The 72,089-nt window shown below is 46.2% G+C and overlaps 1 protein-coding gene across 2 annotated transcripts; it reads right to left on the reverse strand.

The window, feature by feature from the left end:
* Window positions 1-6,636: 6,636 nt before the first annotated feature.
* On the reverse strand, window positions 6,637-39,081 carry LOC144150226 (uncharacterized). Of its 2 annotated transcripts, none has more exons than XM_077682080.1 (6): window positions 38,933-39,081; window positions 38,388-38,502; window positions 18,810-18,961; window positions 16,197-16,264; window positions 12,915-13,001; window positions 6,637-6,977 (listed from the first exon to the last, which is right to left on the reverse strand). In XM_077682080.1, exons 2-6 carry the CDS (start codon window positions 38,493-38,495, stop codon window positions 6,850-6,852), a joined length of 543 nt encoding a protein of 180 aa, XP_077538206.1. In that variant the 5' UTR covers window positions 38,496-38,502; window positions 38,933-39,081; the 3' UTR covers window positions 6,637-6,849. The 2 variants fall into 2 exon arrangements, with proteins under 2 accessions (XP_077538206.1, XP_077538205.1); XM_077682079.1 differs by having other exon boundaries at window positions 38,388-38,536; window positions 38,933-39,079.
* Window positions 39,082-72,089: the final 33,008 nt, after the last annotated feature.

The following is a 72,089-nucleotide window of genomic DNA, read 5'->3' on the forward strand; positions in this document are numbered from 1 at the left end:
TCACGCACAGTGTGCCGGCCTAGCAGGAAGCCATTATGGTTATGATAGCGCAGACACAAACAAGGACTAGGAAGAAAACACAAAGGTGCGAGCGCAAGTCCTTCTGTCATCATGAAACCACGAGCGCCACCATGGACGCGAAATCGCCTATGCTCGCGCAGGCCTATGCTGGATTCTGCGCGCTTACCTATATAAACAATGGGTCATCCGGTTTCATATTAAAAGTGCTATTGCTACAAGTACCCGTACGGTGGAGGCAAACCATTTGATGACGAAGCAAGCCGTGTCACGCTGGAACGGTGCGAAGCACCTCGAGTACGCAGGGCGAAAGCGGAGCGAGGTGTTCGATTCGGCATTAGCATTAGATCTGCAGTAGCATCCAAAACAGCCGTTTTATGTATGCATTTTGTCTACCAGATAACAAAGCGGTTCTTATTCGTATATTAATTCTACCTCCCTCAATCATTATTTGGAAGACACCGCAGGGGTGAAACGAGCGACAGGTTTTATGAGATTCCCCGTGGCTTCGGAACAAATGCCCCACCGCGGCTAAAGTGTGAACGAAACGGCCCTTGACACTCTACAGGAGAGGTGACAGGCATGCACCGTAGAATTGAGCGCAGCATTTGCCACTCGCCAGCAAAGACGTAAGGCGGGATGTCTGCCGGCACGCGCCACATAACGGATGAGCGGCTCAAATAGGCGTACCTGCCGTTGCACTGGAAAGCGGGCGACGCTTTAAGGAATGTTAATGCAGTCGACGTTCACTTAGAAAAGCGGCACTTTTAAATTTGACGTTCTAGTTTATGGCTATAGGTCAATGGCGAGGTGGTGGCAGGACTTCAAGACCTTGTTGGCTCACCATTTTGAAGGGCGCATCTGGCTGTCTCAACTAATCGAGCATGATCCTCCAAGAATTCGCCTTTGCAATCAACCCCAAATCCAGCACCAAACATTCGGACACCGACAGCCACCGCGCGAAGCCGAAGACCTATCACCACAGGACTGTGCCGAAGACGGCATGTTTTCCGGAGTCGTGATGGAAAGTGTCCCAGCCGCCGAGCGAGAAGCAAGCCCGTTGCGAGTTATGCGTCGTGATCTACAACTTCGAAGAACGCAATATGGCTGTGTGGACCGGGTCATAGCGAACATTGGGTTCAGTCAGCTTCAGAAACCTCGCTATAGTAAAGAAAAAACATATCCCCATAATTGTAACCAATTTTCTTTATCTTTCGACCAAGCCTACGTGGCGAAATTTTCGAAGCATGCCACAATGACCCGCCTTGCGGACACCTGGGCTCTGCACCGACAATACAAAAAAAGGGGGCAGGCTTAGTAATAATATAGCTAGTTATCACAAGCGAACTGCATTTCTCGGCTCAAAGTGTTCCCTGAAAGTTTTTTTTTTGATAAAGAGTTTCGATCCACCTGCTTTGGAGCTTCTAGCGTCTAGGTTCATTCCTTCGCTTGCACTGAAACCCACGCACAGACATCCCAGCCGGCGTGGCATCTATAGTGAGACTGCCGAAATGATCTTGGTGAAGTTTCGGGAAAGTGGCGCTTTCTTTTGAATGGATCGTGCTTCTGTAGTCTTTGTTTCGTAACTTCATTTGAGACGATTGTGCAACGGGCGATTGGCTATCCTCAACGTAGGGAGGATATTTCCGCAGCAATCCCTCGGACAATCAAAGGCGAGAAATTGCTGTTTCCTGATTGACCTGCAAAGAGTGTTCTGTGTTATGCAGGGCTATGAAATCTTGTGTAGCAAGTTTTAAATAGGACGGCAGGAGACGCAATAAACTTTGTCTAATTGCAGATATCACAACTATTGTTTTTCAATCGGCCAGCAGATGAAGGAGTTCTTCTTAGGAGAGCATGTTCGCAGCAGCCAACTAGCAAGGCGAACGATAAAAGTAAATGGGGGAACTACAAGAAAAGAGTTCCTCACGAGAAAGGTTTGCGTTCAGCCATCGACGTCTTTAGGCGTAGCGGTGCATAACTTTTAGTTGATTTCCTAGCCAGCCTATAAAACTGGCATTCCACTATGCATAGGAATCTCCCAGTGGCTACTTTCATTTCGTTTGATTGTGTGTTCAGGGCTCTTCATTTGCGCCGTATGACACAGATAGTCGCCGAAATAGGTTTAAGATTATTACAAAAATATATCAATGACGTGGTCATTTGGCTCGAAAAACTTGTAGTTCAAGATGTACTGTTTTTACAGGTGACTTTGATACTTGTCGATATATTTACCGACGTGCAGGGGAATTCAAATAAAAAATATGAACGAACATCTTCCCATACATCCGGAGTGGTTTGTAAATACCGCGTACGGGGGTTTTGCGGGATGTTTTGGAATAGAGTGTACTGCAAAATCCCATGCCTGCTAAACTTAGTAACGCAGTATATATAGTTGTGTGTTTTAAAACACTGGCTCGCAGCAAAGTAAAATTTAATACTCGCATAAAAACAGTGGTTCTTATACTCGCTAGTGTGTGAGGTAATTGAAATAAAAAGAAAAATAAAGCAATAAAAGTATTCCGCTTTACTTGATATTCCGGGTTTGCATAAAAGTGCATCTGTATAGCAGCACGCATTCGCGGCTGTAATCGATAACGATTAGCCAGTACTGTCTCGCGCGACAAGCAAGAGGGACCTCGTCATGGGCTAATCGTGGCTGCAAATTCCTTGTACTTCAGCTGGGCAGGGGTGGACGGAGCTTGCCTTCACCGAGCCGGAATCCGCTAGAAAGGCGGGCCGTAGCCTGAAATATGGAGAGTAGCAGATCTTGCGCTGGTTTTTAGAACCTGGCAGCCGGTTGAGGGGGCTTGCATCGTAGGCGGGGGGCTCTCTTATTCGCATGTTTTGTTATTGGTGTTACATATTCCTAAACATAGAAACAATTATAGTGGGCCCACTATTTAAAGGTGCCTTGAGTATATTTTTTCTCGGGCATTCGTCGCTTAAGCACATACATTCATCATTTCCTACCCCAAGCATGTTTTTACTGAAACTCCGCGTTGTGTGCTCATTCACTCTCAAAAAGGGGTGCTGGCTGGCTTGTGGCTCCTTATCTCCGCAGTCAACAAGACGCTTCATAGGGTTTTCGTACCCACAGTGCTTGAGCTAATTAGGTCCAGACGTATTTTCGCTTTATTTTCCTTTTCATTATCATCCCTGTTGTTAAATGGTAATCAATAAACATTTAGAGTTGGGAAAAAAAGTAATGGAATGGGGGCGTGATCAGCCTCCAATGTTTAGGATAGTGCGAGGTGACGCCGACGTCAAATTGAGGTCGACAAGGTCGATTGAGGTCGATTGAGGTCTACAAGCATAGCATAAACTTCGCGGTCGGAACTCTTCAGCAGCTTCTCCCATTGCTCACGGGAACGGATGCTCTTAGTTGGGGAGGTAGAGAGAGAGCGCGGGTATTCAATGACGAGGGGGAGACTAGAGTGGTAGTAGGTACATGGCTGACAGGAGGGAGGCGGAGTGTAGGTGCAATGGGGTGATGTTGTCTACCGTTGAATGAGGTTTCTGTTTGTAGGCGTAGCCGAATTTATTCTAGTGCATGAGTTTTGGAGGGGAGTAGTGGATGATATTCATTGCTGAGATGCTTGTTGTATGTGGGAACGGCTTCAGTTGCGGTCGATGGGTTGGTTGGATGTCTTCTTTTGTTGAGAGTTAAAATCCTGAGGATACCCGGTTGCGCAGTAGGCGGGCTGCTGGTGATTCTTTATTATTTCGTAGCTCATATTCTGTGGCTCCTTTTGCCAAACACCTTGCGCCCACCAGCAGGGCCGCACTTGGCGGGTCATTATTTATCGCTTACAAAAACACCCCACCAGTCTAGAACGTCACTGTTTGCAGCTATATTTTGAGCCATGCGAGCATGAAGATGAAAAGTAATTTTTACACTTCTTGTTACAAATTTCAATACACTAACTATAATAGTGTTTGTCTTGGGCGTTAAAGGATCTCTCGACAAATTAACATTAGTAGCTTTCCAATTTAAGGCCATCAATGTGCGAATATCGACTACATGATCTCTGTCATCGGAGCGTAGAATAGGAAACTAAAAAATGGACTTTCATGACGTTCTGGATGAGGTCGGTTCGTCTAACGGAACAAAAGTGCTGCCGTAGTTTATAGAGAGTGTCTTATTATGTACAGACTTTTGCAATTGTGTCATGAAAATAATTGAAAATCTATTGGGGATCTCTGAAGGGAAACAAACCAATCTTTATAAAGTATATGCTATCTTCCCCAAAAGAAAGGGCAACCCTAAAAATACCTTGAACTATATCAGTTCTTGTGATAGGGCAATAGGACGATTTAAAATTAATTTTTACATCAAATGTACCTAAAAAGGGTGCAAAACGCGAAACACAATCTGATAGTGGTTTCCGATGCAATATACCCTTAGGTGTGCGCCAGATGAAAACACGTATTTAAAAATTCGTCTCCAGCTAAAACTCTAATAGTGATCCCTCCTCCATATTTCTTTAGGCAGTTTTAAAATCGTGAATTCATACAGAAGAAACGTGTTATATACAAAAGACACTGTCACGTTTATACACTCTAGTGGCCATCTTTCAAATTTCAAGGGGTTCAATGCCGAAATGAAATGATTTCCTCCAATTTACTAGGGCTTATTTCAAACGAGCTAAATGTCGTGCATGGGCCACTAAACCATTAGGTGCCCCTTAACAGATTGCGTGAGCACACTTCCATTTACGGTACGTTTGAGGGCGGCACAATTAGCACGCTTTCCTTAGGCTTCAAACCTGCGCGGCGTGGTGTTTCTTGCACGTACATTCTACACCGCGAAAACCATGCGCAGTGCTGTAACATTATGACACCGGACGTTTTGTCGGTTTTGCTGCAGAATTGGCTGCTGATCGCTGTCGTGTGTTCTCCACCAGAAGCGGCATTTCGTAACCGTCAGTCTCATTTCTTTGCCCTGCGTTGCCCCGCATTCCGCTGCACACTTCCTCTTACAATGCTTGCCAGCTGGGACAGGAGTCACGGAACCCGTCGAGACGGTATGACGCGGCACCTGGGCAGAGGTAGATCTGAAGCCGCTTTTCGATTCGATATCGCATCAACACCGTGAGAAACTGAACTCTCTTTCTCTTTGTTTTCTGTGGACGCTCTGTTCACGAACCGAGGCTAAAGTTCTCCGGTAAGAAACATCCATTTCTGACTGAATAAAAACCAAAGGGTTTTTTTCAACCATTCCAAACATGAAAACGCATTTTTGTCGTTGGAATGTTCATAGAAAAGCCGCCGCAGTCGTCACAAGATGCTGCCTCAAGCGTTTAGTAGACAACAGGGACAGTCAAAGCGACTAACGGAATGGTTCTTAATCACAGAAAAAAAAGCTTGTGTGGGTAGAAATGGAAGATTTTAGGAATAGAAAAACTTCTTTTGAGCGAGGTATTTCTGGGAACCACAGTGCAAAAAGTAACTGATTACACGCTCCTTGCGTCGTCGTGTTTTGCGTTGTAGTACTTAATTTAAGGGATTCTTCTCTTCTGTGTAAGGCGAGAAAACAACAGGACGTTGCCAATGCCTCTGACTTCTTTCACATCGCTTTCACGTGAACGTGAACGTAAGGTGGAGAGTACGAAGGTTGTAGAGTACAGAAGGGTTCACTATTGGGAACAAACAGTCAATAAATTATTCTGTATACCGCCAAAAGCGGCCAGATAGTATTCATTATAAAGCATATGGTGAAGTTGGCGTTTATGAGATTAATAATGTTTGTGATATTGTCACTAATCAACCTCATCTTCATAATGGACGCAAAAAGACATTTCCAGGGTCACGATAGCACCTAGTTTAACCAATAGGCTTCATCTTGCACGTTCCCTACGAGGCGCTCTTTTCGAATGTAGAGCACGATTTTCCAACATCCCAATTCTCATACGAACTGTCAACGACGACTGAATGTAGGAGCTTTTTATTAGGGCCCATTTTCTAGGTATATATGGAGGTAAGTACGCGTTACTCTAACCATTGCATTGAAAGGCAATCCCGACAGGTACGGGCAGGCGCAACTTGCGCTATACACGTGGTCTGATCTGGCGATGGCTCAATAAATGGCCGATAGAGAAACAGACAATTGAACATCAAAAATTGCGCTAATTAACGTCAAATTATAAAGCAACTTCATCTAAACAAAGCAAATTAACCAGCTTGCACAGGTGATCTGGAACATTAGGTGCGGATGGGAATCGAACCTTGACTTCGGGCGTGCAAAAATAGGAGTCTACCCGTTCGTCCCATCCGCTACTCTTTCAATCTAACTAAAAAGTGTCTACTGCCATCTTCATTGGTCAAAGGACGGCCTAGTCAAAAGGAAGAGTTCGCGTGTATCAGCACGCGTAGACAACCGGGGCAACCCAGCCACGGAGAACGTTGCTGTAGGGATAGTTATGTGTCGCCAGTCTAGCTGTTGAAGTATGTCTTGTGTTTTGTTCATTGTAAATATTCCAACGTCGGTTGTATCACCAGTTTCTGTGACACTTGTACGCGGAAAACCTCTAAAATGCCCAAAAGCCCAAACAGAGCAGGCATCTAACAAGAGAGGAGAGCCAAAACAAGAGGAAATGAGACACAAGAGGCACAAAATTATGTAGCAGTTGTATATTTTATTTAGACTATCACTAGGGCAAGTCAAAATAATTTTACATGCAACGCAATGTAATTTAAGGCATATTCAGAACTTTGATGCATAATTGTATTGTTTAATTCTATTGTTTAATTGCGGGTACTTTGGTAAAGCATGGTAAATAAACACCGATTTATAGCAGTTAGATTTGGAAGCAATTTCCCAAGAAGTGTTCAGTCTTCTTCAGTGCAAATACTTCTGTCGAAAACAGGAACGCGGACGTCGCAGGCTGCTTCGTAACGGTCGAGACAGACTCGAGGAACTCTGCGCGCCACCGACCACTTGACCCAAAGTGCGCAGTCTGCAATAAGAAGAGGGCATCATGTCGCAAACTTCCTAAACCGATTGTATTTCTGTTGCCAAATAAACGGGACACTTTGGCTCTCTGGTTATCTGGCTCTTTTTCGATTCAGTATTTCGACCACAAGTTAAACCATTGCTTCAGAAGGATGGAATATAAGTACAGCCGGTCCAGACGACTAAAGCTCCAGGCGTGAGTAATACATGACCAAAGTATTAGCGAAAAACAAATCTCAAAACTATTTTACTGGATAACCGGGAGTACCCCCTTCCTTGTATATAGGAATCCACGTTGAATTGGTTGAGCGCCACAGAAAAAAATACCGTGTTTAATCCGCCGCACAAATGGTCTGTGCCGTGCAAGTTAAACGCAAGCACACAAGAAAAAAGGGCTGTTCTAGCACAAAAAGAATAACCTGCACTATCCAAACAGGTGTAGCGCGTGCAGTAGAGAGCGGAAAAATTGAATAGCATTAAACAAATACTCACTGTATTGATCAGTAAATGAGGGAGAGGGGAGAGGACGTTCGTGTAGATTGGGGAATAGGGGCAAAAGAGCACATTTTTCTCGACGACATTGCAGCGAAGCGAACAGACTAGTGGCGATTTTTTTGCGCCGCGTCACGTAAAACCAGTTGCACAAATTGCTCTGCGTGATGCTCCCTATGAAAGAACACTGTATTTTCTGAATCTTGAAAGCGTAAACAAAGACGTGTATATGCTAAGCACAAATCGCATCATTTCGCCGCGTTGCCGGAGTGAATCCAAGCAACATAAATGAGAACATGTTTTTGAATGCCGAGCGTTTTCTATTGCAAGAATACATACGCAAGGACATAACTGTAGAAATTACGTTCTGAAGAGCCAGATAATTTTTTGCATATTACATCTCGTAAAAACTGAGAATAACTGACATGGAAAGTATTTTTGGAAAAATCACCCTTTTAAAAGGCGTGTGGGGGAGTTGAGGCAAGTATTTCTAGTGTACTTCCTTTGACTCATGTAGAAGGCGATTTCATCGCAAAAAAGTATCGTTGTGAACGCACCTGAGTCACAGCTTTGTCGCATTGCGATTTTTTTACTCGTGAACCATTACTTGCCAACCCATAAGCCTAAACAAACGGCTATGGCTTGAATAACCCTGTATTACAGTGTGTCACATAAAGCATAAGGGAAACTAAGCATCACTGCAGGTCAGGAAACTGTCTCCGCTGGACTGGGGCTGTTGAAGTGCAGAGAGTCTTTAACTTCTAGGTTTCATAACAGGGCGACATTTAAGCCAAATAGATATACATGTTGCCGCTGCGCCGAATCATGCGATTTTACAGCAATGCTGTCGGTGTTAACATATTGTGTACGTCAGCACAATTGCGTACAAAGGATATGGTTTCTCTCTGTTGGAAAACCTTCGTATTTCCTCGTTGAAGAGTTTCAGCACTGTCGTATTGTGTGGAGTTTTTCTCTTGTAAGAAAACGCCCGCCACCTGGCTCCCTTTGCGCCCCCACGGTGCAAATTTGCAGGGAGAGTTCACTCCAGGCCAGGCATTATGCGCCCCTTGCTGATATTCCTATATTCATACGCCTCGTTTGTCCATGTATTTAACAAAAAAAAATTAGTGAAATTGAGGAAAAATCTTGACATACTATCGACATAACGAGGGTCCTTTGAGTTGTAAATTTACGTGTACAGGATCCTTGCGGTAGCAAAATAAACGTACGCGTTTCAAAGAACACATTGGCTTCAAAATACAAAAACAGCTCCGGCCCGAGCTTAGACATGAAGTAGTGTTTCTAAGCCCAATTATAACAAATATATTCAATTTCTGGCGCACGAGCAGCGGAACGCGTGAAGAAGGAATTGATTTGATCAAACCTCCGCACTGTATATTGTAGGAAGAGCAGTATCGGTTGTCACGAGTGTGAGGGAGGCGATGAGATAAGAAAGACATTTAAGCGATAGGGTCGGCAGCAGATAAACCTATCACAATAAAAGTTTCAGCGAAGTGAGCAGATATGCAGCTGATGACAATGTGATCTTAATGGCGCGGTTATTGAATTCGCGTTCCCCGCTACACAGAATGTTATGCATACTTCATTTTAATAAGTTCTTTCCATATGCATAATTGGTCACTTTTGACCATCAACGGTAACGTAATTATAACAAAAGGGTGGAAACAAATAGGCATCAGTAAAATTCACAAAGTTCTCCAACTCTAATAAATTAAAGCTGATATCCAAAAAACAGGCGGTGCCTGTTCAGTTTTCAACGAATACCCTAGTGCTTAGCTTGTGCCACTCAAACGCACTACACACATGTCACGGCAAGAAACGCTTATGCACAGCCACAAAGCCAAATATTAGGGGAAAGGGGAAGACATCGCTTCTGAACGTACATAGTACACTTTAGCACATAAGTGGAAACAGCTGATGCACGTGGCAGTTTATTAATACAAAGGAAGAATAAAAATACTGAACACAAAAGCTAACTTCCGAGAGCAAAATAAATCGGCACAGCAAAACATAAGAACTGAGATAAGGAGACAGACACCAGATAAGGCACACCTACACTCATGACCTAAAAATATAAACAGCCGCAATCATCCTCAGAACATAATGAAGAGCCCATTTTTCCCATACAGAGCAGGAATCCTATACACAGAGAAAGAAATTTAAAAATAATGTGGTCTTGAATCACTTGCACCAGTTCTCAGCGTGTTCGGTGGTGAAAAATGACGTTGGCTAGGGTTACTGAACCATCTTTCCTGAAACATACGCTACACAACCACTGCTGCCCAAATCAATTCATGTTCCCGCATTTCCTACCCCATTATGTTTCTCGCATTCTTCACCAAAAAATAAATCAACTTATAAAAATTTAAGTCGTCGTTCTTCTGTTAGTCATGTCAATTCGTTACACAAACATCTTCCACAGAACGACGTAGTTTATGGGTAGATATTTTACAAAATAATTAAAACCACTTTTCAAACGCTTCAACCAGACTTGCTGGTTTCATTGGCTTAGAGTGTACGGAACTCATGGATGCGACAGACTGTAATACACAGCTTAATTGCTATCCTGGCTTAATATGATAGCCAGTGGCCTAAATATGTGGTTCCACCAAGCTTCATATCAAAATATGTATATACTATGTCACTACAATCTCGTACCATATTGAAATATCCGCTTTTTTTAAGGTTTATATCTCAAGCCTAATATACAGTAGGAAAAGGCCGACTCTACGTTTTTTTCCCGACGCCATGCAAACTTCGGAATGCACTTGTAACCCTAAATTCTATTTCTCGCCTCATTAAACCTGTTTTCCACTTTAAGATATATCTCTGACACCCTACTGAGTTCGCATTTCTTGAACGTGGCCTGCTTACATAGAATGGCAGTTGAGTACGCAAACCGTTTCAATACATTTTACGACCCTGAATGTTTTTTCGAAACATCAGCATCATCATCACCATCATCACCAGCTTATCTACGCCCACTGGAGGGCAAAGGCCTCTCCCATTATTCTACAATTACCCCGGACCTGTGCCAACTGTGACCAATTTATCCCTTCACACTTCTTCATCTCATCTGCCCATCTAACTTTCTGCCGACCCCTGCAATACTTGCCTTTTCTAGGGATCCACTCTGTTACCCTTAATGACCAACGGTTATCTTTTCTTTGCATTAAATGCCTTGCCCACGTCCATTTCTTCTTTTAAATTTCTACTAGTATGTCCTTAACAAGCGTTTGTTATCTGACCCACTCCGTGTTTTCTTGTTCCTTAATGTTACACATATCATTTTCCACTTCTTTGCCCGCTGAGTCGTTCGCAATTTAAGTTGAACCGTCTCAGTTTAGGTTTCTCCCCGTAGATGAGTACCGGTAAGATGCAGCCCTCATACACTTTCTTCTTCAGGGACAATAGTAGGCTACTGTTCATGTGTGCCCACATCACCCCACCTCACACCCCACCTCATTCTGATCCTTCTCATTATCTCGGCCTCATGGTTGGGATCCCGGGTCACAACTGGGTCTAAGTAGATATATTCTTTTACCATTTCTACTACCTCGCCCCCTATCCCAAACTGCTGTGCTGTCCAAGGTTATTGATCATTACTTTAGTTTTCTGCACATTATTTTCAGGCCCACGTTTCTACTGTTCGCCAAGTGCGGAAAGGATGCTTTGCAATTCATCCCCCGAGTTACTTAGCAAGGCAACGTCATCAGCAAATCTGAGGTTGCTGAGGTATTCTCTATTAACCCTTACTCCCACCTGTTCCCAATCCAACGCTCTGAATACTTCTTGTAAACATGCTGTGAATAACATTGGAGAGACTGTGTCTCCTTGTCTGACGCCCTTCCGTGTAGGTATTTTACCGCTCTCCTTATGAAGGATAATGGTAGCTGGGGACCCATTGTAGATATTCTCTAGTATTTTTACATAATGCTTATCTACCCCCTGGTTCCGTAATGCCTGAATGACTGCTAGGGTTTCGGCCGACTCAAATGCTTTCTCATAATCTATGAAGGCTATATATAGGGGTTAAGTATACTCAGCGCACTTCTCTATTACCTGATTGATCGTGTGAATATGGTCCATTGTTGAATAACCTTTACGGAATCCTGCCTGTTCTTTAGGTTGACTGAAATCTCAGGTTGCAGAAATTCTGTTAGCGATTACCTTCTTAAGTACCTTTTAAACGACTGACAGTAAGCTGATCGGCCTGTAATTTTTAAAGTCCTTCATGTCACCTTTCTTATGAATTAGGTTGATGTTCGCGTTCTTCCAAGAATCCGGTACACTTGCGGTCATTAGGCATTGCGTATACAGGTTTGCCAGTGTTTAAAGTACAATTTCTTCGCCATCCTTCAAGAGGTCTGCTGTTATCTGATTCTCACCAGATGTTTTGGCCCCTTTCATTTCCTTCAATGCCGGGAAAATAGCGCCGCCGGTAGCGTAGTGGTCATCGCACCAGACAGGCATTCTGGAGGTCGTGGGTTCGGATCCCTCCAGACGGGCATTTTCTCTCCACTTTCTTACTTTCTTTCCAAATTCTTTAGCTGTTTCAATGACCAATCACATCCTCCCTTTTTCTTTTCGAGGTTTTCGTGACTGCCAACCCGTATTTCTGCAATTCTGTCTTATTTCAACGAGCCCATCATTTCGTATACCGATGTGATATATATATATATATATATATATATATATATATATATATATATATATATATATATATCTTGAAGCGATAGGGGCAAATATTCACAGGCTTATAGCTAGAGCACCCACAGGAAAAGTTATATAGGCTTCCTTGATTGATATGGAAGGATTTCAACACATATAATTACGCACCAAATGAAAAAGAGTAAAAAGGCTGGTGTACAACGGCACGTCAAGTTGCAAAACCCTTGTGTAACAGACGAACGCACACAACGCGAGCGAGCAAACCTTTTATAAGATATGCACTAATTGCTGTGCGCCGACAGATATGTTGTTTTGAGGTGTCCCATTGCTACATTGTTTTTTTTTTCTGTGTATTCTCCTGTGTATGCCCATTGTGTTTTTTTTTTCCAAACTATTTTGTGGCGAGTAGTGAAGTTAGGTCAGGTCGAAGTCCTTGTCCGCGCTGCGCTGATCCCCAGTAAATAAAAATGGACGAAATCACTAACACTACGTTTTATAAATGAGCCGTAGTGCCTACAAGAAGAAAATGGGTTATGTAGACCCGTATAAATCACCCGACGAAGCTTTCAGTAGGAGGATTAAGGTGTTTAGCTGCATATTTTAAAGAATAATTTACTAACTGAAACGCTCTTTGTGTAACAATCACACTAATTTAACCACTCTGGCAATCCTTTCAAAAACACTGTGTAAAATGTTTTGAATAGCAGCTTTCGAAACGAGAGGAGAAGACGCTATTTTTTTCTCGAAGTGGACTTACGCTCGTGGTCATGAGTCGGAATTCTCGACACAACACAATTTTCGTAGTCAGTGTAGATGACATCAGCATGAAGTGCCTGAGTTCGGTCTGAAAAAAAGAACACCACTTTCGTTACTGACGCATACATCCCGTAAACAACACAGAAAAACATCGTAAAATAACACTTTATAAACTTGTCAAACTTCGTGGATTTTTTGACAAATTGTCCAACATAATCTGTGAAATGTATTTTGTTCGGGTATGAGCCCGAGGATGCGGGTTCGACTACCGCCACAGTGGAAGGTTTATTGAGTGAGGCAAAACGCGGAAGCGCCCGTCGGCCGATATTTAATTGTACCATAAAGATCCCATAGTGGTCAAAATTAATCAGGAAAACTTCAGTACACTACGCCGAGTCTCAAAACCAAATGTAGATTATTTATGTCAGCAGCCGAAGTATGAAATTGGAAATTGTAAAATTTCCTACACTAGTATTAAGCCTACATCCCTGAGATCCTAAAACAATGTTTGTTTATCTATTTGAAGTAACTGTTGTTCTCAGTTTTGGTCCTGCAATGAAATGCGACGCGTGCGTGAGAGTGTCCTTTTAATAGAATACTCTATGAGCGGAATTTACAAAAAGTAGTGATTGACAAGAGGACAGGGAATGTTTACATTTAATTTTAAATGTCTTTAATAAGGCACGCGCATATTGTTTGGTCATGACACTTGCTGCCATGTCAGTACTAGCAGCGGCGTTCTTTTCTACCTGCCTAACCACAGTTTTAGGAGATTCTTTTTGAAATGAGTCAGATGCACCAAAACATATTTTGACAAAAAAGCGAAAGTTTGTTATCCGACGTAAACTCAACGCTATCACCGCTATTATGCCATATTGTTACAAGACACCTACACGGGCAATGCCCCTGAGGCCATGGATCCCGACACAAGATTTCGAGAACGACGTAGAAGTGGCTTGGTCCTAGCGGTCGCTATCTTATGGCAGCCATGTAAATACTTTCAATAGGTGGGTCATCACTCTTCGCCACAATTTATTTATTTATTTATTTATTTATTTATTTATTTATTTATTTATTTATTTATTATACCTCAAAGGCCCCGTTAAGGGCGTTACATGAGGGGGTAAACAAGTCACTGAAGGATGATTTGTGCGATGGCTTCTTTGAAATGAGTGATGCAGGAGTGGTGCACGGCGTCAGAAGGCAGATCATTCCAGTCCCTAGATGTTTGAAGAAAAAATGAAGAATGGTGTGCGGCAGTATGCGCACGAGCAGGATAAACAGCTTTCGAATGGCTTAGTCGACATGAAAGGCGATGAGCAGGAATCAAAGCCTGGTTTAGGTGTATGGAATGATAAAAGCGATGAAAAAGGCATAGTCTGTGAAATTTGCGCCGCGACACTAGGTCAGCAAGATTAGCTCGAGATTTGAGTTCGGTTACGCTGGTTAGATAGGAGTAATCTGAGTAAATAAATCTGGCTGCATGGTTCTGGATCGATTCAAGTGTGTTAGTAAGAGTGATTTGATGGGGATCCCAAACGGCACATGCGTATTCCAGTTTTGGGCGGACAAGTGTTAGATAAGTAAGAAGTTTAACGGAAGGCGGAGCGAGTCGCAAGTTTCTTCGAAGATAGCCAAGTACACGGTTAGCGTCATTGATAATATTCATGACATGGGATGACCAGGTGAGATTTGAAGTTATGGTAATGCCAAGGTATTTACATGAACTAACTGGTGTAATTTCAGAATTAAATATAGAGTATTTAGCGGGTAAGTAAGCCGGGCGACGGTGAATGGACAGGACACATGTTTTCTGAATATTAAGAGACATTAGCCACTTTTCGCACCATGACTGCACCAGAGAAAGATCTGATTGTAAGGTGGCGGAGTCGTTAGTACTGCGGATAGGACGGTAAATTACACAGTCGTCGGCGAAAAGGCAAGGCAATTCGAGCCATCTGTCCTGCCGCCACGTTACAATTTTGGGGGCATGTTCGGTGTCTATCATCCCCATTAGGGCAACAGCTTCACGCCATTTTGGTCTCGACGCGACCGTGGTTGGAAAGTTGGTCATGTCGGGCAGCCCCATACCGGCCAAAACAACAGCTTGAACACGTCCCCCGCCCCGGCCACGTCCCCTGACTGGTAATGCGGCAGGGCAATGTGATGTATATTTACAGTGATGAATTTCTGGACACCACGGATGACAATGACTCCTGCGGTGATACCTGGCAATGCAATACCGATGTCTTCTGCGGTGACAATATGATTTAAATGCCAGTTAGGGGACGTTTACGACCACACTAATTAAAATTATACGACGGATTCAGTCAATACAAGGATGATAACTTCGAAATCAATTTAAGCTCGTATTAAATTGAAGCACTCAATTTAATGCCGCATTCCTATAAAAATTGCCGTACATAACTTTTAAGATTGGTGCAACGTTTTTTTGGGAAGCAAATCAAAATAGGCAACGGGCCTTCAAGAACATTATAAATATATCGAACGAGCAGATGAGTCACCGGTGCAGCATAATCAGCTTTATTCGAAATGTTCGGCGGGGTCTCTTTTCTGGGAATGAATGGACACACTCCCGAAACGAGCAAGCTCGTCAGTGTCTTCCGTCGAATTACAACAACGCTTCATTGGAAAGGTGGCTGCATCTTCTTCGTATCGATGAAGTGGCTCGTACCCCAATAGGACGATTGGCCGGGGGTTTTATGCGGCGGCTACAGGCTAACTAATAAAATTGGAAAAAAATGAGGAGCAAAACAAAAATAGATTCCCTCCTTCCGACGTGGGAGACGGGACGAAATCCTTGTTTCAAAGCTCGCATTTTCACTTCATTGACTTCTTCTTCGGTTCTCTATGTCGCTACATCTGGGGACAGATCTTTAACCTATCGATACTGCCGTCGGCATCCACGATACGCTAGTTATGAAACAACAACTTGCAAAACCCCCTGGAAAATAGCGTGAACTCATGCCAAATGCCATCTATCGTTGACGCAATGGATTTGGTCATTTCACACCGAGGCGCAAGGCGATCAGTTATTTTCCGATGCAAAACGCGGTCTTTGTACCCGTTCACCGCGGGTTGTCGGACATGTTTTGTAGCAACCTTTTATGTGGGGAAACATTACGACTTTTTCTAGTCCTTACGCTTTTATGTAACTTTGTTCCTCTTCGTGGATTCACTAGTAACTACTCATTTTATGCCCATCCCCTGAAGGTCCCTAAATGATGAATTCATCCATCCAAAATACGTGAATGACACTTACTGTTGTTCACATAATACGTGCTGCGATGAGTGGAATTGCCAAATTCTACGTCGAAGTGAATGGTTTTCCTGCAAAAAAAAAATAGTATCGTCACTCACCCTCCGCATGTTCGCTTTTCAGGCATGCTTAGGCAGAACCATTAGCATACGGCACTACCAAATTATCTTCATAGAATGGGGATAAGAGGGCTGTTGTTTCTAACCGGTTTACTCCCACAAAATGTCAGGTGTAATGCGTGCTGTCACATAAGCCTTTTTTTTTGCGAAATTCCTTGCAAGTCTTCTACCGTACGACTGATGCCAAGTCAGTTGTTGTCGTTTCAGGATTTTTCTAAACCTTGTTTATATCTTCCAAGTATTTCAGATCCCGCAATGATTCATTCTTTTTATTAATATAAATCGTTATATGAGTCATCTTTTTACATTTCTTAACCACCTGAAATAACTGAGTTATTTTCAAGAGCTGACAATAAAAGCAGCATAAACGTAACATCCATTTTAAAGCAGTACCTAATTTGAACGAAAACGAAGCCAGAGGACAAAAAATGAGCGAAGCCGTAAAAACGATGCTAGCGTCTACAGTATATACACTTCTGATGATTTCAAAGCAACTCTTAAAACCGTACTTCGAATACCTCGTCCACATGAGCCTCGAGTCAAGGAGATTTGCAAACGTAAAATGATTGCAATATTCGTCATTTCGCCGAGTCAAAGTTCGGAGGACAGACTCAGGATAGTGCCATTGTCTTTTGGTACAACATGGTCAGGACAGACTGAGAATACAGCTATTAACCTTTGATTGTAACAAAGAGTTCATGACAGGAAAAGAGCTTCCTTGTAAGAGGTACTTTGTTAATACAGTTACCGTACTTGACAGTGGGGATCATAAAACACTTCGAACAGAGTTCACACATAAATCGTACCTTTTTGGTTAAAACGAGCATTGCACAAATTTCCTAACTTTAGTTCCAGAAAGTAAACGTTTGTAAGGTTGATTGATTGGTTGTCGTTTTTAAGTAGAAAGCTCCTACCCAAAGGGAGGTCGTCAATTGTACGGAGGAAATAGCTGACTGGCACGTCTTCGGGCGATTAGTCATTCGTACTATTACAAAAAATTCACCGATCTGAGTAGAAATGTTATTTGCGATGGCAGGTGTACACCGACGATTGGGGGCTACCATAAGAAAGCAACTTTTATTGATCAGCAGCTATCTCTCCGGGGTTTGCCACAACAGCGGTCCTTGGCATGCCTGTTTAGGATTCGAAATTTACAACTACGAAGTTATAAATCTCTCACGAATGGTTCTGAGGAGGGACGAATTGTACATAGCTGCGAGTTTCTTTGATGTGGTTTTCACCCACGAAGTACAGAAGTGCGAGTACATGTTGACACTTACACTACCGACTACCAGATGGCGGGTATCGAAGGGTGTAACAGATGACGAACGTAATATTGTGAAACCCGGGGGACATGGCCCAGGAGCTTCCAGTAAGCCCTTATCCCTCGATGAGTATATCTTTCCAGGAAGGGGTAATTTTTTTGTAAGAAGTAATGCAACAAGTTTGTAACATGTTTGTGATTTGTTTGTAATTGAAATTTAACGCTGCAGGCACTTCTTCAGGGACCATTACTAGACCCAACGTGTTTGTCATTTCGTTGTTTGCTGCTATACGATCTCACTTCAGGGCCAACCGCATTGTCATTTCCCACAAAAGCTGCATATGTCCCTGTTTATCCAGATAGCGTTAGTGAACGGAATATGCTGGAGGGTTTCATGCTATTGCTTGAGAGCCAGTGTGAAACGCTCTTTCGTTTTTTGTATATGGTAGGCATTTAAAAAGTAGTACTCTTACTGACCAACAAGGTGGCTTTTTAATAACTTGGAGTTGGATATACTTGTCATAAATAGTAAGTTCGCAGTGACATTTCCGCGTTTTATGAATTCGCTGTCAATACATGGAAGTTTACTGATCAAGTATGTTGAAGAAATGGGCTGTAACCCTTATTCTATAATAATTATAGGCAAAATACACGTCCCAATGACCAGCCGTTGAACTACGAAGGGTCAGAAACATGCGTGAAGAGGCAACGCAAAAAATAAATATCAACAACGCTAGCACAAACCCCTTGTTTTTATCTCTCTTCCCTATAAAACGCAAAGACCATGGAGCCTTTATTATCACCGACAATGGAATGTGGGTGAAACAAAGCACCATGCAGCCTGTTGTACTTAAAAGTGGGCTGTCCGAACACCACTTAATCCTACGCGAAGCGGCGGCTGAGAGCTGCACAATTGCGACTGAACACCTGAAACAGCCCTCTAGTAACAAGGGCTGCTTTTCCACAACATCACCCTCATAAGAAAAGTGTTACATCTTGAAACAAATTCCACATTATACTCAGTTCCAAGACAACTTTCCCCAAAAAACAACAATTGCTGCAGTGAACTTTGAATAGTCCCAACACCCATTTCGCCCCCCCCCCAAAAAAAATCTAAGCCCTCGAGAAAATAGAACTTGCACCACACGCAAAGCCAGTTCGTTCAACTCAGTGGAATTCAATATTGTCGCCATATTAGTGCGCCAAGAGCATCCAGTTGCGATTGCTGCCCACCTTGGTGCACTGCCTTGTCGTTTCAGGCGCCAAATGTAGCTGGCAGTTTTATTCGCAGCATTAAAACTGGTTCTCCGGCCGCTTAAGCACTTGAAGCTTGTGTGATTGCTTGACGTAGAGATGGCGACCACGCGCGGAAAAGCTTGAATAACCTGCAGAATCAAATCAAAGCAATGTGAGAAGTCGTCATATTACGGGTACAAAAGCCCTTCTCAAGACATCTGTGCAACACAGTCAAAGACAAAAGCGCGTCATTTGTTTTTTAATTTTTACTCATCGGTTTCTTTCATCAGTGCGTTACGAACAGGATTTTTAGTTCTTGTCTCAGATATTTCCATTTTGTTAAGTTTATGTTTGCTGAACACTTGCACTTGGCATGCGTTTTAACAAATATATGCTTTCCGAAACACAGGAAGAAAGGGAATATTATAAACAATAATAACTATAAACTGGGTGGCCGTAATATTTTCCTTTTGTTTCCAAAACTCAATGCGTACAGCCGTAGCGCCCTTCCGGTAACAATACTCGGGAACAAGTTAACGACAATAGCTCATGTACGGTATTACTTCGCCCAAGCAACGGACCCGGATGTCAATAGGCGCGTGCGTTTTGAACGGAGACTGCTATGAATGCGTGATGTCGTCTGCCTTTCTCACGTAGTTTGCTTGTCGTCGCTGCGGCAGTTTATAAACATATTAAGTCCGGAAAATAATGGAAACGGCTCGTGCCATTTTCAAATACTCCCAGTACCCACTATTTGCGCATCGCGGAGTAACATCCGCCGGCGGTGATCAGGCACAGCGGCAACTTCCATTGCCGTTCTTAAGTTGTAACCAAGTATAGACGAGCCTGAAGCGTTCTTAAAGGAACGCTGAAGGGGATTTGTCAAGCTCCCGGTTTTGCTTGCACTACGTAGACTGGCTCAAATTACCACACTTTTCATCGTTTATCCCGTTGATAAATCGGTAATTATTTTGTGAAGCAGCAAAGAAGAAAAACTACCATGCGTGGTCTGTAGCGGCCGCACCAACTAAAGGCTGTGAGGAAAGGAGGAGATACATCTTGATTGGGCGATGTCGAAGGTAAGCATTTAAACAAGTTTCGGTTTCGGTTCTGTAAAACAGAATGCTTTATATCCGACGGCTTCGTTGGATGGACATTCTCGATATCTCAGTAATTGTCGTACCGCGCTTATGCCATATTGTGAGCTGTAAAATGCCGAAGATGAGACTCCCAGGACGGCTTGAAATCATAGCAATCACTAGCCGAGACCTGCAGTTGGACGAACGCCCTCCGCGTCACCGCCGACGCTCAAATTTCACGCGCTTCTCCCGCATATTCGTAGCTTGCCTCACTCATGCCTGTATCATAAAAAGCGTTTTCGCACTAGGCCAAGGGTCTGCTGATTCTAGCCTATGCCCGCTGCCCGCAAGTGGCCGGTGTCTGTGGCAACAGCACGCGAACGAGAACTCGCAAGAACGTCAGTGTCAGTCTGCGCGCGTACAGAGAACTCGCTCGTGGAGCAGTGAACGTTACGGCCGAAAAATGGTGAACTTAGTTTAGAAAACATCGGCCGCAAACGAAAAAAGTAACTTACAAAAAAAGCATGTACCCCCGGAGATTCGAAATTGCGACTACCAAAACTATAACCCTAACGCTTCAGACCACTCGGCCACGAGCCAGCACTGCGAGATTGGATATACAAGGTATATAATGTACAGGCAGTTTACACTGTTATTTAGTTTTAGCATTTCAAGCATCTTAGGTGATTATTTGTTGTATAGCGCTTGTGCAGTAAGCGTCCCTCAGACTTCCACAATACCTCAGGTCTCGCGATTGCAATTCTTAGACGGAAAAGCGTTCGCAGATGCATTGTCGTGCTCTGACCGCTCTGCTTCAGCACCCAGCGCAAAAAAAGTGCTTCCTGCTCCCTAGTTGGTCGCTGTACGGTAAAGGTGAAATTGATTTTATTTCCTTAGTACCTATATTGACTTCGCTGACTCTTCTCCTGTCTTCAAGTTTCCTTAAAATTTCCTACTAGCGTACCAGTCAGCGAAGCGTCGCATATGCACTTGTGCAGCGCTTGTGTGGAGCGACCCCTACTCGAAGCTTGATACTGTGTACAAATTAAGAAAGTGAAGAAAGGCACATTTTTCAATTCACAAACGTGTTGTGGCTCAGTTTCAACTGCGACGACCCGTCGGCGGCCGGCTGACTAAAGGCTGGGCCGACTGACTCTGTGGGAAGGTCGGCGAGACATGCAGTAGCGCAGCCAATTGCCAGCTCATCTCCTCTTGACGTCATACGAAAACGCCATAGGAAATGGGCGAAAGTTTAGAGAGAAGGGCCGCATTTTCTAATAGATTTTTCCACTAAAAAACATTCTAGTAAACGCGCTTCGAGTGGTCGAAACATGGCCTCTGGACTCGGGACTACAATTTGCGCTAGAAATTCCGCAATATTTACAAAGCACTTCAGTGCCTTTAATTTATATGCGGCAGCAGAAAGAAGCTATATCAATGCAAAAAGGGTTAACGCCCTCCTGTGGCAATAAAAACCGTTAACTTGCTTTATATAAACCGTACAGGAAGATTTTCAATCCTCCTTAAAATAAATATATAAATAATTATTGCCGTGAAACTCACTACAGTACAAATCGATGCAGAATGAGGCAACTGTTATAGGTCAGCGAAGCTCAAAGCACCAGAAGGGCCACAGTCAAAGTGCACCACCTTTTTTTAGTGAATTAAAACAACCACAACTCCGGAAATGGCAATCTACCCGATGCATTTTGATAAAACATTCGGTGGGCTTTTATGCCAGACTCCTAATGTCAGGTGCACTGTACACCACACATTTCTTATGACATGTCTTTGAAGCGGGAGCTACATTCAAATAAGCTATGTGTGTTTTTCTTTGTGTGAATTTTTTTCCAGTCGGTTGGGACTTGTCGTTGCTGTTCAAATGCAACAATGCGCAGTTAGCCATTCTTCAAAATATCCGATGAACGCCGCAAACTGCTTTTCGACAGCTTATACCCTAGGGTTTTCTGTTTTTATCATTACCGAGCGAATTCTTCATTACCAGCTGATTTATTGCAAAATCCGTCACTTTTTTAGGTTATAATACTCACTTATATTTGAGCGGTCATCTTCATCATATTGACAAACAGAAATTTACGTAAATACTAGGAGTATCAAAACTATATTTGTCCAGACAGAGAACAGAAAAAAAACCGTAAACCAAAAAAGCTACGCACTGCATAATAAATATCGTTTTTTACTAGAATTGTGATCATTTTCACAATCAGAAAACGGAGTATCCCAAATTGCACTATCACGGTCCTATACCCCGCTTTCCGAATCCATTCATTGAACCGCAAATTTCTGATGCATCGTTTCGTGGCACTATCTGTTTCGATAATTTGTACTTCCGTCTTTCCGCAGGCATTTCAATTAATGCGCTAGCACTCTTGCGGCAGTCAGTTTTACCATTAGATGCCCTCCTGAACTGCCCTTCATCCTAATTTGTGCTATGACGTTTCACACTGAGGTTGTCATATAGTGTAAGAAGTACATTTCGAATCCTTAAGCACTACTGCTATCATTCTTCCTGGCATGGCTGCTTCGTTCATCATTGGATTTGTTCAAACATTTTGATGACTTTAAAAATTTCCAACTCTGACTTGAATAGAAGTGTCCAATGTCACTTTTCTATCATCTGCTTACAGAGCAAACCCACTAATTTTTGGTTGTCAGTGCTTGCTCAATGATTTCCTTTTCTCAATATTTGTAGCCTCAATCTGGTTTGCATTAGGCGATATGCTTATGTATTTGTCTTAATCCCAGACTTGCCGTATTTCATTGCCTGTACAGCCTGAACGCCTTTGTGCACCCCAGTGAAACAAAGTCTCAATTTCTTCGTAATCGATCGACCCCGAGTAAGTTCTGGAAGGAGAGTTCGTGCAGCACTGTTTGTAGCTCATCAACAGCATTGGGCAAGAGGCAAATTGTATGCGACTAAGGTATTACCAAGGCACTCTTATTCCGGCCTAAAATAGTTAGGAGTGCGGATACCCATTTAATGTTGCAATACATAATTTCGGAGAGATGATGTCTCCTTCCCCAGGAACATTGTGGCAAGGTAATGTCACTCTTCTCACACGGCATTATCATTCCCGTACACCTATTAAATACGTGGTACATTATTATTACCTAGCTCTACATGGTGTAATTACTGCGATGGTGTCCACTGAAACAAACGGTCTTGAAAATCATGTAAATTCCACGCATATCGGATCATTAGAATCCCTGTTTTCCCAGCACCCGCCTAATTGCGCTCAAGTTATTCAGTTGCGTATCGTTCTTTAAATCAAGCATTTGTTTTGGTGGTTTGAGATGTAGCAGCTTGCACCGACTTACAGTACTTCCTTAAAACAGGCTCCGTTACACCCTTACAAAGCTCGCACCCAGGACGGCGCGCTTTGGTTTCAAAGCAGTTAGGCGGGGGTCATAGAATGTGCATCCTATCTATTATATAAAAAATGGTGATCCGCCGGGCGTGGCCCGTAGCAGGCGATGTGCTGCAGTCATGGGTGATGCATGATTTGGAATCTCCATATTAACATGTGCGATATACCCCCCTTACATAGAGCGTGATTGAAAAGGCAAGTTGATGTATGCTTGGCATGATACTTCCCAGGGTAAGCCTGCGTCGCCACAGGAGCATTGAAATACCCCAGTGACATTATGGTGGCAAGACCTCACCATTGCCGGGCAAGCCACCAGGCAGATTTGAATACACGGGCGAGGCACAAAAAGATGTTTGTTCGGAATGGCTGAGTAAATAACCCACAGGAAGGGACACGAAAGACGGGATATGTTACACACATGTGATAAGGAGCAGTGCCTTCTACTTCTCAGCTAGAATGGCCCTAGCAGTGAAACCAGATCACCCAATTAGGAAAGACAAGCTTTGAGCAGATCTTAAGATTTTAGGACGAGTCCATAGAGTATTGGAGGCCGCCTAAACTTCTATATTGCCGCGAACCATACATTGGGTTTGTTTATTTGTGTTTTGCTTTTACCGCCCGGCTGGGCCGGTCTGTGTTATCTCTGCGCCAAGGGAAGCGCGTGTTCCATTTTTTCTTTCTGTGCCGCATGTGTTATCTGTTCTGATAGGGAGAGCATTCCGATCTAACGTGAACATCCCGGAATAATCTTCTTGCATCTACAATGTTATCGATGCGAATCGACGGTTCCAGAACCACGCGCGACGAAAGATAAAAAGCCTGCAGAGCAGACGCCGGGGCATTCGATTCGACGACACTCGCCGACGCAAGTCACTTTGTTGACCGCTGCTTCGCCGCCTCTGTATTCTTTTGAGTTGTTAGGGGAGCACAAGTTCGCTCCAATAAACGTGTTTTTCATTCAAGACAACTGCATCATCCTTGTCTTCGCGACATCAGGTGGAGGTGCGGGGTACTAAGCCTTTATGCCCTCTACGACATCTCGAAGCCGCCAAGCCAGTCCAACCAGAGAAAGCCCCCGACTGCAAGGATTGCTACCCGAGTTCGATCTTCTGCCAGAAGGGCCCGAGAGAAGGAACGCTGCAACCAACACCATGGTGCAAGAAACAACGTCGCCAATCATCCTGCAGCAGCCCCGAGAACCGCCATCGTTCCGGGGAGCCCCCGCTGAAGACCCCGAAGAATGGTTGGAGAAGTTGGAGCGCGTCCGCATCTTCAACAGGTGGGACGACGAAGAAACTTTCCGGCATGTCTTCTTTTACTTAGAAGATGCTGCTCGAACTTGGTTCGAGAACCATGAGAGCTCTTTGACCGACTGGACGCAATTCAAGAGGGAGTTTCTTAATACCTTCACTACCGTGGTGAGAAAAGAGCGAGCTGCGCTTTTGCTTGAAACTCGAACGCAGCACCCCAACGAAGGAGTCGTGATTTTCGTTGAGGAGATGAAGCGACTTTTTCGTCGTGCGGACCCTGAAATGACCGAGGAAAAGAAGCTCAGGTTTCTAATGCGAGGAGTGAAGCAAGAGCTTTTTGCTTGTCTAGTCCGTAACCCTCCGAAGACAGTGGCCGAATTCGCGTCTGAGGCGGCCGCGATGGAGAAGACGCTAGAAATTCGAACAAGGCAGTACGACCGCCCTGTCAACGCGCTGTTCTCGGAGACCATCGGTGCTGCAAATGGAAGCTCCGATACATTGGGAGAGACCATCCGAGCAGTGGTCAGGGAGGAGCTTCGGAAGCTTTTTCCAACGACGCCGCAACCTCAAGTGGCTTCCCTGACCGACGTAATCCGAGAAGAAGTCCAAAACGCACTGGGAATTTCTACGCCGTCGGAAGCACCCCGCGAACCACAAGCCATGACCTACTCCTCGGCTGTTCGTCAACCCCGCCCTGCTCCAACCTGTCGTCAAGAGGCCGAGCCATACCGCCGTCCAACGCCGCCCGCCCGACGCCCTGTAGACCAATACCAGACGCCAAGGAAGACCGACGTGTGGCGAACGCCCGATAATCGCCCGCTGTGCTACCACTGCGGAGAGGCCGACCACATCTACCGTCGCTGTCCCTACAAGAGGCTGGGTTTGCGAGGGTTCTCCGTCGACGCCCCACGCCCCCGATACGGCCAGCGCCCTGCTGAGATCGAAGAATACCTCTCCAACACCAATCGAGGTCCAGCCCACTTCAACCGCTCACCGTCGCCCTACCCGTCTCAGTCACCGAACCGCCGCAGCACTGCTGAGTTCTCACGTGGAAGGTCCCCCAGCCCACGCGGGGGAAACTAAAAGCAGCAACTTCGGGAGGTAAAGTTGCACAACGGCGGAAAAATGAAAACCCTCCAACGACGCAGCGACTCGCTGAAGACCATCATTCACGACATGCCCTCATCCTGACGACCCGACATAACCCTGACGAGACTCCTGAACACGACGACAGCTACACGGTGCGACGCGTACCCGACCTGACCAAGACGTCCGTTGAGAAGACGACGACAACGACGATGCACACTGCCCGACCGTCAACACGTACAAGCATAGATACGACGCCCCGACGAACCCGGAACTCGAGGAAGACTGCATCTGACGTCAAGGTGTCCATCGACGGCTTTGACGTAGTCGCCCTCGTAGACACGGGAGCTGACTATTCGGTAATGAGCGCACCATTTGCGTCTAAACTGAAGAAAGTTATGACCAGATGGGACGGTCCCCACATACGCACAGCAGGAGGCCACCTCGTGACGCCAAGTGGAACGTGCACATCGCGCGTCACCATAGACGGCACAACGTACCCTGCGGCGTTCGTCATTCTGCCTAACTGTTCCCGCGACGTAATTCTTGGAATGGACTTTTTGATGGACAACGGTGCAATAATCGATCTGCAGACCAAGTCAATAACTTTTTCCCCCAATCACTTCATGACGCCGGAACCGAACCCCGAACGACGGGCTGCTGTAAGGATTGCCGATGATCATGTCACCCTGCCACCCCGCGCAAGCTTGATGGTCGCAGTCTACTGTGAAGATGCTGCTCCTGACGTCGACGCTATCGTAGACATTGATCAAAGGGTGCTTCTCGACCGTGGTGTGTCGGTCGCAAGAGGCATTGCGCGCTTCAAGGAGCACCAATCCCACATTCTGGTTACTAATTTCACCGAGGAGTACCAGCATTTAAACAAGGGCGCGGCAATTGCATTCCTCGAAGAAGCGCAAGAAGCAAGTGACGTGATTGCGGTCGCCGACTTTGAACGCACACCCGTAGAAACCTTCAAGCTCCCGCAGCCCTTCGACGTGAATCCGGCGCTACCGCAAGAACAACGGTACAAATTATTGGCTTTGCTGCGTCGCTATAGCGAATGTTTTTCGTCGAGCGCAAAACTACGTCAGACCCCTCTAGCGAAGCACCGAATAATAACCGAAGATGGAGCCCGACCTACCCGACAGTCACCGTACCGCGTCTCTTCACACGAACGGGAAGCCATCCGGACTCAAGTCGACGACATGCTCATCGACGACATTATACAGCCATCGAAAAGCCCCTGGGCTGCGCCCGTCGTACTCGTAAAGAAAAAAGACGGCACATTAAGGTTTTGTGTTGACTACCGGCGGCTGAACAAAATCACGAAAAAGGACGTGTATCCCCTCCCCCGAATCGACGACGCCCTCGACCACCTCTGCCACGCGAAGTACTTCTCATCGATGGACCTGAAGACCGGCTACTGGCCAATTGAAGTGGACGAGAGAGACCGAGAGAAGACTGCATTTATAACCCCAGACGGCCTATACGAGTTCAAGGTGATGCCGTTTGGGCTGTGCACAGCACCAGCGACGTTTCAAAGAGTCATGGACACTGTGCTAGCTGGCCTTAAGTGGCACACCTGCCTCGTATATCTCGACGACGTAGTGGTATTCGCCCGGACTTTCGACGAACACCTTGCAAGGTTGGAGTCTGTACTCGAGGCCATTCGTACGTCGGGGTTGACGCTGAAGCCTGAAAAGTGCCGTTTCGCATACGGGGAACTCAAGTTCTTGGGCCACGTCGTCAACGCCGCGGGAGTCCTACCTGACCCGGCAAAAACTTCAGCCATTGCGAACTTCCCAAGGCCGAAAGACAAGAAGGGCGTGCGAAGATTTCTCGGGCTGTGCGCATACTACCGGCGCTTCGTCGCAAACTTCGCACGCATTGCAGAGCCACTCACGCGCTTGACGAAAGATAGCACCCCTTTCAGCTGGGAAAACGACCAAGAAAAAGCATTCTGCGAGCTGCAAAAACGCCTGCAAAATTCCGCCCGTGCTCGCTCATTTCGACGAAAATGCCGAAACGGAAATGCACACGGACGCCAGTGATATAGGCTTGGGTGCCGTCCTTGTCCAAAAGCAAAGCGGCTGCGAAAGGGTAATCGCCTATGCTAGCCGTGGTCTGTCGAAGGAGGAGAAAAACTATTCTGCCTCTGAGAAAGAGTGCCTGGCTATTATATGGGCGATTTCAAAATTTCGCCCATACGTGTATGGAAGGCCATTCAAGGTTGTAACAGACCACCATGCGCTGTGTTGGCTCGCCAATTTGAAGGACCCCTCCGGCAGTCTTGGGCGGTGGAGCTTGCGCCTGCAGGAGTTCGACGTTACAGTGGTTTATAAATCCGGCAGGAAACACTCCGACGCCGAGTGCGTGTCCCGCGCCCCCGTCGACCCACCACCACAAGACGCTGATGAAGACAGCGCGTTCTTCGGGATCGTGACGGAGAGCGACCTAGCCGCCCAGCAGCGTGCCGACCCCGGCTTACGCGTCATAATCGAGTACCTCGAGGGATGCAACGTTGCCGTTCCTAGGACCTTCAAACGCAGCTTACCAGCATTCAGCCTCAGAAACTCCGTCCTCGTGAAGAAGAATTTCAGCCCCGGAACAAGAGCAAATTACCTTCTCGTCATCCCCGCGGACCTTCGTGACGAAATTTTGGAAGCGTGCCACGACGACCCGTCTTCTGGACATCTTGGCACAGCCCGCACTATTGGAAAAATCAAGGCGAGGTACTACTGGCCCGCCCTTACCTCTGACGTCACCCACTACGTCCGGTGCTGCCGTGACTGCCAGCGACGAAAAACGCCGCCGACAAGACCCGCCGGACTTCTGCAACCGATCGCCGTCCCTTCGAGACCATTTCAACAGATTGGAATGGACCTTTTAGGCCCGTTCCCTACGTCACGATCACAGAACAAGTGGATTGTCGTAGCGACAGACTACATGACGCGCTACGCAGAGACCGCCGCTCTTCCGAGGGGGACTGCACAAGAAGTGGCAAAGTTCTTTATAAGCCAAGTTGTGCTGCGACATGGAGCCCCGGAAGTCCTAATCACCGACCGCGGAACGGCATTTACTGCGGAGCTGATGCAAGGAGTATTACGCTACAGCAACACGGATCACCGAAGAACGACGGCGTACCACCCCCAAACGAACGGACTAACAGAACGTCTGAACAAGACAATCGCAGATATGCTGTCAATGTACGTTGACGTTGAACATAAGACTTGGGACGAAGTGCTCCCGTATGTCACATTTGCGTACAACACGGCTATCCAGGAGACGACGCAGCTGACGCCGTTCGAGCTTGTCTACGGTAGAAGGCCGACTACGATGCTCGACGCCATGCTTCCGCATGTAGAAGACGACGACCTCAACGCCGACGTCCACGAATATCTTCAACGTGCGGAGGAGGCCCGCCAGCTCGCTCGAGTTCGTATAACGGACCAGCAGCTGGTGGATGCGGGCCGCTACAACCTCCGACGCCGAGACGCCGAGTACCAAACAGGGGATCGTGTGTGGGTTTGGACTCCCATCCGACGACGCGGACTCAGTGAGAAGCTCCTGCGACGGTATTTCGGACCCTACCAGATTCTACGACGTGTCGGCCAACTTACCTACGAGGTGATCCCCGATGGTGATTCCGGAACATCACGACGACGCACGCGGCCCGAAGTCGTCCACGTGGTTCGCTTAAAACCTTTCTACGGTCGATAACGAATTTTATTCTTATTTTTGGACTGTCGCTTATGTTAGCATCGGGTCGATGCACCCTTAGAGGGGGGGTAATGCCGCGAACCATACATTGGGTTTGTTTATTTGTGTTTTGCTTTTACCGCCCGGCTGCGCCGGTCTGTGTTATCTCTGCGCCAAGGGAAGCGCGTGTTCCATTCTTTCTTTCTGTGCCGCATGTGTTATCTGTTCTGATAGGGAGAGCATTCCGATCTAACGTGAACATCCCGGAATAATCTTCTTGCATCTACAATGTTCTCGATGCGAATCGACGGTTCCAGAACCACGCGCGCCGAAAGATAAAAAGCCTGCAGAGCAGACGCCGGGGCATTCGATTCGACGACACTCGCCGACGCAAGTCACTTTGTTGACCGCTGCTTCGCCGCCTCTGTATTCTTTTGAGTTGTTAGGGGAGCACAAGTTCGCTCCAATAAACGTGTTTTTCATTCAAGACAACTGCATCATCCTTGTCTTCGCGACATCTGAAGGAGGTGCGGGGTACTAAGCCTTTATGCCCTCTACGACATCCCGAAGCCGCCAAGCCAGTCCAACCAGAGAAAGCCCCCGACTGCAAGGATTGCTACCCGAGTTCGGTCTTCTGCCAGAAGGGCCCAAGAGAAGGAACGCTGCAACCAACACCATGGTGCAAGAAACAACGTCGCAAATTATCCTGCAGCAGCCCCGAGAACCGCCATCGTTTCGGGGAGCCCCCGCTGAAGACCCCGAAGAATTGTTGGAGAAGTTGGAGCGCGTCCGCATCTTCAACAGGTGGGACGACGAAGAAACTTTCCGGCGTGTCTTCTTTTACTTAGAAGATGCTGCTCGAACTTGGTTCGAGAACCATGAGAGCTCTTTGACCGACTGGACGCAATTCAAGAGGGAGTTCCTTAAGACCTTCACTACCGTGGTGAGAAAAGAGCAGTCTGAAGACTGCTCATATTGCAGATCGCAGATCTACGGTAATGTGGACGGCCACTCATTCTTTATTGTCTAAGCCTAAGTAATTGGCTATATAACTTTGTTACGACAAAGTAGAGAGGTATGGAGTCTCTGTAGCTAACAAATCTCAGCATGAATGCCCTCTTTGATTCAATAGCCGATAGCTCAATTCCAGCTTCATTCATAAGACGATGTACACGAATAACGATACGGATGTTTGTTACCTAGTAGAACTGCCATTTCCGCGTATAAAGGCATTTAAACCTTTTTTATGGTGTATAATGAACTTGCGTTGCTCCAAGCACTACAGAAAAAGATCTGGCAGCTTTCATTCGGCACTATACCGCCATTTGTTGGATCAGCCGATGTTCTTCCATTGTCTCCTGCTCCGTACACCCGCTTTTACCCTACTCTACCTCCAGCGCCACTATTATGGGCATCAACCGCCTCGTACCATCATCAGCAGCAGTTTGCCAACTTAATCATCAGCAGTGCCACGCGATAGAGGAGACTGAGCACAACCGTTCTCCGGTGCGTCTCCCTGCATTCGCTGCTACCACCACCGGCGGGGCTTATGTACAAGCACTAAATGTACTAATTACATTTATGTTATTTGTCGTCCCAAATACCATTTCCCTGGTGCTCTCATGTTTTGGTTATCAGCTGTTTTTGTTATTTGTGGCATTTTGTGTCAGTTTTAGCATTGTTCTACATTCGCCCTTGTGTGCTGCGAATTTGAGCCACTCAAGGTCGATCTGATATTTCCATAGAAGCTGTGGAAGATTTTTGCCCTCGTTGAAAGATGTTGATTTAAAGGTTACCACTACCGTCAGCTCCTCCCTCCTGTTTAGCGTTATCGCAATAAACATCGAAATTATAACAAATGCTGCCGATAGCTTTCTCACTACCTGCTATGTCTTCCTTGATGAATATTCCTATCCGAACCTAAGGAGTACGGCTCCTCGTAATTATCATCATAATCATTGTCACGATCAGAAGCAGCAGCCTGTTTAGATCCACTGCAGGACGAAGGCCTCTCCAATTGACCTCCTTCCGCTTCAGTCCTGCCCTTTCCCACACATTCTTCCCCTCCGACTTTTTTATTTGTTGTCGACTGAAATAATGGCTTTCCCCTTCTAGTCCCATAATCAGTTCGCCTTACTGCATGGTCAGCCCAAGTGTACTTCCTTTTTCTATTTAAACTATGGAATCTTCTATTCAAGTTTTCCTATGAGCAGGATGGTCGTTTCCGGTACCCAAGCATTACTCTTATTATTTTTTGCACCTCCGCCCGTAGGAACGGCCTACGTTTGCTGCGAAGTGCTAAGTAAGGCGCCAATTTATAGCTTGGTATGCATATCCCCCCTAAAACGCATTGCTTTTGTATGTACTCTTCTTTATCGTGATACGGGCAGCTTACTTTTTATGGCGTTTGAGTGCTTTCCAAGTGCACCACAACCGAATGCTATTGTTCGCGGGATTGATTTCTTGTATTTAGTGATTCCAGTGACCCCCCGTCAAAGATAATTACATACTACTACTTCAGTCGTTTTGTTACTTATGGTGAAGAGGAAGCATTCGGCATGTTTATCATTATTTAAAATTTATTTCCCTTTATCTTTGCCGTACTGTGAAGCTTTCTGCTGTAGTTCTTCAATCATTTTCTTCTTTTGTTCTGCAGATTCACTGAGCAAGACGAAGTCGTGTGCAAGCATCAATGTAGTGAAGTGAACCCCTTATTCTTAAACCTATTTTTTCCGAGTCAAGATTTCCTGATACCTCATCCAGGCATGCTGCGAACAATTTAGGCGAAGTGGTAACTTCGAGTCGTACTCCCTCTCAGATCACGAACTTCTAAATGTCCTTATGTCAGATTCTACTGCCAATAAAACCCCTCTATATGTCGTCTGGAGTCTTATGTAGGACTGCAATATTCTCTGGTCCCTTAGTGCTCCCAGAAGGGTTCGCGCGTCTGTTGATTCAAACGCTCTTTCATGGCCTATAAATGTAATGTAAATTATTGCAGTGTATTCTTTTCCAAGCACAGCATGTTGCTTGTGTTGTTGAAAGGCTAGGCGGCCGCTTATGCGGTCACTATTATGTTCTCAATAAAGCTTCTCCCACTACCGAATGTAGACTGATGGATAGGCAATTCTTGAGATCTTTGGTACCCCCTTCATATTCTTGGATAAGATCTATGTTGGCATTTTTCAAATTATCGGTAACTTTAAATTTCTTAAGCATTATAACAATAGTTCAGCAATCTTTCCTGTACATTACTTTTTTGCCGATTGTCTAACCACCTGTGTTTCTAGCACGTGCACTTAAAGAGCTGCTCTAGTAGCGCAGCTAAGCTGTTGGTAATAATAGATGGAACTAAAGGTTCCAAATTGAAATATTCCTGGCGGGATATCTGCGCCCAGAGAATCGAAATACCCCTCGTTCAACAAATTACTTCAAGAACTCCTGTTTTTGTGGTCAGCAGCTGCTCTTAATTGATGGGAGGGAGGTCAGTTTTCAGGAAAACTATGGGCAAATGCTGTCCCATGGGTTTAGAATCATGTTGCAGTACGGGAACACTGTTTATGCCACAGAGAACCTTCTTAGTATGGTTGCACTTATTTACTCTGAAGCGCACCTACCGCATTGTGCAGCGCCACGACGTGTAATTTTCTACTAGCAGTAGAAACTGGGGTAATGATGACGATTATACTGATGATGACGGTAATGTATTTTCCACTAGACCAGGCAGCTCACACAACCTGGGTGTCTGCTAACGACTCCCCAGCGCTGTCTCCGTACATACAGCATACACACAAGAATACGTCACTCTTTATGGAGCACTATTTGAGCTGTAGAGCCTAGCCAAATGCTCGGGAATCACCAGGCATTTTTTTTGCTTTGGTTATCTAACATCACGCGCTTATGCTGCATTATTTATCCAATAATAGGACCTTAAACGACTCCATATGTCATTGGCACCCTAAAGAGTTCCACATTATCCCGGGCCATCTCCCCTAACGTGAAACCGGGGAAGGTGCGGGTCGTGCAGCGTATAAGTGAATTCAACGATTGTAAAACTGTCTCTATCACACGGCGCGCACTGACTGGGCACAAGAAAAGCGCCTCTGGGGAAGCAATCGCGCGCTTGCTGGGGCGGGGGCGGCCTCTCTTGTGTCGAACCGGATTTCAACAATTAAATGAAAGACCGACTCACCGTAAATTATCTTTGTCTCACACGCCACAGCAAGCTAAGACGTATGCTGAGAAGTAGCACTGAGATTTGGCAAACGAGGCTCCCGGTGTGATTTTTTAGTACCCGTTTTTGCAAATGGAAATGAAACGCTCTATTGCGAGGGGTTGGGAAACAAGAATACCGGTTTGTTCTTTTTGTGCGCGTTACGTTCTAGCGCGAGGTGTGTTCTTTTTGTGCGCGTTACGTTGTAGCGCGAGGTGTTGGAAAATGAGTGTACCGGTGTTTTAATACTGTGCCTATATGAGAATACGACGACATGAGACGACAACGATATCAAACGCCGACTGCCTGAGCAGCTAAGGTGCTTCACCCCTAATAAGCTCGTAGTTTATGCCATTTATGTCATGTTCCTGTGGTGAATGGTAAAAGATAAAATATCGGGCCATCACCACTAATGGGAAAACTTGGGAGGGGTGAAGCATGCAGTGTATCATCATCATCATCATCATCACTACCATATCTACGCCCACTGCAGGGCAAAGGCCTCCCCCATTATTCTCCAATTGCCTCGGTCCTGTGCCAACTGTGACCAATTTATCCCCGCAAACTTCTTGATCTCATCTGCCCGTCTAACTTTCTGCCGCCCCCTGCAGCGCTTGCCTTCTGTAGGGATCCACTCTGTTACCCTTAATGACCAGCGGTTATCTTGTCTTCGCATTACATGCCCTGCCCACGTCCATTTCTTATTCTTAATTTCTACTAATATGTCTTTAACACCAGTTTGCTCCCTGACCCACTCCGCTCTCTTCTTGTCCCTTAATGTTACACCTATCATTTTCCGCTCCATTGCCCGCTGAGTCGTTCTCAATTTAAGGTGAACCCTCTTAGTAAGCCTCCAAGTTTCTGCCCCGTAGGTGAGTACCGGTAAGATGCAGCTGTCATACACTTTCTTCTTCAGCGAAAATGGTAGGCTGCTATTCATTATCTGAGAATATCTGCCATATGCACCCCACCCCATTCTGATCCTTCTAATTATCTCTGCCTCATGGTTGGGATCTGGGGTCACAACTTGGCCTAAGTATATATATTCGCTTACCACTTCCACTGCATCGCCATCTATCTCAAACTGTTGTGCTGTCCCCAGGTTATTGATCATTACTTTAGTTTTCTGCATAATAATTTTCAGGCCCACGGTTCTACTCTGTTCGCCCAGTGCGGAAAGCATGCTTTGCAATTCGTCCCCCGAGTTACTTAGCAAGGCCACGTCATCAGCAAATCTGAGGTTACTGAGGTATTCTCCATTAACCCTTACTCCCACCTGTTCCCAATCCAACGTTTTGAATACTTCTTGTAAGCATGCTGTGAATACTTCTTGTAAGCAGGCTGCATTCTTAGAGGGTGCTAAGAGTGCAGTGTATAAGTGTATCCAAAGACTCTAATATTTGTATTTCCACACAGCGCGCGCTGATATACGGGATATCCGAATTGCAAAGATAGCAAACAAATGAAATTTGAAATTTAGAGCTGCATATTTTAAAGTTAAAGAAAGTGCTGAAGGAAATAGAAGCAAGCGCTGTGTTCTTTAAGCACGTGTCACGTTCAACCACGAGGCGTTGGAAAAAGGAGGTTCCCTGTGTTTTAGTGCCGTGACTACATGAGAATACGACGACATGAGATGGACACGACATGAAACATCAAGCTTCTGAGCTCCTAAGCTGCTGCGCACGTAAAAGAACAATAAGCAAACATAAATGAACCTGCAGATAACATATTATCTGTCTTTCTCGATGCTGTAACAAAACAGTTTGCAACAAAACGGCACATTGCCGAAACAGAACACCCCCAGGGTAACGTCTAAACAAACCTGCATCATGGCGGCCGTCTTGAATGGGAGCAGTAGTCATTTACTTTTACCGAACCGAGCAAACCGTTTTCACTAAGTGGCTACCCAAGATCACCAACAAAAAACAATTGATTGATTTTGATTCTAGGGTCTAACGCGCTGACGCAACGGAGGCGATGAGGCGCGCCGTAGTGGATGGCTCCGTAATAATTTTGACCACCTGGGGATCTTCTACGCGCGCCAAAATCTCGTAAACACGGGTATTTTTGCTTTTCGCCTTCACCAGAAAATCGGCCGCTGCGGCCGTGAACCGAACCCACGTCCTCGTGCTGAGCAATCGTGGCTTGTCAATGAGCGGTATATGTTCCCGCTATTTGGCTAAGATTAAGACAGGCTTCTTTGCAGGACGGCTGTCATCGCTGGCGTCATTCCGAGTCGGATATGGGGCAGTGAGTCCAGATTTTACCCAACAAGAAAAAACCGCTGCTGCTCACTGACTCGCCAGAGTACCGTATTTTCTCCAGTGTAACTCTAGTTAATTTTTTTTATTTTTGCTACCTCTCGTTACAAGCCTCGCGTTAGAATTAAAATTCGTAATACAAAAGAATACTGAAACGTAATTTGCCTAAAAGGTGGAATGATACACTCTATGCTTATCAACGGCTACAGTTTTGGCTACTTCGATATATATGTTGGCCACATGTGGCAGAGACATTTTGATCCACTACAAGCCAGGACGGGCTCTCACCCTTTCCTTGTTTGCTTTTTTTGGGAGAGCTAGCGGTGGCGTTGACACCGTGCGCAGCGCTTTGCCTTTGATTTTGCGTCGTACTGCGTGTAGGCATCGGGGGTTTTCGTTGCCCTGATGTGTTTGGAATTCTCTTCGGTTCCCCTTGCGATGGTAATGTGTTGCGCTCAGTACGACGCCCGTTTCAAGAGACTTGATATTAAACGCTGAAGAAATCGGCAGTTCCGCTGCCGCACGAAGATTCGAAATATCGACCATCCATGAACGGCGACTCCAGTGGGAGCGCCTTTTCCCGTGCGAACCCGGTTGGAATATTTCAGTGGGTTTCGCTACGGCAGCCACGTCGATTCGAACAGTGCTGCTTATTTCCTCACGGAACACCGCAACAGCCTCATCGCAGTTAGCGTTACACTGATGTAGCTCAAAACAAGCGATTGGTCTCCTGCTTATTAAGTTCAAAGAGTCACAGGTGGGCGTCGATTCACAGTTTTGAAAGAAAAAATGAGCCTTTATATGGTTTCCCTTTCATCGCATGAGTACTTCGGAGGGTTTTTTTTTTATTTTTTAGTCACACAAAATGTTAACCTCGCGTTACTTTTTCGTTTTATTTTTTCTTTCTGGATACTATAAAACATCACTCATCGTGTTACACTTGTAGTCACGGTAAATTCGTGTAAATACGGTGCTATTACTATAGCCTCTAGTGTAGCTTGAAAATGACCGGAATCGGGAGCACTCTCACTTGATTTTAACCAGACCAACAAATTTTTTCGCTCACTGTTTAGTTACAGTACGGTTAACAATATTAGGTTCATCCGATCAACCATTCAAAGCTCACTCTATTATCCTGACGGTGTTTTACAAAGGAGGGTTTTTTCCGCTGTCAATCATGTCACCTTCGTTTCGTCGCTGCGCCTTTTTTGTTTGGTGCTGTTTTGTCGTGGTCCTGTTTTGTTGCAGTGACTTTGTGGAGGTGCTCTTTTTTCGCGTGCTAAATTTGTATGATGCTGTTAGCCGTCGCTTCATTTGTTTTGACTCCATACAATCTTAGATCACCATGATCAACAGCAACAAGAACACTGCATTACATAGGCCTCTCCGATCGACCTCCAAATGTTACTGGTCTGCACTGCTGGCGTTCATTCTTTGCCTCCGGATTTCTTTATTATTTCGCATCTAGACCGAGTTATTCACCTTCCCTTCTTCTAGATCTGTCTCTATGTATCCACTCTGTTACCCTGATGGTCCACCTATCATCATCCTCATCCTCATCATCATCATCATCACCAGCCTATCTACGCCCACTGCTGGGCAAAGGCCTCTCCCATTCATCTCGAATTACCCCGGTCCTGCGCTAACTACCAATTTATCCCAGAAAACTTCTTGATCCCATCTGCCCATCTAACTTTCTGCCGCCCCCTGCCCCGCTTGCCTTTTCTAGGGATCAACTCTGCTACCCTTAATGACAAACGGTTATCTCGCCTTCACATTACATGCCCTGCCCACGTCCATTTCTTCTTCATAATTTCTACTAATATGTCCTTAACACTCCTTTGTTCCACCTATATAGATGCCCAAATGTTTAAACCTGAGTTGATGAGATAATTGAGGTCGCATTTTTGTTTTCTGAATGTATGCTAGCCACTTTATGTTTAATAATCGAATACCAAGCCTTCTAGGTCCTTCTCAGTAAGGGGTATGGTTTATCTGCACATGATATCGCACACTTAAGGTAAATTTTTGAGACTGCATTTTGACCACGTGCTTTATTGTAAAGAAATGTTTTTATGACGGAAACGACATGCAGTAGTTATTTATAAATTCCTTCCGGGTGCATCGGTATTTTTAGTTTTTTTATGAAGCAAAATATCCAGAGAACGTATCGAATATGAATGCCCCTTTAGAAAAACAAAACCTAGCTCCGAATCTCCAGGCAAGTACCTTTGCCTACCATCTTGTTCTAGGCAAAAAAAAGATTGGTGTACTTTCGTGCGCTGTTGAAGATTAAGAGTTCAAAAGTTAAGTAGGAACATTATGCACAAATATTGGCTCTTTTTGTTTCGTTTTATACTTTTTGCTTTGCGAGTACACCACAAAGTCAGAGGTTTTCTGCTCACGCGTGGTAAAAGGTTTTTTAAATAAACACAGACAACACGCGACCACAAACGCGCAACCAACCAAATGTTTCACTCCGCATCACATCTTAATTGGATTAAGCGGTTTTGCAACAACCTACAGTAGGGTTTTGTTTTTCCAAATGTGTACACAGTAATAGAAGCAAGAATATATCTGAGAGTTGAGGCTCACCCTGTACCAATCGTCGACATCTGGAGGAGGTGGACTTTCTTTCTGATTTCTTGCTGCTGCTACAATCACCAGCAAAGCAAGCAATGCACCGAGCTTGAACGCCTCCATCTCGAATCTGCGCCGCTGTTCACGAACAAGTGGCGGTGAAACTGGGAGAAAAACTGGGATCAGTGGTGTCATTTTATAAAGTCCACCCGGCAGAGGAGGAAAATGCGATAAAGATGGGTCGACAAGAAAAGTGGCTTGGCGCGTTCACTTTTTTTATTTATCATAGTTTAAAATGGTGGTCATGCTTGTTTGAATTATTTAGTGATTTCTTTTGGCGCCCACACGTTTCACCTAAGCTCGCTCAAGTATAGGCGAATTACCGATACGTAATAAGAATGAAGAGCGAAATGCAACCATACATTTGAAATCATATCGTGCGCGGTCTCAAAAATAATGACGCTGAATGACCGCTAGTGAAAATGATTTCATTTTCAGTGTGGACACAATCATCACCGTTTCATACCATACAGAAACAAGCACAAAACTTGGAGCCTAACCTGTCCTTCCAGTCTTTCCGAAGGCCTATGTTTACGAGAAAAACCAGCTCTCCGAGCCTCTTACCTCCCCCAGACAAGCGGTCTCACATGGCTACGTTCGCAAGGCAATTCTAGCCGGCTGCCTAGTGTCCGGTTCATGTTATCGGCGGTGGTTCCCTAGCTTGCACACGGAGATTGTGGGGTAGCAGATTTCGGGGTCAAGCACGCGCGAACCCACACTGCTGAGGTAGCAGTCCTTTAATCATACGCTGAGTATCTCTGTTTTTCACCATCTCGGTGTCAAAAAGTCTTTGCAAGTGAGCTGGCGAGCTGGTTAATCAGCCTTTGCTGTTTAGTTGTAAGTTGCCGGAATGCATGGCGGCTGTAGGCTGCCGTCGCAGTGAACTTTTTGGCCACGCACAAAGTAGATCGAGGTTTGCTTTGGGCACAGCCTCTAAGACAACATTTTTAAATGTGATAAATATCAGTGTGTTTTTCTTGTTTTTTAGTTGTATTTCTACCCATAGATTTTTATTGTTCTCATTTTATATATTGACAATTTATCTAATCAGTCAGTATTTCAAATGAACAAGAAAGCCGCACTTACAACGAACCGCTCTTTGCACATATTCAACTAACGAGATCTGGACGCTTAAATACATGTTCTTTCAAAATGCAGGGAAAGAAATTTTGCTTTGTGGCAACGTACATCTCCAAAGTGGCATGCGGTGAAGGTATCCGCTTGTCCTACTTAGCGCACTTTTGTGCACTGCCCCGCAGCAATCCTCACTCTCCGTATTCCCTGATGTTTGTTGAAATTGAGTACATTCGACGCGCTGAGGTCCTATTCAGTAAGTTTTCTTCGACGACTTAGTCCTTAAAGGGGTCGTGAAGAGAAAATGCATATGTCTTTGCTTAATTTCGTCTGCTTGAGCGGCATTTTAAGAACATAAATCCCAAAAATTTTCAGAATTCATTTTTTCTGGAATTTAGGAGGCACCGTTGAAATTTTAGTTTTGAGGCGCATCGTAAGCGACTATGCGCGCACCATCGGTCGGAAGCGCAACTAGAATGACGTCACGTTAAGTACATTCGAGAGTTCAACATGGTTCAATGTTGTTTGTGTATAATGTTCTGCAAAGCTGCAAACCCGACATTTTAGAAATAATGCATCCTTTATTCGTTGCCAAAAAACAGTTTTCTAACCACGTGAGCGGTGTCGTGACCGCTTCAGCTGTCTGGCAACCATTGCAGCAAAACTCAGACCTACTGGGTGTTTGTACAGTTTCTAGCCAGTTTCCCTGCGGAATTTCACGTTCTTTTGCCCAATTCTCTTCGAGATGTTGCCTTTTTTGTCTGGAATGGCCCGAGACCTCTCAAGCAAAAAAAAAAAAAACAGTTCCCTCTTGAGATTCGAACTTGCGGCCTCCGGGCCAGCCCAACGTTACGGCCAGCCTGTGGGACACTTTATCCACTACACTATCGACTTCTTTTTTTTTCTTTATTGCCGGTCACTTATAAATAAACACTCACGGTACAGACAAGAAAAGGTACCGACAACAAAACCTGGTACAAAAGATACAATGCATAAGACGGCCAACCGTAACTCCGGCTTGGCCTTGTCCTTGTTTTCACAACTGCGTGTAGTAACAGTCGTACACAACCCTTACTTTCACATTTTCTTTGTGAGCCTGGTTTGGTCTTACACACCGTAAAAACTCTTTAGGTTAGCCCAACAGCGCTGCCGAACCTGTAGTTGGTAGTTAATATTTGTGGGCTTTATTTACGCTTAATGCACTCATAAGCGACAAAATCTCATCATCATATTCTTGTTTGGCGTACACTTCTTTCAGTTTGCTAGCATTTTCTGCAAAGTAAGAATCCACTGGCCTGGCATTCTCATCACTGTTTCTGACAGCCATTCTGCAACGCCATATAGCATGTAGGCCGAGGAGGAAGAACACATCGTATGGAGCCTCATCACATTCAACTTCAAGAAAACGTATGCCTTTCGGTGTCAGCGGGAGGTCCTTTTTTAGAGTCCTCTGGAGGACGTCCCAGAAGAAGACGGCGTCCCAGCAATCGACAAAAACATGTTCCACGCTTTCTGCCTTTTTGCACAGTCGACAATCTTTGCCCCAAGGCAAAAACAACCCCCTTTCGTCAAGCCACGTTAGGACTGGTAAGGTCTCAGTGTGCAATTTAAAAAGGAATGGTTTTACTCCTGCGGGTATGATCATTTTCTTAACGCGTTACAGCGCGTCATGCTTATGACCTCCGAGGTATTTCATTCTATACACTGGTTCGGGACACAGGAGTTCTACCACATCACAGGATAATCGTTTACGCGTAACGTTTGACAAGTACTCAATTGAAAATCGTTCGCATAAAAACCTGAAGGACATTACCACCTCACGGAAAAAAAACCACTCACTGCGTATCTCTTCATATCTGTCGTAGTTACTATAAAATGTGGCATCGCAGAACACAATCTGATCTGCATGTACGTTCGTAGAAATGGGTTTGTCTGTTCGTGCAAATATAAAAACCTCGCCACCATTTGTCTAACAAACAGGTTCCACAACCCCAGCCCGCCCAATTTTAACCTGCGAAACAAGTTGCTGCATTTCGCTCGCTCAAAGCATGATTGCCACACGAACATGGCAAGCAACCTATGAAACTTTTGGATGTTAGCCCGTGTACAATACAGCGCTTGCATGACATACCATAACTTTGCTATCAGAAACGTGTTGCAAATTGTCGCTCGGGCGAATATCGATGCATGCCGGCCGGTCCACACTTCCGCTTGCGCCTTCATTTCACGTGTTCTCCCTTGCCAATAAAGCGTGTTCTCGGGGTACCTATCGAGCGGTACTCCCAAATACTTAGTGGGCGTGGTTGTTCACTCGACCTCTTCGAACACGCTGGGCGTATTTTGCCATTCGCCGTGCCACGTCCCTATGCATTTATTCAAATTTACATTACTGCCTGTGGTTTCGCAAAATTTCTTCGTGACCGATAGCACATTACACACACTCTCCCGATCGGCACAAAATACGGCCACATCATCCGCGTACGACAAAACCTTCACCTCACATGCACCTAGTCGGAATCTACGTATTTGCTCGCTCTGAATAATTTTTGCACACAGTGGTTCTAGGTATAACGCGAACAACAGTGGGGAAATGGGACAACCCTGTCTGACTGACGACTTAACTTGTATTCGTTCTAATAACTCCTTATTAACTATGAGATTCGTTGTACAAGGCTTATACGCTACTCTGATTCCTTCTGTTATTACCGAGCCCAATTTCACGTGTTGCAAAAGAGTAAAAAGAATGTTGTGGTTAACTTTGTCAAACGCTTTTTCAATATCGATGTCTAACATTGCCACATTCCGATCGTCAGCATCGCAACACTCAAGAACGCTGCGGGCTGTGTGAATGTTTGTGTAAATACTTCTTCCTTTTATGCCACACGTTCGATGTGGGCCTACCAACTCTTGAACTACCGACTGCACTCGTTTTCCCAAAACTTTCATTAGCACCTTATAATCGATGTTCAGTAATGTTATGGGGCGATACCCCTTCACCTTTATCAGTTGTTCTAGCTCTTTGCTCTTTGGTATGAGGACCGTGTGCGCTTGATAAAAAGACAGTGGCAGAACGCCTTTCTGTAAACTGCCTTCAAAGACTACTTGCAGCAGCCCCGAAAGTTCGGTTTTGAACATTTTATACAAACGAGCGTTCAATCCGTCTGGTCCAAGCGATTTTCCGTCGTTTAGTTCGTCTATCGCTAGCTCAATCTCTGCCTGACTGATTTGTACTTCTAGTCTTTCCGTAGTGTCATTGTTCAGTTGAGGTAGAAACTTTAAGAATTCCGTCTCGAATCCACCCTTTGGCGGCTCTTTGTTCCCAAAAAGTTCCATGTAGTGTTCGGTGAATGCATTCATGATAGCCTTTGGTTCTTTCTTTATCGCACCGCGATATACTATTTGGCTTATCTCTTGCTTGCGTGCGTAACTCTTCTCATCTGCCAGTGCGCGTTTAGTGGGCTGCTCCCCCGCCAATAACTTTTCCCCTCTCACCCTTATTGCCGCTCCTTTGTACTTCTTGGCATCCTTGCCTTCTATTTCCATTTTGACACTTTTTATGTCCGAAGTGAAGCTTCCGGGCATCTTATTTTCTTCCTTGGTGAGCTGGGCTAACAGGTTTCGGAGCTCATTTTCCTCCTTTCTCTCTTCGCGGCAGACCTGACCAGAGCGTTCTACAGCTATCGTCTTGACTTTCTGCTTGAAACGTTCCTACGCTTCGAAACAATTTTCGCTGGCCTTGTCATAATTGTCACGCATCAAACATTCCCGAACTCTCTCTACAAATAAACCATCCTGAAGCAGTTTGACATTCAGTTTCCACAGCTCCCAATTAAAATTTGACTTTTGCATTCTCTCAGAACCCATCGACAACGTAACCAGACAATGGTCGCTGAATGACTGTGGTTCTACATCATAATTATGACATACTTGTACAAGCTCTGACGAGACGTATATGCGGTCCAGACGCCCATGGCTGGACCCCTGAAAGTGTGTGAAAGCCAGGGTCCCTGCACCACTCAGAATACTGTTTGCGTCGTGTAGGCTCTACACAGCGATCCGCGCCTCTAGGAACTGCGCACTTGCATCTGCTGGCGCGTTCGGATTGGCCCTGTCACAAGTACGATATACAAAATAAGGTCGCCCATAACTATAATGCTTCTTTCACATTCAAAAAACTTTCTCACTTTGCGGCACTTAGACTTTGTTGGGGCATACACACAAAGCGCTCTGAACTCTTTGTCTCCCAACAAAAAAATCACATACGACAAAGCGCCCAAAAAAACAAGACACTACATATTGAACTATCATGTGAACAGACTTGCGCAACAATAAACAACAGCCTGCGGAATTCCCTACCGCGTGACTCACGCACACTTCAAACCTATCACGAAAAATTTGCACCATGCTATCTTTCGCCCGTTCACTTTCAATTTTTGTTTCCTGCAGAGCTACCAAATCAAGATGTCTTTCGAGCAAGAGGCGTCACACTTGATATTGTCGACGCCTGTTGTCTAAACCTTTTACGTTGAGGGTGGCTACGCGTAATTTTGATCTGAACGTATTGGCGTCAAAAAGGAACAGCACCATTGGGTGAGGAGCATGGTACGCCGGTACCCCCCTCACTCATTCACGGTCGGCGGTTGCCCGCCGTCTCCATCCCCCATTTTCCATTCGCGCGGCGGGGAAGTTGATCGCTGGGAGACCCTGACGGCTTTCTTTTTTCTCCCCGTCACCACCATCCAGTCACTTTCCAACCGCCGCAGCCGCTGGCCCGCAGCGGCGTCGTCCCCAATGTCGCGGGGCCGTTTCCCGGCACCCTGTGTGGCGTCCATGGCCACCTCCTTACTGCTCTCCTCCTCCTCGCCGTCCTCGGACGCTGCCTGCTTTGCGTACTCCTCGCTCTCCTTGTGCCCCTCTTTCACTTGGGTTGTTCCGTCCTGCTCTTTCTTCCGTCTTCCCCGTCGGCTTGCTGAGCTGCCTCGGCTGGGGCGGCCATTTTGGGAGCCGGCTCGTTTTTCGTTGCCGGGGGGGGGCCCATCGCCGTCTCCGCCGCTGCCCGTGTTGATGGTTGACACCGGCGCCGCGGTTGCCGCTCGCTCCGCCTCCTCCAGGTCCATGAGCTCCTCGGCGACGTCGTTTACGCGACGGTTTCCCGTCACGTTCGCGTACCTCCTTACGCATGCCTGCCGCACGTGCCCGAAAGCACGGCACTTCGCGCACTGCGGCGTCGCACAGTCACGACGAATGTGACCCCGCATCCCGCAGCGCAGGCATATAGGGGCTCGTCCCGGAACCACGCACAACACGACCCCGTCCCCGTACTGAATGAGTTCCGGGAGAGAGTCGGGGACGACTCCCTCACGCAGGGTCATTCGGACCGTGCAGGTTGTTGAGTCCTACAACGAAAACCCGGGAACCCTCCACTCTTCTCTTCTGATTTCCTTAACCTTACCGAACTCCCACAATATTCTCTCCAACGGTTCGTTAGGGTCATCAAACGGCACCCAGTGCAATTTGATCGTGACGTCCTGTCTCGCCAGGTCGATGACGGCACTACACTATCCACTACACTATCGACGTGAGAAGCGCGCGCGGCGAAAAACTGCTGCATAAAACCCGCTTCAAAATTGTAACCCAGACGTCTGTCGTGTTTTCATAACTTCTGATCAACCCAGAGCTTTGATTGATTGTGGGGGTTTAACGCGCCGACGCAACGCAGGCGATGAGGCGCGCCGTAGTGGATGGCTCCGGATTATTTTTGACCACCTGGGGATCTTTAACGTGCGCCGAAATCTTGTACACACGGGCGTTTTTGCTTTTCGCCTCCATCAGAAAAGCGGCCGCCGCGGCCGGGAATCGAACCCGCGACCTCGTGCTCAGCAGCGCAACGCCTTAGCCACTGAGCCACCGCGGCGGGTAACCCAGAGCTTTAACCGCTAACTTACGGTTGAGCGCTTATGCAAAAAGCCAAAGCTGAGCGCATACAATAAACGACACAACTTTAACAGCATTGTTTATTGCAGGAACGGGAAAGCAATCGTCGAACTGCGTGATGTTGGGACTCGGCGACTCGGCCCTGTATCACTCCTTCTCGCTAGTTACTTTTTCCGCTTGATGAGTGAATGATGAGTGGGTTTTAAGTTCCGACTACTCGAAGTCCCTTCGATAAACGTGTTTGCGTAATAAACTCATTTTAAGCGTTCGGTCATTTATCTCGTCAGGTCAGAAGTTTCACTTCGGCGCAACTCACACTACAGGCTACGTGAGACAGACGTCGGCAAACTGTGCAAGAATATCGGCTAGCAGAACGAGAGTTTAGGCTCGTGCAAAACATCGCAAACAGTTTACGAATGCCCAGTTTCGATTAAACGTGGTTACTTCTGCCTGTGCCACTCGCCGGCGTTGCTTACTGGAAGTTCGACCATGTTGATCAGTCGTATCAGAGATCAGACATCTCCCGGTCAGTTGCATGGGGGGTTTCATCAAGGCGCCGATGTTGTAGCTTTATCTGACCCTTTGCAAGCCCGTTCTATGCCGACATATGTTGCAGACGAAGGAGAACTGTGATTGGCTGCTAACTGACTTACTGAAACGTCAATTTACGAGTTGAGGAGGAAAGACTTGGTGAAACCGTAACTGCATTTGTTTCCCTAATTGCCGATATCTGGCAACAAAACGGGTATGCATTGTTTGTTTATCAAGGTTCCACGGTGATAAGCGCGCACACAACACAGTTTTTTTGAAAATCTCTTCACGACCCCTTTAATAAACTTGCTCGCCTGTGAAGGGTGACGTGGTGGACATAATAATTACACATGGGATATATATTCACTAAAATGACACTCGACCTTCTATTATAAGGACGGTGTTCATTTGCTACGCCAAAACGTCTTTAGTGAAGATCCTCAACAACGACGAGTAGGGCCTTTAGGGCAAACATACGTCGAGACATACTTGCCCAAACGGAATGCTTTCGCTGTACATCGTTGCACAGCGCTGTAGAGATACACATCTGATTATCTGACTAAACCCAAATGTCACGTCCTACAGTTTGTTTGTATATCCCACAAACACATCCTTGGCGGGTAGGCACGAAAACCTCGACCTTGTCAAAGGTCGCAAAAAATCATGGCTGGCAGAGAATCCGCAGGGAGTTCAGAGAAACCCTGATCAGCTCATGTGCATGAATGTTTAAGTATTGAATAAGCTTGAATAAGAAAATGTGAATTCTAAACGCAAAATAATAATGAGTAGACCAAATACGTCTTCGCTGTAGCCTACTTGAACTCGTAAACGCCGTTGACCGTTGCTTAGGAAGGTGTCCCGCAGCCTAGTTAAAGCGAGATGAAGTCATTCGCAAACACACCGACATTACTCGAGAGGGTTAAGGTTTGAAGTATGGTCCCTAGACCATGTTTCGTCGAACCTGGGTGTTTTTACGCAAATTTATTTAGTAGAGAAATCAGTTGTAAATTCTTTTTCCCTTTTGCCATCGTTATTGCCTATTTGTAGACGGTCCTGTAACGCAGAGGGTTTTTTTCGATTAGCGATAGTGCGTCGTCTGCGGGGCGGCTCACCGAAATGGGACCTGATCTGTTGAACACGAAATGGAAACTGAGCGCCATGATAATCTGTTCTGTGAATAACATCGCCTTATTATATTAGTTAGTACACCATCCTACCCTCCTCAATTCGACGAAGTCAAAATTAGTCCAGAAAAATGCACATGCGATCAGCATACTGCGGTAGCACTTTTCGCTAACCTTGCTTTACTAAAGTGTTAACGGCAGGTACATATTTGACTGATGCATGAGGGGAAACACAAGGTCAAATAAAGGCATCAGAAGAGCCAGTGAAGTTCATCTGTACATAAAGATATTGTGACGGGGATGTTCGGGTATGTACTGAGCCGACGGGTATGCGTAAGTGTCTGTCTGATGAGAGCTCGAGAGGAAGTCGACGACGATCGCTATCGACTTGGTTCGTGCGTGAATCCGGACACTCTGCTCTGGCTTTCCCCTTGTAAATACCTTTGGTGAATACAATACCTTCCCCGTAACATTTTGGTGAAGGTGTTGGGTATTGTATTCACGACGTCATTTTACACCACGGCGCTCCACGTCAACTTCTCACCGACCGGGGACGATACTTTTTATCCAAAGTGGTCGCTGATCTCCTTCGTTTGAGTTCCACGACACACAAGCTCACCACTTCTTACCATCCCCAAATCAATGGACTTACGGAACGTTTTAACCGCACCCTTACGGACATGCTGTCTATGTATGTCTCCGTGGATCACAAAGATTGGGACTTCACGTTGCCGTATGTGACTTTTGCGTATAACTCCTCGCGCCACGATACGGCTGGTTTTTCACCCTTTTATCTCCTCTATGGACGTGAGCCCACTTTGCCGCTTGACACCTTGATGCCCTCATCGATCACTCCACCGACCGAGTATGCAGTCGAAGCTATTTCTCGAGCAACTCTAGCCCGTGAGGTCGCCCGCGCCCGCCTTTCGGCCTCGCAGGTGTCGCAGAAAACACGTTATGACCTTAAGCACCGTAACGTCTATTATCCTCGTGGAACGCTCGTATTGTTATGGTCGCCTTCTCGCCGCGTGGGCCTCTCTGAAAAGCTTCTTTCGCCATATCATGGCCCTTACAAGGTCCTCCGGCAGGTCACCGATGTGACGTATGAGATCAGTCCTGTTGCAGCGTCCACATCGTCTTCCACGCCGAAGACCGACATTGTGCATGTACTGCGGCTGAAGCCCTGCAATTCTCCCAGCTTGGACGCAACACCTTAGTCAGCACCGAGTCGGTGCTTTCCCGGCCAGGGGGCTATGTGACGGGGATGTTCGGCTATGTACTGAGCCGACGGGTATGCGTCAGTGTCTGCCTGATGAGAGCTCAGCAGCTAGAAGAGGTAGTCGACGACGATCGCTCCCGACTTTGTTCGTGCGTGAATCTGGACACTCTGCTCTCGCTTTCCCTTGTAAATACCTTTGGTGAATACAATACCTTCCCCGTAAGAATATTAATATGAACCAGAACGTTTGTCATATAGCACCAGAGCAAGGTACAAGCCGCACATTTCGCGCAAGTGAACCAGCGTTCTCCAATACGACCACGCATTTGCGATCGCTGCACCTGCCTCAAGGAACGCAGCCGCGGGCGATTTCTTATTTGTCGTGCAAAAGGTAACTTTACTGCAGAAACTTTCTTAAAGACATACTCAGCTAAGTAGTACTATTGCTGCAATCTAAAATGTGAACAGTTCGTGCAAGGTTAGGGGGTAGCCCTATAAGCCTCGCACACATTCCATTTCCCACGGCGAAAAGCCCTATTTGTAGGTGAGAGGTCTAAAGCAGTACAGAGGGAGAGAGCATCTGACTATCCGGGTTCGAATTACTTCGGGCTACTTTCATTTTACTTCTTTTATTTCTTTATATAGTTAAAATTATCGGTACCATTTGCGCCATGTATTGAAACGCAAGCTTCTTGATAGCCCAAGCGAGTCGCCAGTGTGCACACCTGTAAACTGTAACATGGCCACACAGAGCTCACAGACACAGCGCCGTAACACACCATTACCGGTCAGGTGCGAACCCCCTCCTACGACACAAGGCCGAGCAAGGCGAGCTTCAAATGTGCGAGCAAAGCGCCTCGAAGCCAAGCGTCTTTGAAGTAGCTGAGGACTTTCAGCTGCAACTTACGCCTCGGTTCCTCACTTGGTAGTGGAGGGTGTTCTGCGTAGATATTTGTTCAAATTAGGTGGGGCTGGCAGCCTTACCTCAATCATTCGGCAGCCGACACCTTCACAGGAGTAGGGTATGCCAATTCCAAAGGTTACAAGAGTTCACGAGCATGTCCATTGTCGGGAGTCTAGAATGTTGTTGCAAGGCAGGGAAACGTGAACTGCTGTGGACACCTAAGTAAAAAAAAACAGAAAACTACAATTTGGTATACATTCGTGTTGCAAATATCACGAATGCTCCTCCATAAGGAAAAAAAAGCATTTACAGAATCACAGGCACGTATGCACATTAATGATTTAAATATCGGATAATCGCATTGAAAAATGCTGCACGTAGAGGTTTGTCACTCCTGTACCTTTTGCAGCCACCGCAGACGGCGGATTCTATTCTTTCTTGCTATAACCACAAATCAATACTTTTTATGACCCGCTTAAGCAATAAAAAGTATGTTTATTTGAGCCGGTGTGGGTATACAGACATGAGCAGAAGTTTCAAAAATTGTTTTCTGCTTCCCCTTAGAAAAACTACACTCTTGGAACAATGAGCAACCCTTTAAAGCGGCATTCACACGACGGACGAGGAGGCCCGCGGAGGTCGACGGATATGCGACACCGACACAGCGTCACCCGATGGTCTAGCTTGGCGGCGTATACAGACGTGCGGAGCAACTACAATACTACAGCGCGCAGGAAGCCGGGCTGATCTTGAGAGGTACGTATTGAAATGGCCTAGGAAATACAGTCCACCCTTGCTAATCGCGCTTCGGCAATGGGCGAGCGCGTGACTGCAGAGATTCCAGTTGCGGCGCCCTACTTTCGGCGGGGGCGCCCCACATCGGTGACGGCTCACCCGGCTCCCGTTTAGGAGTGCCTTCGGAGTTGCTGGGATCATCGCGCGTGAAAGCGGCTTCAAAAGCTTTTGTATCGCGTAAATGGGAAGTGTATACTAGTACCACTCACTGGAAAGCTGACTCTGACATTTCTAAAAAAGTGACCTCATGGAAGGCCGCCAGTAAATGGTAATCGTGGTTTTAAACTACTGCGAGGACGCCGTTTCAGCCGCCGTTCAGCGGCCACGTGGTGCTTGACAAAACGGCTGTGCAGCCTGCTGCAGTGCTAATTACGTTTAAAAATTTGTTTAGGTGTATGCTGTGAACTGATAGTATTAATGCTGGCCTCGTTTATTCTGAATTATTTGAAGCTATACTAAGCTCATTTAAAAACAAACGTATTCTATCATAACCAAGCTTGAGCCCAGGGGCTCAAGCTATCTCGCCGTGCAAGTAAATATGGCTTAAAAATCCAAATATTATTGCTGAATATTTGTCTCTACAAAAAAACCGTGCCTGGTAGCGCGACCTTCCCGACAGGATGGAAAACCAGAGCGGGATGAAAAACCAAGCAATATGTTTTGTTTCAAGGGACGACTAGAGGCTTGCGTGGTTCGACGTCGAAATTGAACTAATGAAAAACAAAAACCAAAGCTCGGACAGAGTGTCCCACCAAAAAGACCCAAGACACAATCATCACGCCAACAGAGACGACGGTCAGAATAGTATACATACATTCTCGGTAAAGTCAGTCGAGTATAAAATTTGGACAAAGTATTCCATTTGCTTACGTAGTGCAGTTTTGTGCAAGGTTAAGGGGTAGCGTAAACCTAGTGTACCTCCCGTTTCCCACGCCAAAAAGCCCAATCTGTAGGTTAGAGGCGTAAAGCAGTAGAAAGGGGCAGGGGGCGGGGGCGTCGGACTTTCCGGGTTCGAATTACCTCGACCTACTTTGATTGTATTTGTTTTTTTGTTCTTTTATGTGACTTTAATTCCCTTTAAAATTTTCGCCATTTTGTGCGACGCAAGCTTCTTAGGAGCCCGAGCGAGTCGCCAGTGTGCGCACCGGTAATCTGTGACATGGCCACACAGAGCTCACAGACACAGCGCCGTAACACCCCAATGTCGGTCTGATGTGAACGGCCCTCTCTACGACACAACACGGAGTAAGGCGAGCTCCAAATGTGCGCGCAAAGCGCCTCGCAGTCAAACGTCTTTGAAGTAGCTGAACACGTTAAGGTGCTGCTTACGCCTCGGCTCCTTACTTTTCAGTTGATGGTTTTATTTTTAACCGGCGTAGATATTTGTTCAACGTAGGTGAGGCCTGACCTCACCCATTCTTCAGCCGACAACATCGCAGAAGCAGGGTATGCCAATTCCAAATGTTTCATGAATGCACAGCCACGCACAACGTCGGGAGCCTAGAGTGTTGCTGCAAGGCAGCAAAATGTACACTGCTGGGGACAGCTCCGCAAAAAAAGTGCCGAAAACTGCATTACGGTATGCTTGCTTGTTGCAAATATCCCGAATGCTCCTCCTTAAGGATGACAGAGAGAGAGAGAGAGAGAGAGAGAGAGAGAGAGAGAGAGAGAAATAAATAAACGTTTATTGCACACAAAAAATGAAGCGAAGGATGATTTTCGATGCTCTGACGTTGATAAAAAACATTCACAGTACCACGAGTACGTATGAACATCAATTATTTGAATATCGGCTAATCACATTGAGAACCGCTGCGAGTAGTTTTATGTCACCGCTGTGTCTTTTGCAGCCACCGCAGTCTGCTGGTGCATTGTTTCTTCCTATAAAAACAAACAAATACTTTTGATGACCAAGTTAACAATGAAAAGTATTATGTTTATTTGAGCCGGTTTAGGTATAAAGACAATAACAGAAGTTATACAAAAATATTTTCCCTGTCCCCTTAGAAAAAACTGCACCCTTGGATCAATAAACAAGCCCCTAAAGCAGCATTCACACCACGGACGAGGATGCCCGCGGAGGTGGACGAATATGTGACGTCAGCACAGCGTCATCACATGGTCCAGCTTGGCGGCGCATCCACACGTGCAGAGCGACTAGCAGACGACAAGGCGGAGGAATGTGGTCGGATCTCGAGAGGCATGCACCGAGGCACCCTAGCTCTCGATCGCCTATAGCGTCCGCAAACGCAAAGGCATGCTTCTCCGGCACCCGCCGTTGTCACTTGGTTGTCCGCGACCGAAATTGACACCTCGCACACGGTGCAACCGAAAACCGCGTGACCGCAGGGCCAAAAACACGCTCCATTCCCCGCGACGAGCCGCCGCAGGCGAGTTAAAACGTCCGCAGGCATTTTCTTTCCTCGATTATCCGCCGGCCTTCCCAGCCGAAGGGGAGAGCCTAAAACTGCTCACGTCAGCGGGCTTCGCGGGCCACAAAGACGGCATTGTCCTTTGGGTAAATTCCGCCTAATAAGACCTCAATGATGCTCTGCCGGTTTATCATGCCCTTTCCTTGTTTCCACTCTCTGTTTGGCGCAAGAAGCAACTGTGTTTAGGTGTATTGTTCTCGTTGCTCGGCGCTGGCGTCGTTAGCGAATTCGTTCTCGTATCTGTCACTGCTAGACGATGCTGTTAAATTGCACGTAACATAAGGCTTCCCACTGAGGAATCCATTGTCTCCATGCTTGCCCTGATGGTGGGACGTGCAGGATTGTACACTTCGCATGGCGCATCCTATTTCTTGTTGGAACAAAGCCCGAATGATGGTGACACTTCTGCTGGATGCCTCTTCGCCTGGTTGATGTCACAGGGCTACCGCACTGCTTTGTAAAACTCGAAACAGCGTTGCCAAAATTTCCCCGAACGATGCCCACACCAGCGCTATCTTTCCTGGTTTTCTGGTGCAAAAGTGTGGTTACTTTGGCGGTGACTAAAAGCTGGGCAGAAAATTGTCATTGCTTCTGTATAATTCAATGATGCCTTAGCTGCCTGGCGGCTAAAAACTTTAAAGAACCCTTGGGTCGAATCATCCTGACCGAAGTCGTGATAAGGCAGCATGGACCTCAGCATGGTTGCTTTCTTGAGGCGATGGAGTCACAAATTCGGCCATGTGCTTTTCGAAAGCGAAGCTTTACTAACCTTATCGAGCCGAGTTTAGCCGTCACCAGGAATTTGATCTTCATTAGACCGTAGCGACGCCGTAGCGTTCGAAACACATCACGCGACTCACCGTGCCGAGCTTGCCGCCCCAGTATACGCTAGCCACCGCCGCCGCCGCCGCCGCCTCTGGCTGCTTGGCGCATGCGTGGCTTGGGAGAGCAGGGGGCTCTGAGCCTTTGTAGGCAAGCTCCGTCTTACAACCCCACGGATATCGGCCAGTGAGCTGCTTCCATAGACAGCATCCCGAATTGCAAGCGTGCGAAGCTACGTCAGAGACAGAAGAATAGCGATCCATTGGGCTCGCAAAACGCCGGAAGCGGGACCACAACAAAAAGTACATCGTCATCCCAGGCTTAATGATGAGTGCATACCTAAGTATACCAATAAAGCTAAACCAATCGTTATCAAAGTGAACAAAAGATTTAACCAGGCTAAACCGACCTTTCACTTTGCATATGCAAAGTAAGCTGGAGCTGAGCCAAGACGTCTTGCTAGTCACGCTATATGGAAGAAAAACGTCACGTAGGAATCCACTTCACCACACCTCTAATCGGGGACACCAACGTATTTTGCGTGTAGGCAAGCTAAGGAATGCATCTAGGTGGACTCCGGAAACCACCTCCATCATAAAGTCGCGTTTAGAATCATGGTGATGGCCGCCACCACAACCTATGCTGGGGCCAACCCCTCCTCCAACCACACTTTGTGCACACTCAACGCCTTTTTCAATGCACCGAGTTCCATAGCGCGTGCATGTGTCAAGTCTCGATGCCGTTTATTGCAGGAACCAGGAAGAGTTCAGCCGCTGTCTGTGGCGACACGACACACTTGCAATTAACCTATAGGTAAGAAGCGGCTTTCTGTCGTAGTCGTAGTTGGCTTTCGGCCTCTGTGGAGGCAATTCGGCCTCTGTGGAGGCAAAGCGGCGAAGAGGACGTAGATTCAGGCTACACACTCTAGCGCATCAATATTTATCCATTATTGTTTAGTATTTGATGTGGGTTCAGGCTGCTGTCATACGGCGCTAACTTTTTCTACCTATAGAGAATTCATTTAGTCTTTTCTCACAACCTTTTGTCATTATCATAGTCGTGCTTGCGCGTTATGGCATCAGATACGATGACGATGTGTCAAAATGATATCGCGGGCGACAGTGAACGTGTTTGTGTCGCCTAAGTATGCGTCCTGTTTTTGGGAAGCGATGGGACCGATTCAAACATGCACCGAGCGGACCCACCGCTACCTACATTCTAGGGGAGATGTCGCAGCTGCATCGAGAGTGAGCCTGCAACAAGCAGTGAAAGTCAGTTCAATGTCTATGTTATAGGCTTTGCCCCGACTTTTAAAAAAGACTCGTCAATGAATCGAGCCAAAAATGAGGTTTTCTTGTAAATCTGCTTCTATCAATAGGGATCCTCTGCACCTTTTTGTGATCCACGTCTAGGTACACTCTCTGTGTCAGCGACTCTTGCAGGTTTTCGGATGGAAGCGACTGCCTTTCAGAGGAAAGCGTTAGTAAAGTTTGTTCGCCTAGAAAAGTCCGCGTTAACTGCGGTTCCCTTCCCGCTGTACGAATTTTCCGACGGCGATACAGAAGAACGATGTTGTCATTGAAACCGCTGGTCCCGTCAAGTTACTACAAATACAGCGCTCAGTACGGGACACAAAGAAAGAGGCAACAAACACACGGGGCAACGTGTTTGTTACCTCTTTCTTTGCGTCCCGTCTTGAGCGCTGTTTTTTCATAAAGTATGAACCAACCAGCGCAAACACTTCCATTGGTCGCGTTCAGCGCAGTGTACCTGGAAGTGCTTTCTACTCTGCTCGTGCTGTGAAATGATCGGTACGACAAAACAGCACTTAGTCAGGGGGCCAGGAATAAGACTTCAGCCTGCTACATTTATTCAAATTGCGGAAGTATCATCCACACTTCGCAGCCGTGGACAGGTCACGCTCAGAGGAGGCGAAACCAAGGCCTCTCATGATACTAAGGCCGCAAATGCTTAGCTCCTGAAATATTGCTTCCTGAGGGGATGATAGGTTTGCTACACACAGGCGGCTTTGCCGCAGGTTCTCCGTCTTTTATCAAGATTACCTCGTCGTTGACAATTTTAATATCGCCTTCTTAGTCAGGCACAAAAAGAAAACGTTGTTCAGTATATTCTGTGGCAGCTTTACACTCGGGTTTTACCCCATTTTGCCGCCGTTGCTATTTCTGCTTAGCTGCAGTGGTACGAGAAAATGTGTAAAAGGTTCCACCGTTTTTCGATATTTTACTGGCAAAACGTGAACGTAGCTGTTTTGAACAATGATTGAACAAGCCGTGTTATCTGTTAACGCAAGCCGTGGTTTAGGCAAAAATATTTAATACAACGTCGAAATATATAGGCGCATGCATGACTACACTTTTAAAATCGCAGGAACTTAGCTTTAACATGTTGGCTCACGGTTTCCCACTGCAGCGCTATCCTATCCTGCCTACAGAGGACTTCTTTATTTTTTTTCATTAGCGGAGCATTGGGAGACCGCGCTGCTCAGTTCTGACCCACTCGTACAACTCCAACCTGTCCGGACGGCTGAAGGCACCACCAGTTTCCAAAGAAGCCAGCCGGCGCCTAAATGGGTAGAAGTTCTGCTAGTACAAATACACATTTCAAAAGAATGCCCTGCTCGCGTGTGGTGACATCAGCGGCGATGGCTATGAGCCATAGTCGAAAGCGGGGTTTCACGCATCAATGCCGGAACAAAACCTGGTTTGTTTCATCCGCACACGTTTAATTTATTTTCTCACGACTTTAAATATTCCCTCCACTCACGGATCGAACCCTAGGCCCTACTTAGCCGCAGTTCCATCACCAAATATTGTTTCCATAACACAGTACGTATTTTCGATCGCATTCTAATTTCAGGTAAGACGTAAGTTGTTTCCCTACATTGTTAGGCTCATTCGAAGCAGTTCACGACTCTAGCAAAGCGACAACGCCAAGTTTACTAGTGTTGCCCCCCCCCCCCCCTTAACTACCGATCTTCCAATGCTGACCTTACGATTCTAGTCATTACTGTCGGTCTTCTTGCGGTGACTCACCAGGTTGACCACATTTTCGTATCCTGATATTCTCAGCAGTGTGTTTAGGGAAGCAGAAACTTGATTTGTTACGAACTCATAAAGCCGCAGGATTGGTTTTCGATCTTCTCCTGCATGGCGCCCCTATCAGCAGCCGATATCCACCGTTCATGAGAAGAACTGCGGCCACGCCCTACCTCCAAAATACTTGCGGAATAACATAATCTTGCACCAAACCACAGTATAGATTGGCCAATACCTGCAGAATACAAGCAACATCGTAAAAACACTAAGCAAGCGATTTTTCCGACCTGGAGGGGACGAAAAATAGTCCCAATAAAATATCAGTTTGAAAAATCCCCGAGTCGCGAGAACGAACTATGTTTCATTAAACTACATCTGAACAAGTCGCGAATGGTCCCTTGCCCTAAATCCCTACACTTATGACCCGCTCCAGGCTTTTTAAATTGCTTCTGCCGCAGACTACAGGAAAAGTTACGGCACCCCAGATCAAAGTTTGTTACCGTGGGTAGAGGGCGGGAGGGGGGGAGAGAGGTTAAGTCAATCCTTATCCAATCCGAAGCTATCCAGGTGTCTTAGGACTCAAAATGGCGGCATCCCAGAGTCGCACCTTGGCTCTGTCACGGATTATTTTGTACGGATATTCGAACTTTTGGCGTTCTTTTGCCCTAGCTATACGTTGTTCAAATACATTACTCCTACGCGACTACAGGTGGCTCCTCGGGAGAGTCCGGAATATCCAGAAAGTCCGATATTTTGAATTCTGAAAACAAGGTGGGCTACTGTATGCTCATCGTTTTGTTGAATTGTTTGTCAGTTTCTGTGTGCTTATTAGCGTTTGTAGTGTCTGTATGAGTTTTTGGGTCTTCGCTTCATTTCCCTTTCGCACCTCTCATGTTTATGTGGAGTAGCAGGCCAAGCTCGCTGCCAGGCTGACTTGCCTTCCTCATTAAAGGCTTTCCTCTCTCCTCCTTTCCAGCTATTCATCAAAGTAATAGAAATGGTTCTTTGGCGAACTGGTACCTGCTGAAATGGTTACAACGTGAGGAATTACCGCATTAACGGGGATTCCCTTGCCGTTAATAGGAATCGAGGGACTGCTTCACCGGAAAGTATCGATCTCAATAAAACGTGCGGTACTTTGATCACGCTGTGCAACCTTCACGCGCTTCGTTTCAGCGCAGAAAGCAAAAAATACTCAAAGCGAAAAAAATATTTTGCACGAACGGGCGCCAGCGGAGGTGAATCGGCTATATGCATTCAGAGTCGAAATACGAAGACATTTTATTGGTCTTGCTTGCCTGCCAAAGCTGTTCTCATGATAGAACGGTTCCGCCACAAGGCAAGCCGCGGGTAAACTGGTTTTATAAATACAATGTCTCCACTAATAATGACACTCACGTACACAACACGCACGCACAGACCTTTCGGGTAGTTTATTCAGGTGTATTTGACTTCACCTATCGGTTTTTCTGCTGCCCGCACATTACCCTCTGCCAAAAATCTCTTATACGAGGCTTAAGCAGTTTACTGCTAACAGACTTTGTTTACTTCGCGGTGTCGAACCGTAACCGAACCGAACAAAAAACCGGAACCGATGCGGTATTTTTGTCGTAACACAGCTGGACCCCGAGTCGTCACTTGTTGATCCCACTCAACCCGAAAAGGGATTGAGCCAAAAAAAAAATTCGCGCAGCTCGCACTAAGTCGCGCGCGGTTGGAGCCATAGCGCAGCTGCAGCATTTCGCTCTACGTGAGCACTGAAGGACACATCACCACGGATTTGTACAAGTTTGAAATAGTTTATTTACTGGTACTGTCGTAGCTCTGCGCTGTGCTCCATCACCATACGAATCGATGTCGTCGTGCTCCTCATGCCAAGTAATAATTGCGCGTAGCGCTTCATGACCGCTGGAGTACACTGGCGGCGCGTACGAGCACTGCGCATACGCAGCGCTCCTGGAGTCGTTTCGAGTTTCTGTGGAGTAGGTGTTGCGCTAGCTGTGGGGCTATTGGTAGGTAGGCAACGCGACGCTACCCCAGAAGCTTTCACCAGTTTTATTCTTTATTTTTTTTTCTTAAGGCACTCCGCAAGCCGGTGACGCTCGGTCGTCGCGGCGAGGCGTGTGCTGACGACTGCTCGGTATTTTCCTGGTATTTTGAACGCATAATTAACGCATCTGCTTGATATTTTTAAAATGGATCGACGTCCGTTGCCGATAATGTGCAGACAATCTCGCTCGAGATTTTTCTGTCAGACAAAACCAACTACGCAACCTCTCACGAATTTTTCCTCTACAGAGCAGTCACGATACTAGGAGCACTCTGGACGTGTTCGCAACACGGGGAAAGGTATGCGTGCCCGTGTTTCACTGGTATGTTTGTGCTGGCCGCCCGCGGGCAGTGCAACACTGAGCGATAGAAATGACACACTTCCGGCATCCTGCAGGCGAAATGAAAGATCGACTTTGTTTTCTGTTTTTAGAGCTGTATAGGAGCACCGAGGGTGGAATATTGCTCTACTGCTGAACGGGGCAAGCCCACATCCTAAACATGTCTCCGAGTTGCATTACATAACTTTAGGAAAAAGGTCCCTCTCCAGGAAAGTGTGAATGGTTGACATGCGAACTGAGCAAAAGGGCTTAATTAAGCTGCTAAGCGCACACTGGAAGAGATGTATGTTCCATTCCCTCTCCTGACGGTCCTCTTTATAAGATACCTGAAACACAGAAACGCCTGAGTCATATTTCGACGCTCGTTAGAAATTTCCAAGTGTGAAAAATGGTTCTGCCAGCCGGCAATATATGGTGCGCCTCGAAGCACGGGCTTAGCGTCGAAGCATCAAACGCGCTAATATTTTATGGCGCGCGTCTTTTCGTGTACAAATAAAAAAAGGCCTCATCACTTCACTTCACATTAGTTCACGCAGAGTTCGCGCATTGATATCACGATTTCCTCACCCGTAGAAGTACAAGCACAAAAGCCCCACGACACTATCCTGTGAGTAAAATGCCACGCGAACAGCAGCCGCCCCCCTTATAACCACGAGCCAAAATACCTGAGGGAAGCTTTACCATACCGATACGATACCAGGAAATGTAATTGGCTGTACAAAGACACGGTGTTTTTGGCGCTTAATGCTTTAAAAATACTGGGATAATATTCGACGACTTTTTCAACAAAGTGGTGCAGGGAGCGAACACAATCACAAAGGAAGAGGACGGAAGGCACCTGTTTGTAAAATCACCTTCATCACGTGGTTGTCAAAACATCACTCCTCGCCCAATCACAGTTCCCACCAAACAAGCACTGGTATGTCATGCGTTCGAACCTTAACAGCGCTTCTTTTGATGCGCTGTATAAGCATGGTGAACTCGATGGCCGCTGCTGTGGAAGCGATAACCACACATAGAACTTTTCTATACCCTAGTCCATGGTGAAGCCTAGTGGCACTCCGAGGTATCTAGGGGTGTGGCCTCGGCAGGACCTCCCTCTGTTCGAGTGAGCGCGACATTCGGAAACAAATGAACTACTTTGCAGTGTAAGTTATACAGATCGAGGAAGGGGAGGATGTGCCCTTCCCAGATGACTATAAGTATGTCATGCAAACACGTGTGGCAACATTATATTATAAATAGAAAATTGCAGGACAAGAATTCATAGACCCTGAAATCCTTCCAAATAGGCGAGACGGCAATATCCGTAAAATTTCTTTTTTTAGGTTTTCTTCTCGCAGCTGTATGTTTCCTTAGATACGGCGCACAGAAAAATTACAAAGGAAACAAGTAACACGTACAATACCATGGGGTTTATTTATAAGGGCTGGACTTCAAAAGCGGGTCTTTGGGTGAGGGGAGATTGGCACAAGTTAATGTCTCAGGGGGCTTTCAAAGACGGTGCATACTGAGCGGCACTTGGAGTGCTGTGAAATTTATACGTGGCTTTCGAAATCGTCGGCTTTTGTGCACCACCCGATCATACGCCAGTAATTTGGGATATTTTTCGCTGCATTCTGCCATAGAATATGTACACATCCAAGGAGTATATTTTTCTTCGTACGTGCCTTCCTTTGTCCAACTATTCACATGGCCACACTTATAATGACTGAGTATAACGCCTTGTACAATTTTAAGTGTCTCGAGGCTTGTGCAGTGCACCAAAATTTGTACCAGCCATTTCTCGTCTTAGGTAGACATCAAAAGTTGTTTACTAGTATGTAAACACAATAATTGGGACAGCATCATATGTCGCGCTTTGTAGTTACAACCACAAAAATAAGGTAACATATTTTACGACGGGCGATAAAGAAAAACATTTGCTTCGATGTTTAACAATTTAACAAGAAACCAAAGTTGAATATTTAACATTGGTTCTGAAGTTAGAGAAAAATGGGGGAAATATCTCAGTGCTGTGCATTTTTTACACTGGACATTTTTTGCAAGACGTTCAAAAATAGGCACGAACCTATGGAAAGTACGAGTAACTATTACTAAAAAATTTGCTCCCTGTTTCGTTAAGAAGCTGAAAAAACGGACACCTTTGGGCAATTTTCGAAAATGTGGAATGTTTGTAATTTTTCGCCAGTAACCCACTCTGAAAAACAGGAGGAAGTATAGGAGGTCATTTAAAATTATGCAAAGCCTCGACAAAATATATTCAGCGGCGATAGCTGCAACAGTTTGTGTTTTGAAGATGCAAAAGCTTCGAATTTCGCACGCCTCGTGCGAAGTGTCTGCGACCCGCGCCATGTTTGGGATTTTTTTTATTTTGAGGTTTTTTGGGAACTGGAAATTTACTTTCGGTATCACTTCATGTGCACAAGCAGCTATATATAAATTTTTCGCCGAAAATATTTATGAGGCCGGCACAATTCTCCCATCTCTTCAAACCCTCCCAAAGAAAGTGCCTAGACTACATAAAGGCTGGGTGAGAACCTACCAGGTGAATCGTCCTTATTTCTTCTGTTTTCACTAAAGTCTGGCCCAAAGGTTTAATGTTGCCTTTCAAATGTAACCACTGTAGTTGACAAAACGCCGTCTTCGGAACTTTTTGTTGTAATATGTTTTCATCTTGCTCCAGCCGTTTAGGTCCTTGTGTATTATAATTAGGACATTACCCAAGATTCTTCTAGCAATTCGAGAAGAAAACGAAACCGGCTAGTTTTCTGGGAAATAGGTCTTCAAGTAAGTCTATTCGGCAGATATAATCATTGTATGTTTCTTGCTAGAGCTGAATGCTACAAAGAGGAAGAGGAATTTCTGTAAAGACCAGGTTTGCGCCGGGGGTAACACAAGGAACGGAGTCCAAGGTACAAGACATGACGGTAAATTTAAAAATCCTTGCGCTGCCATCTTTATTTTTTTCAATGTTGCCACTGTGCTTTCCAAAATTTAGGAAAATAAGCAAACCAATTTTATGGCGGGAGTTTGAAACTTCAATTGCCTAATGATAAGGGTAGATTTCATTCTTCAAATCGCTAATTACTGGCGATTTAGCAATTCAGGCTCAATTTCTCGTTTTTAAGCCTAAGGTTCCAAGCATTAGCGCCGTGTCGTCTCTGTTTTCTACCTTTTGTCCCTGTTGTGCGAGAGCTTCCACCTTCAAGATGATAAAGAAAACCCAAAGAATTTTTTTTGGATAAGTCGGGGCTGATACGGTTGAATTATCCAATGAGTTGAATTAATGCTTCGCTGATAATTCAACTCAACGAAAAGGTTTGCAAGCCCATTTTGGTATGTGATATTGCCGAACCTGAACTGAACCAGAGAAAAATGAATTTACCCGAACCAGGACCGTAACAACAGCCGTGCTTTCTCCGTTTCGACACACTCGTTTTGTCCGTAGAAGAAGTGGAAAATTTCAAGTTCAAAGACGTAAAGTCACCCATTCGTGGACCTGAAAAAAATTTCTTTATCATTCTGCTTAGCGTCTCTTTGCATTTCTTGCAGTGCTTGCTGAAGGAAATAGGCAAGAACGTTTTTGGCGAATTGTGCCGACCGACTAATCACCACGCGTATTCTCGCATTGTAACCATGCGATTTGCAGGTTTTCTCACGCGTAGTTTCAGAAGAAGCGTTGGGGTTGCCGAGCAGGATGCGTGTACCCGGCCACTGGTGATTTAGACATATTTTATTTGCAATCACTGCAAATGGCATTGGGTCTCATTTAGCACCCATTGTAGTTTAAAGGACTAAGTCTAAAATACCGCTGATACAGTGCTTTTGCCTGGGCCTCAGTAGATTTGCTTTAATTGGCTGCATGAAGCTAAGTGTTTCCCGGGCGGGATTTGAGTTGCCCGAGCGAGATTTGTTTCTGTATGCGAGAAAGCTCGTATGATTCTACAACAAAGGCAAAATGTTTTATTTCGACAATCTGTTGGATCATCTTGAGAAGTCAGTTATTTTAACAAGTAGGCGTAAGAACAGCGCCCGGGTATTTTTTTTCCGTCACGTCTCTTTTTCGTTCCACCTATAAAAGTTCCGTTCAGGTCAGCTCCGCAACAGAAAAAATAATTGTTGGTAACTGTTCATAATGGTTTATATTTCGAACAAGAAAAATTTAGATGTGGAGCATTTCATGCTCGGGGCTATGTCCCTCCCTCCCTTGTCATCCGCCATCCGCACTCTACTGCGCATGCGCGTCTCTTCAGCCCCGTCACCGTTCGGCCTGACGTCAGCGCAGTCCACTACAAAAAGAAATAGTTAGGCGGCGCCCGGTTTTGATCCCACGACTCCATGGCCGCAACGGGAGGTACATGGCGCTCTTCCCACTGCGCTACAAACCGTGATTGGAGCATGTGCTACAAACGCGCCTGATGTCCTTCACTGATTCAAACTACGTCGAGAACCTACTGATACAACGAAGGCACGCAAAGCTGAACGTCAATGGAAAATCGAACGGAAAACTATTGGGAACTTCAGTCAACCCCGTGGCTGCTTCGCATACTACACAGGGTTCCGCTAGGGATGATAGTGTAATTTTTTTGTTATATGAAAAAAAAAAAAAAAGATTACATGATGACTAATTATTTCTTGTAAAAATGTGCACGAAATAGCTTAGCTGCACACACGAAATAATCTGCGCACACTGAAGTATACTCTTTGTCTTATATCTTTTGATGGCGCAGTTGAAAACGAAGCCCCAATTTCTAGGTCCCCGAAACTACATGCCGGCAGTCCTCAACCTGGCACCCAGGTTTGACTGAGACGCTGTCGCACATGAGAAATCCTCGAGCGCTATTTGTGCTCGGGAGCTACTTTTGGGGGAAGTATTTGTTTATTTATTTGAAGTGCTCGCCAACAACGCTGGGTCTTCTCAGGTGATGCACTAGTTACATGAATATAAGGCATACAAAAGACAACATATAGAAATAAAAAAAGAAAAAACGCGGAAAAATAAATGCGCAGATATTTACAAAAGAGGAGAATGATCAAATAGCTCAGAATATTTCTTGAACATTAAGATCACGGACGCCGTCAAGCATAAGCAAGGCGGTGCTTTCGGTCGAGAAACACAAAAATAGAGGGTGGAGTGCAGGGCCGAGATACCCACAACATGCGCGTTCATAGTATAAACTTTTTGAAGCAGCCTTTGAAAAGAACCATGTCATTGCAAGAATAGAAAACATGTCAATAGAAAACAAAAACAGACTGTTAAAGGCATGTTGATATCGGCAAGCCGGCGCCAAGCTCAGTGGTCTGTCAACTTGAAGGCATCCGTGTCGCTGCAGTGGTCTTCTCGGCATTGGCAAGTGAACAGAGCTTACAAGGCAAGTACAGTCAAAATGTGAAGATATATATAGTTAAAAGGACAAACCACGTCACGCCTGAAGTGCCTTACAGATATCTGGTCAAGATTAAGAAGCTTCAGAAGCCCACCGCGGCTATTATGACTCATTAATGAGTAGCGACAAAATACGGTTCGAATGAATTGCTTCTCAATATTTTTTAGTCGAAGGGACGATGAACGGTTCAAGCGATTCCACATTGCACTGTCCAAGTCGAGCTTCGGTAAAACCAGGGTGCGGTAGAGTGAGACGAAACATGATCGTTCAGTGCATTCACTGGTTGCACGGGGATTAAGGCAAAGCGCACGGAGTTAGTTTATATGTCAGTTGAAAAGTAGCTTTACATCGATCCTTACATTGAAATCGCGCACTACAGTAGCGCGTTTTACGGGTGCACTTACCCAAGAGAATTGTTAGGTGCCAAAATTCCAAACTTACAGAACTCCTGCTTGCAGACTGGGTACTGTCTATTCCTTACTGTGCCGCCATGGTCGGCGACCTGAATTCTAACATCCTATAATGACAAAATTTCAGACAATTCGAAATCTGATGGTGATCTTTGCTACGAAGTCTGGTTGTGGTGATATGATCGTTACAAGCTTAAAACGCTGTTTTTTGCAACACTCTAATAACCTCGTGTTTCACTCTCAACCACATTGTATGAGAGGAGCAAAGGACCATCGACAGTACTTGGAGACGAAGGGATAAGTGCCAGTAAATTTATGAATAGTAATTGTGCACTTCCGCAATAGAAGCGCCTTTTTCTAAACATATTAAAGATTCTAGTTTGCTGCCCTACACTGTTGTTCCTTCCCCTTATTAAATGCTTTTCGCTGTGCTCTGGCAGCACTGGCGTACAAGTGCAACATGACTTGTAGCTCTTTCCATTGAGTGTGCTGCTGCGCTCTGCTGTTTTATTTGTTAGTCGTGTATGCTGAAGTCCAAAACATTGCATTTTTAAAGCGAAAGTTTTCTTAGTGGGGCCCTAGGCTTTCTTCACCCGTTCTCCTCCGAAAGCTGTGTGGGATCTCTGGACACATGACGCGTGCGTGAAACAGGGCTTTCATTGCGTCAAATTGGTTGCACGAAAATCTCGAGAAAGGAATGGTCCTAGATAAGACCATACAAGCATCAAGCAAGAAGAACGAGTATAGTAGTCTACCGTCACCTCTTAAAACGCGTATCGATGTACATTATATCTTTCGTATATGCGTTTACTTAACGCACGAATATTCGTCGCATGGGTTCGTGCTTCGGTTGGGATCGTCAAAGCTTCAAACGTTTGTCGAATGATTGACGACCGATTGGAAGTGAAGGTAGGACACACTGGTAGCTTCCGCGCATCTCTCAAATTTCTTCAGAAAGCAATGGCAATTTTTCTTCTTTATTCTTATGTGTTGTTTCAGAATACTCATCTTCATTTACGTATAACACGCCTCCTACAACAATAACGCAGTGCTAATGTCGGTATTTTACCAATAAATAAAGAAATATAAACCAATAAGAAAAACATAAATATATCAATGCCGCGAATTCGGAATTGCTGTCAAATGCTTGCGGCGATCACGCGGGGAACTCAGCACTGCACCTGTCGACACAGACGCAGCAGGCGCGCCGAAATGGAGAGGGCGCAAGCGATACCAAAGAAACTGGAAATGAATATGAACGGAATTCTCAATTACCAGAACTTGTCACTAAACCCGAAAACCGCTTCCGTTTCGCACCTGAACGACATATTATACAACGTTACGTTATTTCCTTTTCCGGTTCTGATTTTTTTTTCGGAGAGCCTAGGCGTGAAGAAAGCTGTGATTAATAAGTTCCCCCCACAAAATACAGCAGGAACAGCTGAAACAAAGATGCATTCGAGAAAGCACATGTACAAATTACTAATGCATACATTTGTATATTGGCACGCAGCCAAAGACGACGTGGCTGTCTTGAGGGAAAAACAAGCTCATTGGAGCGAACTTGTGCTACCCTAACAACCCAAAGAATACACAGGTGGTGAAGCAGCAGTCAACTGAGTGACGTGAGCAGACTGATGTCGGCGAAGGGAATGCCGCGCGTCTGCTCTGCGGGATTTATATTTGGGCGCCAGGGTTTCTCAAACCGCCGATTTACTTCCAGAACCATGGAGACGAAAGATTTTTCCAGGGTAGTGACGTTAGGCAAAAGCCTCTCCTTATCATAGTGAGATAACCTGTGCGGCATAAAAATAGAGTGGAACACGCGCTTCACTTGGGACGCAGATATCTCAGCCGGGCATGGCCGGGCAGTAAAAACAAAACATAAAATTACAAATCCAATGCATGGTTCCTGGCTTTACTCCCCCTCTAAAAGTACATAGACCTCATGCTAAAATAAAACTACAGTCCGAACAAACAACTACAAAGAAAACTCCGTCATCTTGCCAGTACGGTTTCAAGCGAACCACGTGGACGACTTCGGGCCGCCTGCGTCGTCGTGATATGCTAGAATCACCATCGGGGATCACTACGTAGGTAAGTTGGCCAACGCATCGTAGAATCTGGTAGGGTCCGAAATACCATCCCATAAGCTTCTCATTGAGTTCACGTCGTCGGATGCCAGTTCAAACCCACACACCTGTGCCTTGGTGGTACTCGTCGTCACGGCGTCGGAGGCTGCAGCGTCCGACACCGACCTGCTGCTGGTCCGTTGTGCTAACTCGAGTGAGGTGGCGGGCCTCCTCCGGACGCTGAAGGTATCCTTCGACATCGGCGTTGAGGTCGTCGTCTTCTACGTGCGAAAGCATGGCCTCAAGCTTCGTAGTCGGCCGTCTTCCGTAGAAAAAGCTCGAACGGCGCAATATTCCTAGTATCCTGGATCGATGTATTGCACGCAAACGTGACATACACGAGGACTTCGTCCAAAGTCTTATGTTCAACGTCGACGTACATAGAGAGCATATCAGCGATAGTCTTGTTCCGACGTTGCGCTAGACCGTTTGTTTGGGGTGGTACGCCGTCGTTCTTAGGTTATCCTTGTTGCTGTAGTGTAGGATTCCTTGCATACACTCCGCAGTAAAGTCCGTTCCGCGGTCCGTAATTAGGAATTCAGGGGCTCCATCTCGCAGAGCAACTTGATTTATGAAGAACTTCGGAACTTCTTGTGCAGTCCCCTCGGAAGAGCGGCAGTCTCTGCGTAGTGCGTCATGCAGTCTGTCGCTACAGCAATCCCCTTGTTCTCGGATCGTGACGTTCGGAACGGGCACAGGAGATCCATTCTAATCTGTTTAGAGGGCCTCGATGTTACCCCGATCGGCTGCAGAGGTCCTGCGGGTCCCGTCGGCGACGTTTTTCTGCAGCTGCGGACTTAGTGGGACCCATGGGTTGTAAGGGTCGGCCTGTAGTATTTCTTCGACTTCATATTTCCCATAGTGCGTGCTGTGCCGAGTTGTCCGGTCGTCGTGGAACGGTTCCAAAATTTCGTCACAAAGGTCTGAGGGCATGAGAAGAAAATAACTTGTTTTCGTGCTAGGGTTGAAATTTTTCTTCATGAGGACGGAATGTTCGGGGCGGAATGGAGGTAAGTTGAGTTTGAAGAACCTTGGGACGCTCACGTTGCGCCCTTCGAGATAGTCGATCATGACGCGTAACTCGGAGTCCACACGCTCCTGTGCGGCTAGGTCGCTTTCGGGCACGACTCCGAAGAATGCGCCGTCTTCATCGGAATCCTGTGGTGGTGGGTCGACGGGTGCGCGAGATAGGCAGTCGGCGTCGGGGTGTTTCTTCCAAATTTATAGACTATTGTAACGTCGAATCACGTCACTTGCTTTTGGGTTTCTTCGATGAACGCGATTGCAGCGCCCTTGTTTAAATTCTGGTACTCCTCGGTGAAATTAGTGAACAAAAAAATCCCGCCATATCCACGAAGGGAATGACGATGACAGGGGCGAAGCTGAAATGCTTATCGGTAACACCTTGAAACATTCGCCAACACATCATATGAAGACGCGACACGTCAAGCTTTCTGCCGCTGCGTTCACAAGTTCGCCGACGGCGTCGATGTTTGTGGTGATTATGTAGGGCTTGTTTTGGACGATGAGAATCTCCATGGGTAATTTGGCGAATTCGGTGTGTGATGTTTTAGCCACCTTGGCCATCGCCTTCTGCTGAGCGGCTTGTGTCGCGTACCCCCGGTACGTGTCTTCAGCTCGTAGGCGATGAACGACAACCTCTTCTTCATCCTCTCCTCCTTGTTGGGTAGCAACGAACGCGTTGAACGTTATTATGACCTCTTCGGCGAATCTTTGGTTGGCCTATCTCTAGGGGGATCCTGCCACAATCATCATCATTGTGTCGTGTACAATGCGACGTGTACGGCCAGGACAGGGCCCGAGCAAGAGTAGCTTCGCCCCTAAAACGTTAGATTTGCGACGCTTTAAGCGCGCAATGTGTCTTCCGACATAGAGACCACGGTCGAGAAGCAAAATTCGGTCATGCTCTAGATATCATTGACGTGAAGGACAGCATCTTCGCAGTAAATGGTGATCATCAAGCTTGCGTGGGGTGGCAGAGTGACGTGATCATCGGCGATCCTTACAGCAGCACGGTGTTCGTAATTGTCCACCGCGTCATGGAGTGATCGCAGGAAAAAGTTATCGACTTGGTCTGCAGATCAGTTATTGAACGGCTTTCCGTCAAAAAGTCCATTCGGAAGATTACGTTGCAGTAACAGTTAGGCAAAACGACGAACGCAGCAGGGTTCGTGGTGCCATGTATGGCGACGCGCGATGGGTAGGTTCAACTTGGTGTTCCGCGATGGCCTCCTGCTATGCGTATGTGCTGACCATCCCATCTTGTCGTAATTTCTTTCAGCTTAGGCGCGAATTATTCACTCATTACTGAGTAGTCTGCATTTATATAAGTGCGACTACATCAAAGCCGTAGATGGACACCTTGACATCGCAGGCCGTCTTTCTCGAGTTCGGGTGCGTTGAAGCGTCACATCTCGGCTTGTGCGTGTTGACGGTCGGGCACTGTGCGTCGCCGTTGTCGTCGTCTTCTCAGCGGTAGTCTCGGTCATGTCGGGTACGCCTTGCGCCGTGTGCCTGTCGTCGTCTTCGGGAGTCTTCTCAGGGATAGATGAGGTCGTCGGGATGAGGGCATGTCGCGAATCACGCTCATCGGCGCGTCCTTGCGTGGTTGGAGGGTTTCCAGTTTTTCGCCGTAGTCAATGTCACCTCCAGAAGTTGCTGCTTTTAGTTTCCCTTACGTGCGCTGCGGGATCTCCAAAGTGTGAAGTCGGCATTGCTTCGACGGCTTGGCCACCGGTATGAGTGAGGCGACGGCAAACGTTTGGAGCGCGTTGGACCTCGGTTGGTGTTAGACAGGTAATCTTCAATCTCAGTAGTGTGCTGGCCAGGTAGGTTACGTGGTTTCTGACGGAGAATCCTCGCAAACCGAGCCTCTTGTAGCGGCAGCCACGGTAGATGTGGTCGGCCTCCCCGCAGTTGTAGCAAAGCGGACGTTTATCGGGGGTTCGCCATATGCCCCTTTTCCTTGGCGTCTGGTTTTGAACTACACGTGGTCGGGCGGGTGACCGTGAACGGTGGTGCAGCGCGGCTTCCTGACCACGAGTTTTAGCTGTCGCGGTCGACGAACAGCTTCCTGACCACGAGTTTTAGCTGCCGCGGTCGACGAACAGCTTCGGAATAGACCATAGCTTGTGGCTCACGGAGTGCTTCCGACGGTGTAGAAGTTCCCAGTGCGTGTTGAACCTTCTTCTCTGACGGTGTCGGTCACGGAGGCTTCTTGCGGCTGCGGATTCGCGAGAAAAAGTTACCGCAACTCCTCCCTGACTACGGCGCGGATGGTGTCGCGTAGTGTGTCGAAGGTAATGGCCCCGGCTCCGCTCGCCTCCGAAACCAGACCATGGACTGGGTGGTCGTCCGGCCTCGTTCGAATTTCGAGCGTCTTCTCCATCGAGGTGGCCTGAGATGCTAGTTTTCACACGGCCTTGGGGGGGTTACGAACAAGGCACGCGAAGAGCCCTTGCTTTACCCCTCTCATCAGAAACTTTAGCTTCTTTTTCTCCGTCATTTCTAGGTGCGCACGTCGAAAAAGTCGCTTCATATCCTCGGCGAAGGTCATAACCCTTTCGTTGGGGTGCTGCGTTCGAGTTTCAAGCAAAAGCGCAGCTTGTTCTTTCCTCACCACGGTAGTGAAGGTCGATTGAAACTCGATTTTGAATTTAGTCCAGTTGGTCAAAGAGCTCTCGTGGTTCTCGAACCACGTGCGAGCTGAGTCTTCTAAGGAAAAGACAACATGTTGGAAAGTTTTTTCCTCGTCCGAGCTGTTGAAGATCCCGACGCGCTGCAGTTTCTGCAACCATTCTTCTGGGTCTTCTGCGGGGGCTATACGGAATGATGGTGGTTACCGGGGCTGCTGCAGGACGACTGGCGACGTTGCTTCTTCCACCACGGTGGTAGTTGCAGCGGTCGTTCTCTTGGGTCCGTCGGGCAGGAGACCAAACTCGGCCGGGACACCTCGCAGTCGGCGGCTGGCTCTATAGTTTGGCTGGCTTTGCGGCTTCCAGAGGTCCTTGAAAGCATAAAGTGTGCGTACCCAGCACCTCACCAGATAGCATGTAGCCAAAGACGAGGCGGCTTTGTTAAAATAAAAACAAGTCTATTGGAGCGAACGTGTGCTCCCCTAACAACACTCTACGAAATTGGTGCAGGAAGGCTCACGACAACGCCCCAGAACGACCATTGCCGTGCTTAAATATGTGAATTTGGCGAATGACGAGATCCAGCATGCCATTAAAGTAAAAACTAGGATCTGCGCTGGGACAACTGTGCAAGGCGTGCCTGTGCGCTGTTGTCCCAGCGCCGATACTAGTTTTTACTTTCTACGCATGCTGGGCCTCGTCAATCACCAAATTCGTACATTTAAGCACGCTGAATGGTCGTTCTGGGGCGTTGTCGTGGAGCCCACCTGCGCCGATTTCTTAGAGTGAACTCCACGAATACACAGGCGGCAAAACAGCAGTCAACAAAGTGACGTGCGCAGACTGGTGTCGGAGAAGGGAATACCGCGCGTCTACTCTGCAGCCTTTCATCTTTGGGGGCGAGGGTTCCTCAAACCGTTGATTTACTTCCAGAACATATTAGATCAAAGACGAATATTTTAGGCAAGTGAGGTTAGGGCGAAACGGTCTCCTGATCGAAATGAGATAACCCGTGCGGCCTAAAAATGAATAATGAAAAAGCCGCTTCGCTTCGGACACAGATAACGCAGCCGGGCGTTGCCGGGAAGTAAAATCAAAACATAAACAAACAAACCCAATGCATGGGTCGGGGCAATATTTCAGCTAATTATTACGCTTGCCAACAACGAATGTTGTGCATACACGAAAATACCTTGCGGTTTACAGCGAGTGGTTTCATTGGAAAAGCGCGAGAGGAGATAGATATATGGGCCTTCTCCCTTCAGTTTTTCACAATTTGTTCGCTTCAAAAAAGTGTGTACACGCCAGTTTTAAAACCCTATTATTCGGTTGATTACATACAAAAGCGCAAAATTATTTGTAAATTTGTAATTTTCAATGGTGAGTTCGTTAAAATTCCCGTTATTGTTCTTACCATTTCGCATTTAAGGTGCTGTACATGAATTGAAGTAGGGAAAATAAGCAAACTCATCTATAAATGTTTCATGCATTAACAGAAATGACCTACCTACCTATCCCGGTTTGCCAGGATAGATCAGCGTTAACGGTCAAGAAGGAGTAGATAATCCCCTTGATCGACTAATTCATAAAGTCGCGCTGGTTATCCGAACGCGTGGTGGGTTCTCTCAGTGGTTTCGTGTTGTGGTGTCGTTTATTCGTGCTAACGTACATGCGATGCATTAGGGGATGTATTCACAAAACCATTTTTCCACATTCTCATTTTAAATTTGCGCGTAAACGGCCAACTCAATCAACAAGTGTCTAGGTCGCATTAAAAGCTGTCTGTAG

Source organism: Haemaphysalis longicornis, unplaced genomic scaffold (assembly GCF_048455015.1).
Source record: "Haemaphysalis longicornis isolate Haplotype H1 unplaced genomic scaffold, Haemaphysalis longicornis Haplotype H1 scaffold_8, whole genome shotgun sequence".
NCBI classification, from domain to species: Eukaryota; Metazoa; Arthropoda; class Arachnida; order Ixodida; family Ixodidae; genus Haemaphysalis; species Haemaphysalis longicornis.

Coding starts and splice junctions, on each gene's coding strand:
- LOC144150226 (XM_077682080.1), bottom strand. CDS start 38,495: ATGGAGGCGTTCAAGCTCGGTGCATTGCTTGCTTTGCTGGTGATTGTA. Junction 13,002..16,196: donor CACGTATTATGTGAACAACA/GTAAGTGTCATT, acceptor TCTTTTTTTCAG/ACCGAACTCAGGCACTTCAT. Junction 6,978..12,914: donor TCCGACTCATGACCACGAGC/GTAAGTCCACTT, acceptor TTCTTATTGCAG/ACTGCGCACTTTGGGTCAAG.